The following is a 72,089-nucleotide window of genomic DNA, read 5'->3' on the forward strand; positions in this document are numbered from 1 at the left end:
CTTCCTCGCCCCTTTCGACCCCCTGCTTCAACACCTCTGTGTTCTCCAAGCAGCTCCCTCTGGTCGATGGAAAGACAGACTGCAACTCCCATGCATGGCCTCTGCCATCACATTATAAGGTTTGCACCGATTCTGCTCTCCCTAGCTTCCTTGGTAGCAACGTTCGCTTACTCGACCTTGTCCTCTGACTTGTCGGGCTCCCTTAAGCGAATATGAGCTCTGGAGCAGTCCAACTCTCCAGCTGCTTCGATCATACCTCTGTATGATCAAGTCCCTCCCATGGGACTCACTGGTACTTACATTCGAACTTTTCCCTTGGTGGAACCCAGCCCCCATATGCTGATGACCAAGGTTTTCATCCGATGCAAAATTCGATGCACGCCCGGAAGACCCGCCTCTGCGGTACCATGGCCTTCACTCCTTGAATCCATAGCCCTTCTTGCCATCGTGTTATTCACCGAAGTGGAGCTCCCAGTAGCTCCCGATCATACCTCCATATGATCTCATCCCTCACGGGACACTGTCGTGTGTATCGCATTGCCACGAACTGTTCCACCACGATCCGCTGCACCATGTCGCCTCTTGGTGACATCTCCATTGCATTCTGATCCTTGTGGAATAAACTCGAATTGTGAACCCTCCATGTGTGGCCTCTGCCAATACATCGCAGGGTCTCCTCCACCTTCGATTTTGTTCGCTCCTTTGGCAATCGACCTTCATCCACCCACTCTTGGGTCACACCTAGATGAAGCACCGCTCTAGGACAGTCCGTCGCCTAGTAGCTCTCGAAGTCCACCGACTTCACTGTAATTTGTGCACCATTGTCTGGATCCTGGGCCTCTGCCCCTACCAGCACAATCTCCGCTGCGCACTACTTCCTTCATAGCAACTCGAATGGCAACACTGTGGCATATTCTTCAAGAGTACCCGCCTCTGCGTCCTCTTGCCCCGTGCTAAGGCCTTATGAACCCAACTTCGCCTCCGCAAATTGAGTCGCCTTAGTTCCCCCATCAAATGCTCCTCCGAGATAAGGTGCATGTGCCCAGAAGCTCCCTTCGTCTTTGGCACCATGCAAGATGAGTCCACTCCGTCAGAATGAAGGACCCATGGAACAACATGATCCTGCTCTTGCCTCTACAATAGCTCATGTCCTTGACCTCTGTCTAAGAAAAGCATTGTGCCTCTGCTCCATGTTCCAACTGCTAGTCATAGGTGCCCAGCAAGCCAATCACGTGAGTGATGGCACGTGTGACTTGATACATAATCTTTTTGCTTATTATATTTTGGCGTATATCACTTTATAACAATTACATATGTGCATATATATATATTGTGATGTCCTTGGATTTGTGCAATGGGAATCGGATCGTGATGAGATCACGATAATGAGATCGATTCACCTTTAAACACATATCCTAAATAATCCCGGTCATAGGTTACTCGAGAAGGACATCATGATAACCGGATAGACTGGTGTGCTGTATACCCGTCCATATGATGGATGCAGCTGGTCTCATAGCTGCTCGTGTAGGGACACTAGGGATACAGTACAGGTGCTCATTGGAGAATGAGTTCACTGATTGATCCGCTTACGGAATGCTGGATGGTTGATGATGCCTTATTGTCATACAGCGATTTCGTAGTCCTAGTGGTGTATCTGGTCCTTAGACTTGAGACACCAAGGATGTCCTGTATGAGTGCTCCACTCTTTGATACCAGACTTATAGGTTTGGCTGTCCCCAGATCTAGTACAGCTGGTCATTGGGAGTGGTAGTCGACCTTACGAGGGCTATTGAGTGTCAATAGAGGATCATCCACTCTCGACGTCATGAGAGGAATATCCTATGTGTTCTTGCTCAGACAAATCCCTGGCCAGGGTCATTCGGGTTGAGAGAGAAAGAGTTCTCCGGGAGAATCCGATTAGAGCGAGACTCGAGTAGAAACCGTATGGGTCTGACAGCACCATGCTCGATATACGGTCTCTGGGATATTAGATGGATGAGGGACTATAGGTACATGGTAACTGAGGACAGACAGGTCCAATGGATTGGATTCCCCTGTATCGTCTGGGGACTACGCCGTAGTGGCCTAGTACGTCCGTAGTCGATGAGTCGAGTGAATTATTACAGAGATAATAATTCACTGAGTTAGAAGGAGTTCTGACAGGTATGACTCACGGCCAGCTCGATATTGGGCCTAGAGGGTCACACACATATGGTAGGCATTGCGATGAGTAGAGGTTCGGATATGAGATATCCGACGGAGCCCTTGTCTTATTGGATGCAGATTCAATACCCACTAGGGAAGGACCCATTAGAGTTTGACACGGGATCTCTATAAATAGGAGGGATTCACAGCCTCATAGGCTAGAGTCTTTGCTTGCCTTTCCTATTCTCCTCTCCCTCTCCACATCAGAGTAGGCCTGGAGTTTTGAGGAGCGTCGTCGCAACCCTGCTGTGTGGATCACCGCTAGAGAGGAGGACGCTTGACCTCCTTCACCCTCTCCTAAGGATCTGCAAGGAAACAGGGATATACGATCTCCCTAGGTAAGACAATCTCTATACGCAGTTTTGTGTTTTGCGGATTTTTGCGCACCAATCTTCGCACGACGACAAACATCTTTTTGGGAATCGGGGAATTTTGTTTTCTTGTTCTTCCGCTGCGCATATGATGTCGCCCCCCAATGATATCCCAACAGTGGTATCAGAGCCAGGTTGTTCGTGCGAATGATTGGTTTTGAACTGCGTGTGTTGTGTTTAGGAAGAATATTGACGTCAAAATCAGTGACGCAAAAGCGAGAAAGGGCAGCAACAGTTGCTGCCCTCGATCTGCATGCCTGCAGCCACATGCAGCGGCAGCCGCAGCCAGGCAGCACAGCGCCAGCGCATGCGCAAGCGCTGTGCCTGCAGCAGCCGGCCGGCGGTCTGCTTGCAGCAGGCTTGCTGCCGGTGGGGCTGGCAGCCCACGGGCAGAGACGCCGCAGGGCAGCGGCGCCGACCGCCGCAGGGCAGCGACGCCTGCCGCCGCTGCTCCCGCGAGCGAAACCCCCCCCACAAGGGCGGCCGCCCGGCGGGACAGCACCGCCTGCGGAGGCAGCGAAGCCCGAAGGGGGAGCCCACCTGCAGCGGCAGCGCCGCCAGCGGGCGTGCCGCCTGCAGGCGAGGGCAGCGCCCTCGCCCCGCCGCACAGGCCGCCGCCAGCACGGTGGCGGCGGCGGCAGCGGCAGCAGTAAGAGGGAATTATGGTTTTGGGGCAAAAAGACAGTTTTGCCCCTGTGAATTTGAGAAATTCCAGTTTCTGTCTTTTGTCAAAATTACGAAAATACCCTTAGGAATTGAGAAATTCCCTATATATCCCTGATTTCAAAAAATATTAATTAATTAAAAGGTTTAGTTGATTATTATTTTTATTATTATCTAGTAGTCCTACATGATGATGATTATTTATACATGTGATGTATGATGTGTGGACGGATGATCATGGACCGTGTGCTGTGTGTACTTGTGATTATTATTATTGAGGTCTGCGAACCTCCATTATATTTCTCGTTTTTTGTCGGGCCTACGTGCCAATGATTAAGTTGTAATCACATGAGGAGGCGCAGCGGGAGCGTGGATGCGATAACGGGACCCATGAGACGGACGATCGTGATGCATGGAGATGCATCAAGATGTCGACGGAACCGACGAGGACGAGATGGACGATCACAGGGCATGGAGATGCACCGTTGCACACATAGATCTTGATATGAGTGATTAGGCCTACTGGCTCGGGCCTAATCATATTAGGTTGTGGTCCATGATCATCTGATGTGATTGCTTATACACATACTAGATATGTATATATATTTGCATGCGATGTAGATATATATTAAATATGTATATGTGTGACATGTCATATTAGGAGACCAAATTATAGAAACATCTCTCGATAATATTAAGTCGGTAAACGTGAGGCAATTAGATTGACCCACGTGGCCTTCCATCGTTATGAGTAGGAACCGATTCCCGGTGTAGGTTGAGTTGGTCGAGTCCCTCGAGACTCACCTATATCGCGATTCGCTATCTTGCTTACGACATAGAGATGTCACCGGTGACCTGAGGGCATGGTATACTTGGTCGAGTCCCTCGAGGGTATATCATCAAATCAGACTCATCTTGTAACGAAGGTGTTGACTTAACCGAGCATCATGGTTGGTCGAGTCCCTCGAGGCCATGGTGATTCGGAGGCCGAACAGGACGGGAATCACAAGGAGTTGTGATCGGCAAGAGTTGCCTACTTTTTAGGCTTAGTGTGATTGGTCGAGTCCCTCGAGGTTACACTAAGACGCTGATTGGATCCTGATCCCCACTAGAAGTCTGCCGGAGACTTCCGTTTCACGTGCTGAGGGTGTCGCGTGACTCGTTAGTAAAATAGTGGGAGCATATTAAGATAGAAGTCCATATCTTGATAGTTTATTTCTTGCAAAATCTGCATGTTATACATTTCTGCTACATCTTTATTTTCAGAAAATGTCGCTTTCAAATCCCTTACGTGGCATACTTGATGTCAACCGCCTCACTGGTCCAAATTATACGGATTGGCTCCGTAACTTGAGAATTGTTCTCACAGCGGAGAAAATCGTGTACGTCCTTGATACAGTGATGCCTACGCCCGAAGAAGGGGCAAGCGAGGATGAGATTGCTCGCTACATGAAGTACATTGATGACTCCACTCTTGCTCAGTGCTATATGTTGGGCTCTATGACTCCTGAGTTACAGAGACAACATGAAAAGATGGATGCCAGATCTATTCTCCTACATGTCCGCAAATTGTTTGAGGAACAGGGAAGGACTCAACGATATGAGATATCCAAGAGCCTTTTCCGCGCTAGGATGACTGAGGGGACACCGGTTCAGAACCATGTCCTAAAGATGATTGAGTGGATAGAGAAACTCACAGGTCTAGGAATGGTCCTAGAGGATAACTTGTGTGTGGACATTGTGCTTCAGTCCCTACCAGATTCCTTTTCACAGTTCATAATGAATTTTAATATGAACAAGCTTGAGGTGACTCTCCCAGAGCTCCTCAATATGTTGAGGGAGGCAGAGAGTACTATTAAGAAAGAGAAGCCAGTTCTCTACACTAGTGAGACCAGAAAGAAAAGGAAAGCAGAAAGGTCCCTTAAGAAGGGAAAGGGCAAGGGCAAACAAGGTAAAGCAAAGGTTGCTAAGAAAGACCCAGCAAAGGACAAAGGCCAGTGCTTCCACTGTGGTAAAGATGGGCATTGGAAGAGAAACTGCAAAGAGTACCTTGCAGAAAGGGCGAAACAAAAGCTTGATGAAGCTTCAGGTACATTCATGATCAGTCTCCATTTGTCAGACTTTTATGATAACACATGGGTATTGGATACCGGTAGTGCTTATCATATATGCAATTCGTTGCAGGTTCTGGCAAGGCCTAGGAGACTTGAAAGAGGCGAGATTGACCTCAAGATGGGTAATGGAGCAAAAGTTGCTGTATTAGCTGTTGGCGAGGTCACCCTACATCTGCCTAGTGGAGCTTTTATTGCATTAGATGCATGTTATTTTGTTCCTTCTATTATCAAAAACATTATCTCCATTTCATGTTTAACAGTTAGTGGATATAAATTTGTTTTTGAGAACAATGGTTGTTCGATATTATTAGATGATAAGATCATCACGAAAGGAACATTGCATAATGGTTTATTTATGTTAGACACCACTCCACATATCATGAATGTAAATGCGTCTAAGAGGAAACGAGATGAAGTGAACAGTGCATACCTGTGGCATTGTAGGCTAGGTCACATCCATGAAAGAAGGATTCAAAAGTTGCTAAATGATGGATATCTAGATCCATTCGACTATATGTCTTATGCAACTTGTGAGCCTTGCATTCGTGGAAAATTAACCAACTCTCCATTTAGTGGAACTGGAGAGAGAGCCACTGAGTTGTTGGAACTCATACATAGTGATGTATGTGGATCCATGTCAACTCATGCCATTGGAGGTTACTCCTACTTCGTTACATTTACTGATGATTTCTCAAGGTATGGATATGTGTACTTAATGAAGTACAAGTCCGAGGCCTTTGAGAAATTCAGAGAGTATAAGAATGAGGTGGAGAACCAGACTGGAAAGAGTATCAAAACTCTTCGATCAGATCGAGGAGGTGAGTACTTAAGTACAGAGTTTACTCAGTTCCTCAAGGACCATGGGATATTATCCCAATGGACACCTCCTTACACACCTCAGCTCAATGGTGTCTCTGAAAGGAGAAATCATACTTTATTAGATATGGTACGGTCCATGATGAGTTTCGCTGACCTACCCATCTCATTCTGGGGATATGCCCTAGAAACCGCAGCTTACCTTCTGAACAGAGTTCCAACTAAGTCGGTAGTGTCTACACCATATGAGATATGGAAAGGGAAGAAGCCTGATCTTAAGGTTGTTAAGATTTGGGGCTGCCCAGCCCACGTTAAAAGACACAACCCCGATAAGTTAGAATCAAGGACAGAGCGATGCATATTTATGGGATACCCCAAGGAAACTTGTGGGTATTACTTCTATCATCTCGAGGACCAAAAGGTCTTTGTAGCTAAGAGAGCAGTGTTCCTTGAGAAGGAACACATTCTTGGCGGAGACAGTGGGAGAATGATAGAGTTGAGCGAAGTTAGAGAACCAAGTTCAAGCACCACTCTACAGCCCGAGTCTGTTCAGGTACCTAATACACAAGTTTCAACTTTACGCAGGTCTGATAGAGTATCTCATCCTCCTGAGAGATATGTGGGACATATTAGAGGAGAGGATGCTGAGGATATTGATCCTCAGACCTACGAGGAGGCTATTATGAGTATAGACTCCGGGAAGTGGCAAGAAGCCATGAATTCTGATATGGATTCTATGTACTCCAATAAGGTTTGGAACCTAGTTGATGTGCCCGAAGGTATTGTACCCATCGGTTGCAAATGGATCTTTAAGAAAAAGATCGGAGTAGATGGAAAGGTAGAGACCTATAAAGCAAGGCTAGTGGCTAAAGGGTATCGTCAAAGGCAAGGTGTTGACTACGACGAAACCTTCTCACCCGTAGCAATGCTAAAATCCATCAGAATTCTATTGGCTATTGCAGCACACTATGATTATGAGATCTAGCAGATGGATGTAAAAACCGCATTCCTCAATGGGAATCTCGAGGAGGAGGTGTATATGATGCAACCTGAGGGATTCGTGTCCAAAAACTGCCTAGATAAAGTGTGTAGGTTGCTTAAATCCATTTATGGACTAAAGCAAGCTTCCCGAAGTTGGAACATAAGATTTGATGAGTCAATCAGATCTTATGACTTCGTTAAGAACGAAGATGAGCCTTGTGTGTACAGGAAGGTAAGTGGGAGCGCTATCACCTTTTTGGTGTTATATGTGGATGATATCCTCATCATTGGGAATGACGTAGGAATGCTATCCACTGTAAAGACTTGGTTATCTAGACACTTCTCCATTAAGGACTTAGGGGAAGCATCCTATGTCTTGGGGATTAGAATTTATAGAGATAGATCCAAGAGGATGCTTGGCTTGTCCCAGTCCAGGTACATAGAAACCATTGTCAAAAGGTTTGGCATGAAAAATTCCAAATGGCAAACATGAATATGATACCTTATGCCTCAGCAATAGGGTCTATCATGTATGTCATGCTAAGTACTAGGCCTGATATAGCGCATGCACTGAGTGTCACGAGCAGGTATCAGGCGGATCCAGGCTTGGAGCACTGGAAAGCAGTAAAGTGTATCCTTAAGTACTTGAGAAGGACTAAGGATCTTTTACTAGTATATGGAGGTAATAGCCATAAGGTTGAAGGCTTCACTGACTCAAGTTTTCAGTCTGATGTCGATGATAGCAAGTCAAATTCAGGGTATGTGTACACCTTGAATGGAGGAGCAGTGTGCTGGAAGAGTTCCAAACAAGATACCACTGCTGACTCGACCATAGAGGCGGAGTACATTGCTGCATCAGATGTAGCAAAGGAGGGAGTCTGGATGAAGAAGTTCATCACAGATTTGGGAGTCGTGCCGAGTAACGAGGAGCCGACTTCCTTATATTGCGACAACTACGGGGCGATTACTCAAATAAGGGAACCCGGGTCTCATCAGAAGTGTTCTGAGGAGGTTCCAACTTATCAGAGAGATCGTAACCCGAGGAGATGTAGTAGTGGAAAGAGTTCCATCCGAAGATAACATTGCAGATCCACTGACAAAGTCGTTGTCTCAGATTGTCTATGAGCGTCACAGGAGTCTGATGGGGATCAGACACATAGGTGATTGGCTTTAGGTCAAGTGGGAGATTGCTAGTCATAGGTGCCTAGCAAGCCAATCACGTGAGTGATGGCACGTGTGACTTGATACATAATCTTTTTGCTTATTACATTTTGGCGTATATCACTTTATAACAATTGCATATGTGCATATATATATTGTGATGTCCTTGGATTTGTGCAATGGGAATCGGATCGTGATGAGATCACGATAATGAGATCGATTCACCTTTAAACACATATCCTAAATAATCCCGGTCATAGGTTACTCGAGAAGGACATCATGATAACCGGATAGACTGGTGTGCTGTATACCCGTCCATATGATGGATGCAGCTGGTCTCATAGCTGCTCGTGTAGGGACACTAGGGATACAGTACAGGTGCTCATTGGAGAATGAGTTCACTGATTGATCCGCTTACGGAATGCTGGATGGTTGATGATGCCTTATTGTCAGACAGCGATTCCGTAGTCCTAGTGGTGTATATGGTCCTTAGACTTGAGACACCAAGGATGTCCTGTATGAGTGCTCCACTCTTTGATACCAGACTTATAGGTTTGGCTGTCCCCAGATCTAGTACAGCTGGTCATTGGGAGTGGTAGTCGACCTTACGAGGGCTATTGAGTGTCAATAGAGGATCATCCACTCTCAGCGTCATGAGAGGAATATCCTATGTGTTCTTGCTCAGACAAATCACTGGCCAGGGTCATTCGGGTTGAGAGAGAAAGAGTTCTCCGGGAGAATCCGATTAGAGCGAGACTCGAGTAGAAACCGTATGGGTCTGACAGCACCATGCTCGATATACGGTCTCTGGGATATTAGATGGATGAGGGACTATAGGTACATGGTAACTGAGGACAGACAGGTCCAATGGATTGGATTCCCCTGTATCGTCTGGGGACTACGCCGTAGTGGCCTAGTACGTCCGTAGTCGATGAGTCGAGTGAATTATTACAGAGATAATAATTCACTGAGTTAGAAGGAGTTCTGACAGGTATGACTCACGGCCAGCTCGATATTGGGCCTAGAGGGTCACACACATATGGTAGGCATTGCGATGAGTAGAGGTTCGGATATGAGATATCCGACGGAGCCCTTATCTTATTGGATGCAGATTCAATACCCACTAGGGAATGACCCATTAGGGTTTGACACGGGATCTCTATAAATAGGAGGGATTCACAGCCTCATAGGCTAGAGTCTTTGCTTGCCTTTCCTATTCTCCTCTCCCTCTCCACCTCAGAGTAGGCCTGGAGTTTTGAGGAGCGTCGTCGCAACCCTGCTGTGTGGATCACCGCTAGAGAGGAGGACGCTTGACCTCCTTCACCCTCTCCTAAGGATCTGCAAGGAAACAGGGATATACGATCTCCCTAGGTAACACAATCTCTATACGCAGTTTTGTGTTTTGCGGATTTTTGCGCACCAATCTTCGCACGACGACAAACATCTTTTTGGGAATCGGGGAATTTTGTTTTCTTGTTCTTCCGCTGCGCATATGATGTCGCCCCCCAATGATTTCCCAACACCAACTTCTCTGCTGGCTCCCTTCATGCGGCTTGGGAACTTCGCCAAGTTACACCCAAGTTGCGCCGCTCCTCGTTTTCGCATTGAGTCGATGGTGGCCCTCGCTCCCACCATTCCACGGGTCAGCCCTCCCTTGAGTCCGATCTCCACATCGACTCTAAGTGTGCCTTCATTTAAGTTGTTTTAGGTCGCTCCCCCACTTGATCTCGCAATGCATCCACCAATGCATTCTCTCGAGCGAGATCATGCGACAACTCCTCGCCGCTTGCTCAGTCCATCGAGCTTCGTGGAGTTGTTGTTTGTTGAGGTACTCCTCCTCAACATGTGAGGTCCGTCTCACATGATTCTCCCTCTGGAGAGCTGGGACTTATCCCTCCTGGATAACTATCCCGTTGGAGCAACATCTCTCTTCGTTTCGGAGACCACCATCCCCTTGGACTACTCCGATCTGCTAAACAAACTGTGCACTGTTCTGCCTCCTGCAAACGCACTTGCTAGATTGCGACTCCATGTCAATACAGCCCCCACTGCACCCCTCAAGGCCTAGCAACATGCTAAACTCGTTGCACACTTTAGCCTCCGATGGACGTATCCTTCACATGCCGAAGAGAAAGTTTCAATGCTCCATGGCGCTGAGTCTCGGCCGCCTTGGGATGGCCACGAACATTCCATCGTCCGCATACAAGCCCATGCATGAGTACCGAATTCTTCGAGTTAGCAATTCCCCTCACCTCTGTGAGCTTTGCATATATCTTTTGGTCGTTGAGCAAATCATTCCACCTTGGATGGTCTCATTCTTGCCAAGCGCCTCGCTTGCCTAGAGCACCATCAAGTATAGTTGTCAACGTTGAGCCGTAGCTCAAACTCAGCCATCCCAACCTTTGTGCGCTCCACATTCTTCCAAGCTTGCCTGTTCTCATGGTGCCTCTTGCGCGAAGGGTTGGCCATTCCTCTGAATGCCAATCTCAGATGCCCGCTCCTCTGAGCGACTCCTTTTCCCTACATCTCCATGCCCGTTTTCCCCCAAATGGTCGCGCGTGTGCTGACTGCCCTCAACGCAGTCCTGCTAGGTCCCCCACGTTTGCATGCTAAGTGTTTCTATGAGTGCTTGTCCCGCTCTGATACCATATGACACAGACTTAGCTGGTTTTGCCTAAGTCGTGCGGCACCCTTGCGTGTCCGTCCGCAAAGGTCAGCCTCCCCGAAGCCTCCCATTGTCCCTTGGGACCAACAAAAGAAAGAACGGGTTAGAGAGAACGCCTCAATCGGGATCCACAAGCAAACATCTCCGAAAAACACTTCAAAATTAAAAACAAACTTTACAAGCTCTGAACAGTGGCACAACAAAGGGTAAAATGGTCCATTACAGACCGAAAAGCTCTCGCACTTGTCCACATGACACAACCTTTATTTACAAGCCTAAAGAGGCCACCAACCTAACTCAAATGGGACTTTTAAGCCTTCGGCCGCCCCTCTACATTCTGTACAAGGCATGAACATGCCAAAAGACACGGACATACATAAGCATTACATCAAACACCCTATTTCGAAGTTTGTCCGTGACACTACGCAGCAATAGAAACAGGGCAACAACTCTTCCTCTAACGCAGCGACCGCAGCACTGCCTTGGCATCCACCTCCTGGGCAACTTCGTATCGACAGTGTTGATGCCCTTGACCGACACCAAAAACAGGAGTTGATATTACAGATTTGCAGTCTTACGCAATGGCCACTAATAACTCGGTGAAAGCACAAATGGAAGCATTGGAAATCAGAATTGAGAACCGACTGCAAGAAACACTTAATGATTTCAAAAAGAGCCTACTGGAGAGTCTTAGCAAATTTCAACAAAATGGGGGCTCAAGTTCTACGTTGCACAGATCTGAAAATATAGGGCCCCAAGATTGTGACACAAATTACTCACACATGAAGATGGAATTTCCGAGATGGAAAGATGGAGATTCGACCAATTGGATCTCTGAGGCAGAAAATTTTTTTCGTTTTCACAGAACCCCAGAAGAATCCAAGGTAGAAGTGGCCTCAATCCAGCTCGAGGGAGATGCACTCTAGTGGTACGATTGATATGAAACTTTCCACGGAGTTCCTTCGTGGGAGCAGTTCAAAAGAGGGCTTCTTGTTCGATTTGGCCCATCCGAATATGAGAATGTTGATTGCCAGCTTGCCAAAATTCATCAAACTTCTACAGTGTTAGAATATCAGAGTAGGTTTGAAAGATTGTCAAATCAAGCTAGAGATTGCTCGAATCGACAACTTCTAGATACATTTATTGAAGGGCTTATTCCAGAGATCCGGTGTGAAGTTAAGGCTCGTCAACCCCATACTATGATAGTTGTGATCTCATTTGTAAATCTATATGAGAAAAAAATTAGCAAGGAAAGATCAGCAAGGGGTTTGTATTATGATGAAAAATGGAGTATGGAGCACCGATGTAAACAAGGGCAAATTCTGATGATTGAACCAATTGGAGAGGAACCGAAAGCTAAGAATGTGGACTCTGATCATGAAGGTATAAATTCTAATGAAGATGTTGGACCTACCATATATACAATGCATGCATTAGCCGACTACTCTAACCCGCAAACTATGGAAGTTTGCGAAACTCTAGAACATCAGCCTGTTATAGTTTTGATGGATACTAGTAGTACTAACAATTTTATGGACAGTGAGATTGTTGACTGATTGGCCCACCACATTGAAGACTATGACATATTCGAAGTAAAGATCATTGATGGACGGATTTTCACTTGTGATAGCAAAGGTTCAAAGATAAAATTGATTATACAGGGCCAGAAGTTTCATGCAACGATTACTACACTGAAAGACCGACCCGTTGCTTACACTATCAAAAAGTGGAGACCATACTTACTTAATCAACGGGTTATGATGCGTTGCAGATAGTCTATGGCTAGTGCTAAAAGAGAAGTTCCCCGAGATTGATGCTGCTCAGCCTTGAGGACAAGACTGATTTGAAGAGGGAGGAACTGTTAGGACCCTTTTTCTGAGCTTTTGAATAATATTTATTAAGTCTATTTAGTCCAATTATTTATTGAGTCGGTTTGGTTCAGTTAGAGTCAAGTAGAGGTTTATTTAATATTTATTTATTATTAGAGTTCAAGTCCTGATGGACTTTAGATGGAACTCTATAAATAGGGATGTAATTGCTTCTTTTCAGTAATCTATGAAAAATATTATTCTGTCTTTTGACAAACCCTAGGAGGCCGATCCCCTCGAAGTGATCAAGGAGGGCCGATCCCCTCGAAGCGATCAAGGAGAGTCGATCCCGTCGAAGCGATCAAGGAGGCCGATCCCCTCGAAGTGATCATCCCTTTCTCTTTTCTTTTTTATGATAAGACTTTAGGGTCTTATCATTTGGTATCAAAGCCTACGATAAGACTTTAGAGACTTATCAATAGGCTTAGGAGACAACCCTTACAGAATTTTCTCTCCTCTCTTGAAAGATCAGAACTTGGAAGAAAAGAGGGAGGAGAATTTCTAGACTTTACAATACTTTTGAGCTCTAAAAATCACAGAATAAGATCAGGATTTCGGTGTTTTTGTTGCCCTTTCATTGCTGAAAGGGTGGGGTATTTATAGGCTCCAACCCAGTTTGAATTTCGAGCTCAAAACTGTCAATTCCCGGAATTCAAGGGTCTGGCGGTTGCACCGCCTAACTGGGGCAGTTGCACTGCCTAGTAGAGCTCGAAGACTGAGCCTCTGGGCGGTGCCACCTCCTGTCAGGGGCGGTTGCACCTCCTGCTAGAGCTCGGAGACCGAGCTCAAGCGGTGCCGCCGCTTGACTGGGGTGGTTGCACCGCCCAGCCAAAGCTCGGAGACCGAGCTCAGGTGGTTGCACCTCTGTCAGAGGCGATTGCATCGCCTAGCCAGAGCTCGGAGACTGAACCCTGGGTGGTGCCACCGCCGACCCAAGTGGTGCCACCTTTGGCCAAGAAATCTGGGTCTGAATGGGTTGATCCATTCGGCCCAATTTGGGTATGTCAAGGGCCCAATTGCCCCAAGATTAGGTTAATGGGATCACCTCCCATTTCTAACTTAATCATCGTGCTAACTACAAATTTCTTAAGATATTTACTACAGCTTGCTTCCGGTGTGTCAATCGCTTCTTTCGGCGAGCTTCCGGCGAACTTCCGATGAACATCCGACGAATCTCCGGCGATGCTCCGACGGACTTCCAACAAACTCCTGGACTTGCGACGATCCACTTGGCAAGTTCCGACGAGCTTCTTTGGCAAGCTCTTGGACTTTTCGGATATGTTCCCGCAGAACCTCCGATGACCGTCCGGACTTCCGTCGAACTCTCGAACTCCCAATGTGATCATAGTCTTGACTCCAGCGTAACTTCTGCTGCATGTCTCACTTTCATCGTAGTTAATCCTACACACTTATCTCAACATATGGATTAGATAATAAATGACAATTGACGTCATCATCAAAATCTGAGATTCAACAATCTCTCCCTTTTTGGTGATGACAATCAATTGATAACGGAGTTAACCTAAACTCCCCCTATCTATGTGCCATAATTGAGATAAGTCATTCTTGAATTCAAAGCCTCTGAATTCAAGAGACATATTGATAAGTTAAAATCATTTAACCTTATCAATACTCCCATCATGATTCTCATCATGATGTATCTCTCTGAAAATGATGTCAAAGCTTGACGCCCATTTTCAAATTTCAAAAGTGAATGATGGTAATTGTAGCAATTCATCATATGGTAAGATATCAATATGTAAAATTTTGAAGTAAGATTTTGATATCTTAACATGATGCACACATTTCAAGTATTTTAGCAATCATAGGATTTCATCACATGTTAAGATATCAACATGTAAAGTTACGATACAAGTTCTTGATATCTTAACATGATGCAAATATGGCAATCATAGCAAACATGGCATAATGCAAATATGGCAATCATAGTTATCATCAATTCATATTTTTTCGATGATGCAATCATAGCATAATCATAGTATCAATACTTATATATCTGCTTCTTTCCACTTAATATGGCATTTATAGCATCAATTCATATATTTCTCCCCCTTTGTCATCAACAAAAAGGAGAACGATATAAATAACTTTTAAATATATGTGCGATGCCATAAGTAGGTTCATGTCATTTATAGGATACAAACATCTCAAGAAAAACATGACATGGAGATTATTTACATAGAGTGAAAACTTCTTCCTTTTTATTTATTATTATCTTTTTTGCATGAAGGAGGAAAGCCATTTGTGTAGTTCAAATCGATAGGATATTAAGGCATGCTTTACCAGGATCAGGATATTTATGTGAATCAAATCCTTGCACAAAAAATATCTTCCTTTTATAAGAAGGAATCATCAAATTTATTTCTCAAAGGGAATATTTTTCACATGATAAGTCTAAAAGATATGCATTTGCTAGATGATGTTATTTGTCAAAATTCAATGATGTGAATCAAAATCTGAAAGAGAATAATGTATTCGTGAAATCCGATTGGAACTGAAAATTTAATTTAACACTTTCATGTAATCGGACAAGACTATACAATCATGAAGACATGCTCATTGTTTTGAAAATTTTTGTATTAATTTCCAACATGTTATTTTAGGCATGTAATGGCAATTAAGTGATTTGATCATTCAATCAATAAAGTCTGAATAATTTTAATAAGTTTATGCATTCTGACACATCAACATCATGGCAATACATCAATATCATGGTAATATTTAACATCATAGTAATGTTACTTTCTCATATCATATTTACCAAGACACGAGGTTTTCAAAGTAGGCATTATAGAAACATTTAATTTTAACACGAAATGCGACAATGAGTAACGAGATTGAGTATATTCTCACCAATTAATACATTAAGTAACTATATCAGCGATTAGTAGTCATCAAGGCATTGTGATCAAGGTGAGTAATATAAAGAGTTTACAACAACGTAATTGTTACAATAAGAGGTGATCGTGTCCACATATACAAGCTTATTCAGGAGGTGGAAAATTAAAGTGCCTAAATAAAGAGTCAAATTATCGATAAATTTGCTGTAGTTCAGATAGGATTTGATCTTGTCGAAGTTCAAGCCGATCTTATCTTTGTTCAAATCGGTCCATCCGAATTTCAATGTCTTCGATAGATGATGCAGGAGCTTGCCCAAATGGATGTGTTTCCTCAAAGGAACAGATCGGAGGAGATTGAGTACCCCTAAAGACTTGTGTTTCGGGTTTTAGTTCAGGTTAAGGGAGATCGGTTCTTCTAGGCATTCTAACCCAATTACCGTTTCTATAAACACATCTCAATCAGTGAAGTAGATTTTTATTTATTATGCTAAACCTATCTACTTTCATCACTTCTTCATCGAGTGGTATTGGAATATCGTAGGCTTTAAGTATTCTAGTGATTATACCACCATATGAAAGCATCATGTCTCTCTTAGATAGTTCTATCATGTTTTATTGTATAAGGTATCCAAAACAGAAGTTATGTCCTTTCATGATCCAATACATGGTTCCTAATTTCATTTGACTTACTTCATCATGATAGTATTGTTTAGGGAGAATGATACTAGTTAGGATATGATGAAGTACTTTAGTATTTAGTGGTAGTAGATTTTCACAGCTTTTAGGAACTATCACTAGGTTGAGATTACCGAAAACTGTTCCTAAGGCTTCAACATATGTTGTCCCAACTGTTTCATTGTCCCACGATCCTCTAAAATAGAGTCCTCTATTTTTTATGGGAATGCCTATCATGTCGCAAATGAATTTATCCGTAATGGAGATGTGTTGTCCTAAGAGATAGGTAGACATTCTTTCCTCTTTTTCTACTTGTAGATTGTTGTAAAACAGTCTAACAAGTCTTGGATAGATGGGTTCACTAATTTGTAAAATAGAGAGTAGATCTAGGTTTGCAAACCATTGGATTGTCTCTAAGTCTCTTAGTTCATCTAAATCTACATGTTTTCCCTTATTAACACTTCTAAATTCGAAAGAGGAAAATTTTTCAACATGATATTTTGAATCGAAAAGGGTAAGATCAAAGTCTTCCACTAATCTCCTCTTCCCTTTGTCCCTTGAGAATCTTCTAGAGCCCATAACTACTGTTATTTAAGAGGATAGTAATGAGCAAGAGTAAATGAATCAAAAATAGAATTTAGAGGCTTCTTAGAGAATACCTTAAGTGAGATCTTCAAGAGAATGAGAGATTGTTGATCTTTTGCTTCGAAATGAGGAGTATTTGGGATGCTAAGAGGGGAGAAATGGAGGTGGAGAAGCTTTGGAAGAGTAAAGAGGGGAAGGGAGTGAGTTGGGGTCGGTTCCACCGTCGGTCCTAGCTTGGTTTAAAAGGGGGCAGGATTGCAGGCGGTTGCACCGCTGGCTGGGGCGGTGCAATCGCTTGCAATAAGTGATAGCCGGAGGTGCTACCTCTAGCTGGGGCGGTGCCACCGCCTACAGGCGGCGAGCACTCGTTTTGACTACTGTGTGATCTGATTTGAATGTTTTTAACTTGGGAAGAATTTGTATTTGGAGCAGTCAACTTTACTTACGTAATTACGTAAGAATTTTCATTTTAAGATGAGAAATTTTGCACGATCAAGATAGATCTAGTGACTCGCATACTCTACTTCAAATGTCGTATGCATGTTTATGACAGATTGTCCAAGTTGGTAAGCTTTGCAAGTCCATGACAAACTTTGCTTACAAGACGTAAGTTCATGTTATAGTTGGATTCGAACAAATCAATTTGATGGGTTCGGAAATCCAAAGGATATGTGAAGGGAGAATCATGGGTTTCCAATTCTGAGGGATCAGATAGGATTGTATATGCATTGCTCTTGTAATTTTAATTTTCTAATCCTCTTTTTGTTATTTAGGCTAGGGAGCATCGCGTGTTCTTTTTGGATCTCGAGTTATGAATATCGAGTATCCAAAGAGCAGGATATTATTTCATACTCCCATCTTGGGATGGTTTACGTCTCTACGAGACAGGATAATTTTTAGGTACCCATTTACTTTTGGGTGCCTCAAAAACTGATCTACATCGTTTATCATGTTGCATAGAGTTTATCATGGTTCCTTTAGGAACCCAAATTAATTTGTTCGGACTAATTTTCTTGAATGGACAATAATACGTTTTCTGTCCATGTTTGCAACAAAAGTTGCATTTGCTTTGGTGTCAAACATGTAGGATGGGGCCTTTTATGAAGGTGGTTGGATTTCGGTGAGGATTTCTCACAAATCCGATTCCACTTCTTTTGGGAACGTGACCCTTATTTGTAAGGATCATGTTCAAAGACTTGCTACCAACCTCGAATTTCTTCAAGGTGTCCTTAAGTATTAAGTTTTCCTTTTGGATAGTTTCTAGATCATGGCATTTTATACAAGAACCTAAACTATCATGATATTCAGTTTTTAACTTATCGAAATTACAAGTAAGACTATAATGCTCCTTTTTTAGTAATTTGTATTTTCTACTAATAATCTTGCATTCATTAAATAAGTCATGGAAGGTATTTTAATAACTCATCAAATGATAAATCTGCATCAATTAAATTTGTTATCTCCTCTCCGATGGCCATTAAGGCGTAATGAGCAACTTGCTCAGTGTTAGACTCCTCTTCTTCGGACGCGCTCGAGTCATCCCACGTTGCTTTGAGCGCCTTTTCATTGATGTTCTCTTCTTGGCTTGGGGACAATCACTTTTATAGTGTCCCGGCTTTTTGCACTCGTAGCAAATAACTTGGTCCTTTTTGGGTTCAAGTTTATTTTTTGTGTCATTTTTAAACTTGTTTCTCTTAATGAATTTTTTGAATTTCCTTGTTAGAAGTGCCAAGTCATCGTCACAGTCCTCATCACTTGAGTTTTCTCTCTGTTGAATCTCGTATTTTGATGATGAAACTACTTGATATATGTTTATGATTTAATCTGCGTTTTGAGTGACGCAGGGTGCTTCGATCAGGATGAGACAATTAAAGCAGGAACATCATGTTGTGCCGGAGGAACATGTCAGAAGATTGGACGTCGGGCCGGTGGATCGGTCGACGTATCGACAGAAGGCTTCGGGTCGTGGACTCGGGCATCGGGCCAAGAAGAGCGGGTATTGTGCCAAGGATATCGGAATTGCGGAGTCAACTGGCCGATTGGGCAATAGGCTACAGGAAAGGACGATGCGCCGAAGAATCGGACGAAACGTCGAGGGACCAATGACATGCCGGACAACTTGGTTAATTGCTTAGGATTAATTGTCTCGATCGAAGTTTTTGTTTTAATTGTGCAGGATTAACTATGACAACGATGAAGACATAAAGCGAAACAAAGTGTCGGAGTCAAGCGCGAAGGATTTGTTGCGAGTTCGAGAGTTCGACGGAAGTCTGAAGGTTCGTCGGGAATGTTACCGGAACTAGCCGAGAATGAGTTGGGAGCTTGTCGAAGGGTTTTTCGGAAGCTCGCCGGAAGGTTCGTTGGGAGTTCGCGGAGCTCACCGAGAAAGATCGGAGCTTGCCGAAGAAACTCGTTGGAACTTGCTAAGAACAAATCGTGAAGTCTAGGAGCTTGCCGGGAGTCCGCAGAATGGTTTCCGAGAGTTCATCGGAAGACCGCCGGAAGCTCGCCGGAAGAAGTCTTGACTTACGGACTTTGTAATAGCTTAGAAAATGTATTTAAAATCATAGTTAGCACATTAATTAGGGTTAGGATTAGGTGTTAATCCTATAACCCAAGTAGGGGCCAATTAGGCCCAAGTTCGGACTGGTTTGGGCCAAGTTTGGAGCCAAACCAAGTAAGCTGAAATAGTGAAAGAGGTGGCACCGCCCCAGCCAAGAGGTGGCACCGCCTGGGCTAAGCCTCCCAGCGAGACTGGGCGGTGCAACCTCCCCAGCCAGGAGGTGGCACCGCCTGAGCTCAGTCTTCGAGCAAGACTGGGCGGTGCAACCTCCCTGACAGAGAGGTGGCACCGCCTGAGCTCGGTCTTCGAGCTCTGGCAGAGAGGTGCAACCGCCTCAGTCAAGAGGTGGCACCGCCTGGGCTCAGTCTTCGAGCTCTGCCAGGCGGTGCAACCTCTCCAGTCAAGAGGTGCAACCGCCTGATCTCGGAATTCCGGGATTTGATCGTTTTGAGCTCCAAATTTGAATTGGGTTGGGGCCTATAAATACCCCACCCATTCAGCACTGAAAAGATACAGATCCACACTGAATTCTTGATCTTTTCAGTGACTCTAAGAGCTCAAATTTGTGTAAAGTCCTAAAGTTCTCCTCTTCTCTGTTCTTCAAGTCTTGAGTTGTAAAGAGAGGAGAGAAAGGATCTATAAGGGTTGTCTCCTGAGCCCATCAAAAGGAGAGAAACTGTAAAAGGGCAGTTGGCCTTCGCCCATTGAAGGAAGGCCCCTAGTTGACGTCGGTGACCTCGCCGGTGGAGGAAGCCAAAAGTGGAGTAGGTCAAGACTGACCGAACCACTCTAAATCTCTGGTTTGCGTTTATTTTGAGCACTTTATCATTACTGCAAACCTCCTACATAGCCACTGCTCTCTGCGCTTTTACGAACAAGTTTCTAAGTTCTAATCTTTCCGAATCTGCATTCAGACGTAAAAAGGTGTTTTCGTACGATCTTTCTGTGCAGTTTACGTTTACGTCTTGATTCTATTTATAACTGCAAACTATCTTCTGCGCTTTTACGAACGAGTTTCTGTGCAGTTTACGTTTACATCTTGATTCCATTTATAACTACAAACTGTCATCTGCGCTTAGACGCCAACTGCGTTTAGACGCAAACTGCGTTTAGACGTAAACTGTGTTTAGACGTAAACTGTGTTTAGACGCAAACTGCGTTTAGACGTAAACTGCGCTTAGATGCAAACTGTGCTTAGACGCCAACTGCGCTTAGACGCAAACTGTGTTTAGACGCAAACTGCGCTTAGACGCAAACTGCACTTAGATACAAACTGAGAATTAGCTTTTGCATCATAATAGTTTTTATTGAACGAACGCAGCTTTCGGTTTTAATCGATGTAAGATTTCCGCTGCACTAATTCACCCCCCCCCCCCCTCTTAGTGCTCTCGATCCTAACAATTGGTATCAGAGCGGGGTATTTCTCATTTCGGATTTACACCCGAGAGAAATGGCTCTTCAAGAGGGCTTTTCGATCTTTCGTCCACCGTTCTTTAACGGATTGGACTATACTTATTGGAAAACTCGAATGAGAGTTTTCTTGATTTCTCTAAATCTGGATTTATGGAATATCGTTGAAAACAGTTTTCAACTTCCCTCTAAATTGATGAACGAATGGTCGGATTTAGAGAAGAAGTATTTTTCTTTAAACGCAAAAGCTATGAATGCCTTATTTTGCGCTTTGGACAAAAATGAGTTCAATCGGGTTTCTTTGTGCTAAACGGCTTTCGATATTTGGTGCGCTCTTGAAATCACGCATGAGGGAACTAGTAGAGTCAAAGACTCGAAAGTTAATATTTTACTGCATGATTTCGAGCTTTTTCATATGAAACCAAGCGAAACCGTTGTTGACATGTACACCCGTTTTACGGATGTCGTCAATGGTTTAAAATCACTTGGTAAAAACTTTTCGGATTTTGAACTCGTTAACAAAGTTTTGCGCTCACTTTCTAAAACGTGGGATTCAAAAGTAACTGCAATACAAGAAGCTAAAAACCTAAACAACTTACCACTTGAAGAACTAATTGGTTCATTAATGACATATGAAATGGTGCACAATGCACATGATGAACATGTTGAACACAATTACCTTCCAAAGAACAGGAAGGATTTGGAACTCTGGACAAATGAATGCCACTTGAGCGATGACTCAAGTGATGAGGACAATGATGAACAAAACAACCTTCGAAAGAACAGGAAGGATTTGGGACATAGAACATTTGAAGACCACTCGAGCATAAGCTCAAGTGATGGTGAACTTAAACTACAAATGAAACGAAAATTAAAAAGCAAAAAGAATCGAACTACTTGCTTTAAACGCAAGAAGAAGAACAAAAATTGGGATGAATCGAGCTCCTCCGAAGAAGAGAAAGTCAACAAAAGCAAGGCGGCAAACTACGCCTTAACAGCCTACAATGATGAGGTAATCGAAATCCCCCTAATTTATTTTGAAATTACTTGATGCTTTCATGATGTATTTTTCTCTTTTAGTTTAGAATTAATTTTCTTAAAAATTACATGTTAAAAAAAAAATATTATTATGATCATACTAAGTAATTTCGAAAATGATAATATTACATATTTTATGATAAACAAATAAAATGATCTTGATTGAAAATATGATATCATGGTTAAGAAGTAATAATGCGTATTACGTTGATTTCCATTGTTATTTCTCGATTTTGATTAAAGATCATGTTTGATTTGAAGAAATGCATAATGATGAAATTAAATATTTTGATTAACAATTTTATGCATGAGATTTTAAGCCGATGATAAGCATGTGTTATTCTCATGAGTATATTTGAAAAACTATGGCAAAAATGTGCTCGAATGCATGAACGTGTTAAGATTATTTTTCGGACATTCTTGATTCAATGTTCAAAACACTTAATTGCCATGATGATTTTACACTATAACATGTTGGAAATTATATGTTTTGGATACATAAATTTTTATGATCATGAGCATGTTTTATCTTCATAATTGAACTTGAAAATCTATAGCAAAATCTTATCCGAATGCATGAAAGTACTAATTTCATTTTCGGATTCACTTAACAATTGGTATCCTAACAATCGGATTTTCTCATACACTTTTGAAAAATATTTTTCTAAAATGGATTTGATGAAATGATTCCTGCTTATAAATTTCATCTTGAAATATGAATGATAGTGTCTTTGCTTGCAAAGATTTGTTTCACATACATATCTCCTATGATTCATGTGCAGAAAAAGAATTTATAAATCATAATACAATGAGATTTCTTATGCAAAAATAAAGTGCTTTTGTGATTTTTTTTGCTAAAGAGAATAATTGTTAAAATCATGATCTTGATAATTATAACATGAAGCTCTTTATAAATCAAGATCGTTCATTGTGCTCCCTACATTTATCAAAAAGGAGTTCTTCAAATGAAATGCAACTTGTCTTTTGATTTCATAATATTTTGTGAATTTCGAAATTAATTTTAATGACTTGATTATGAGTTTCAAGTTGACGATTTGATTTGAATAAGTTATGTCTAAATCATAATCATGATCTTGCAAAATTGAAATCACAAATAATATCTTTTGGTATTCATGAATTGATACTATAAGTGCCATATTTGAATTTTCATCATGTTAAGATATCAAGAACTTGCATCGTAATTCTACTTGATGATATCTTGCCATGTGATGAAATGCTACAATTGATAAACACTTGAAATGCAATCCTCTATCTTATTGATTTTTCAATAAATCTATGCTTGTCATATATGAATTTATTGAATGTAATTTTGAGGATGATTTCAGATTTGACAAATACTTGATTCGTATTTACGACATAAGATACACTTTAAATATGAATCATGCTTCAATCATGTTAAATGCTTCAATCATTTTCTATCTCTAGAGTTCTCGATTTTGATGAAATAGTAATAACGTTATTCATGTTATGAATCTCAAAAATGATAATATGCTTCATGTGATAATATGAATACACGAAACACTTATGATATGATTTTGATACAATTCCGTGTATTCATAAAATATTTATCTCCTCATCCAATAACTTTTCTTGATATTCCTTATGAGATGAAATGAAATAATGCATGAAATACAAATGAGAAGTTATTGATCATGCATGGTAGGATATAATTTGACAAAATTGATACCATCATGATGTGAAACATTTATGATTTATGCATGCAATACTTGTGCTTTCTAATTATGATGTGATGTATTACAAATCATGATTTAAAATGTTATGAGTGCTAAGTTACACATTTTGAGAAGAAATTGCTATATTGAAACATTAATGTAATTATGAATGATGATATGATATTATGCATGTAATACTTCAACTTATGATAATGATGCATGCAATGATAAAATATTCATGATGAAAAATTGTCTTGACATTCATAACTTGATTATTCATCCTTTGTCATGATTTTGAAATCGTTGTAAAAGGAAAAAGAACTACAAAATTGTATTCTTCCTTTCTTTTTAACGATGACAAAGGGGGAGATAGCTAGCTTGCACAAGTCAAGAAGATGCAAAAACTTGATTACTAGCTTGCCTATCTTAAGTAGCAAAAATTGCTAACTTGCTTATTTCAAGAAGCAAAAGTTGTCTTCTTGAACATCACCATCTTGAATATCTCAAGAAGCAAGACTTGCAACCTGCACATTACAATAGGAAGCAATAATCATGAGCCTACACAAGAAAGTTATCTTGCATTTGCTTTCGAGGTTTTTGCTAACTTGTATATTGTAAAAAATTGCTAGCTTGTAGTCTAAAGAGAAGCGAAAAGTTGCTATCTCAAAAGAAGCAAATGTGCTATCTTGCCTATCTCAAGAGGCAAACATGCTAACTTGCGCATCTAGCAAAGTGGACAAAATTTTCATATTTCAAGAAGCAAGAGTTGCCTTCTTGAACATATCTAATTTGCTAGCTTGCATGATGTAGAACTTGCTATCTTGAACATCTCTAATTTTCATACCAAGTTCTATCTTGTATGCTATAAAACTTGCATATCTAAAACTTGATAGCTTGAATATTCTAAGCATGAATCAACACTTGCTATATTTTCTAGCAAAATTGCATGATGATAAAACTTGATATTATGTTTTTCATGCAATGAGTTGAACCAATATCACAAACACTTGATTGTGATACTTCTCCTTTTTGTTGATGACAAAGGGGGAGAAGTATGTTGATGAAAGTATGTTGATGACATGACATGTGATGCATAAGTTTATGCATATGTTCATGTTGACGTGTTGCAAGTATTCATGATGAATATTGCAATGACTTGAATTCAGTTTGAATTCAAGGTTCTATCAATATGGCATATTGATAGGGGGAGTTTGTTTAAACTCCGGGAGTTAGGTTTAACTCCGTCATCAAGTGGTTGTCATCATCAAAAAGGGGGAGATTGTTGAATCTCGTATTTTGATGATGAAACTACTTGATATATGTTTATGATTTAATCTGCGTTTTGAGTGACGCAGGGTGCTTCGATCAGGATGAGACAATTAAAGCAGGAACATCATGTTGTGCCGGAGGAACATGTCAGAAGATTGGACGTCGGGCCGGTGGATCGGTCGACGTATCGACAGAAGGCTTCGGGTCGTGGACTCGGGCATCGGGCCAAGAAGAGCGGGTATTGTGCCAAGGATATCAGAATTGCGAAGTCAACTGGCCGATTGGGCAATAGGCTGCAGGAAAGGACGATGCGCCGAAGAATCGGACGAAGCGTCGAGGGACCAATGACATGCCGGACAACTTGGTTAATTGCTTAGGATTAATTGTCTTGATCGAAGTTTTTGTTTTAATTGTGCAGGATTAACTATGATAACGATGAAGACATAAAGCGAAACAAAGTGTCGGAGTCAAGCGCGAAGGATTTGTTGCGAGTTCGAGAGTTCGACGGAAGTCCGAAGGTTCGTCGGGAATGTTACCGGAACTAGCCGAGAATGAGTTGGGAGCTTGTCGAAGGGTTTTTCGGAAGCTCGCCGGAAGGTTCGTTGGGAGTTCGCGGAGCTCGCCGAGAAAGATCGGAGCTTGCCGAAGAAGCTTGTTGGAACTTGCTAAGAACAAATCGTGAAGTCTAGGAGCTTGCCGGGAGTCCGCAGAATGGTTTCCGAGAGTTCATCGGAAGACCGCCGGAAGTTTGCCGGAAGCTCGCCGGAAGAAGTCTTGACTTGCGGACTTTGTAATAGCTTAGAAAATATATTTAAAATCATAGTTAGCACATTAATTAGGGTTAGGATTAGGTGTTAATCCTATAACCCAAGTAGGGGCCAATTAGGCCCAAGTTCGGATTGGTTTGGGCCAAGTTTGGAGCCAAACCAAGTGAGCTGAAATAGTGAAAGAGGTGGCACCGCCCCAGCCAAGAGGTGGCACCGCCTGGGCTAAGCCTCCCAGCGAGACTAGGCGGTGCAACCTCCCCAGCCAGGAGGTGGCACCGCCTGAGCTCAGTCTTCGAGCAAGACTGGGCGGTGCAACCTCCCTGACAGAGAGGTGGCACCGCCTGAGCTCGGTCTTCGAGCTCTGGCAGAGAGGTGCAACCGCCTCAGTCAAGAGGTGGCACCGCCTGGGCTCAGTCTTCGAGCTCTGCCAGGCGGTGCAACCTCTCCAGTCAAGAGGTGCAACCGCCTGATCCCGGAATTCCGGGATTTGATCGTTTTGAGCTCCAAATTTGAATTGGGTTGGGGCCTATAAATACCCCACCCATTCAGCACTGAAAAGATACAGATCCACACCGAATTCTTGATCTTTTCAGTGACTCTAAGAGCTCAAATTTGTGTAAAGTCCTAAAGTTCTCCTCTTCTCTGTTCTTCAAGTCTTGAGTTGTAAAGAGAGGAGAGAAAGGATCTGTAAGGGTTGTCTCCTGAGCCCGTCAAAAGGAGAGAAACTGTAAAAGGGCAGTTGGCCTTCACCCATTGAAGGAAGGCCCCTAGTTGACGTCGGTGACCTCGCCGGTGGAGGAAGCCAAAAGTGGAGTAGGTCAAGACTGACCGAACCACTCTAAATCTCTGGTTTGCGTTTATTTTGAGCACTTTATCATTACTGCAAACCTCCTACATAGCCACTGCTCTCTACGCTTTTACGAACAAGTTTCTAAGTTCTAATCTTTCTGAATCTGCATTCAGACGTAAAAAGGTGTTTTCGTACGATCTTTCTGTGCAGTTTACGTTTACGTCTTGATTCTATTTATAACTACAAACTATCTTCTGCGCTTTTACGAACGAGTTTCTGTGCAGTTTACGTTTACGTCTTGATTCCATTTATAACTGCAAACTGTCATCTGCGCTTAGACGCCAACTGCGTTTAGACGCAAACTGCGTTTAGACGTAAACTGTGTTTAGACGTAAACTGTGTTTAGACGCAAACTGCGTTTAGACGTAAACTGCGCTTAGACGCAAACTGCGCTTAGACGCCAACTGCGCTTAGACGCAAACTGTGTTTAGACGCAAACTGCGCTTAGACGCAAACTGCACTTAGATACAAACTGAGAATTAGCTTTTGCATCATAATAGTTTTTATTGAACGAACGCAGCTTTCGGTTTTAATCGCTGTAAGATTTTCGCTGCACTAATTCACCCCCCCCCCTCTTAGTGCTCTCGATCCTAACACTCTCAAGTGGTCATCTAAAGTTCTAAGTGTTATATCCTTCCTGTTCTTTGGAAGGATGTCTTCTTGCTCTTCATGAGCCTTACATGTCATTTCATAGGTCATTAATGACCCGATTAGTTCTTCAAGAGGGAAGTTGCTTAAATCTTTAGCCTCTTGAATAGCAGTGACTTTTGGGTCCCAACTCTTAGGAAGGGATCTTAGAATCTTATTTACGAGCTCAAAATCCGAAAAGTTTTTGCTGAGTCCTTTTAGACCATTGACTACATCCGTGAAACGGGTGTACATGTCGCCAATAATCTCGCTCGGTTTAATTTGGAAAAGTTCGAAAGAGTATATCAAAAGATTGATTTTTGATTCTTTCACTCTACTTGTGCCTTCGTGAGTCACTTTGAGTGTATGCCAAATATCAAACGCGATTTTACAAACTGAAACACGATTAAACTCATTTTTATCAAGCGCACAAAATAAGGCATTCATATCCTTTGCATTAAGAACGAAAGTCTTCTTCTCCAATTCATTCTAATCGATCATTGGAAGAGAAAACTTCGAAAATCCATTTTCGACAAGATTTCAAAGTTCAAAATCCATTTAAATAAGGAAGATCCTCATTCGGGTCTTCCAATAGGTGTAGTCCGTCCCATTGAACATGGGTGGACGTGTAATAGAATGGCCCTCTTGGTTTCCGGCGTATGCTATCTCTCTTGGGTTTTAATCCATTTGAGAGTGAACCCCGCTCTGATACCAATTGTTAGGATCAAGAGCACTAAGAGGGGGGGGGGGGTGAATTAGTGCAGCAGAAAACTTTCGACGATTAAAACTGCGTTCGTACGATAAGAGCGATTTCGGTAGAAAAGTCAATTCGTAAATCACTTTAACTTGTGATCAAGCAAGATGCAGTTAAAGTGAATCTATAAAAGCAGTTTGCAGTTATGATGGAAATCAGAATGTAAGTGCAAACTGAAATATGATGTTCGTACGATAAAACTGATTTCGTCTAAACATCGATTCGGAAAATACTGAACTTTGAAACACGATCGTAAAAGCACAAAAGGTAGTAAGCTATTGAGGAGGTTTGCAGTAAAGATAATATGCTTAAAATAAATGCAAACCAGAGAGCACCGTGATTTTAGAGTGGTTCGGTCAATCTTGACTTACATCTACTTCTGGCTTCCTCCACCGACGAGGTCACCGACGTCCACTAGAGGCCTTCCTTCAATAGGCGAAGGCCAACCACCCTTTTACAGTTTCACTCCTTTTGACAAGCTTAGGAGACAACCCTTACAGAATTTTCTCTCCTCTCTTGAAAGATCAGAACTTAGAAGAAAAGAGGGAGGAGAACTTCTAGACTTTACAACACTTTTGAGCTCTAAAAATCACATAATAAGATCAGGATTTTGGTGTTTTTGTTGCCCTTTCATTGATGAAAGGGTGGGGCATTTATAGGCTCTAACCTAGTTTGAATTCTGAGCTCAAAACTATCAATTCCCGAAATTCTGAGGTCTGGCGGTTGCACCGTCTGACTGGGGCGGTTGCACCGCCTGGCAGAGCTTGAAGACTGAGCCTTTGGGCGGTGCCACCTCCTGTCAGGGGCGGTTGCACCTCCTGCTAGAGCTCAAAGACTGAGCTCAAGCGGTTGCACCTCTGTCAGAGGTGGTTGCACTGCCCAGCCATAGCTTGGAGACTGAGCCCTGGGTGGTGCCACCGCTGACCCAAGCGGTGCCACCTCTGGCCAAGAAATCTAGGTCCGAATGGGTTGATCCATTCGGCCCAGTTTGGGTCTATTAAGGGCCCAATTGCCCCAAGATTAAGTTAATGGGATCACCTCCCATTTCTAACTTAATCATCATGCTAACTACGAATTTCTTAAGACATTTACTACAGCTTGCTTCCGGTGTGTCAATCGCTTCTTCCAGCGAACTTCCGACGAACATCCAACGAACCTCCGGCGATTCTCTGACGAACTTCCGACAAACTCCTGGACTTGCGACGATCCACTTGGCAAGTTCCGATGAGCTTCTTTGGAAAGCTCCTGGACTTCTCGGATTTGTTCCCGCAGAACCTCCGACGACCGTCCGGACTTCCGTCGAACTCTCGAACTCCCAACGTGATCATAGTCTTGACTCTGGCGTAACTTCTGCTGCATGTCTTACTTTCATCATAGTTAATCCTACACACTTATCTCAACATATGGATTAGATAATAAATGACAATTGACGTCATCATCAAAATCCGAGATTCAACAAATAACATGTTGGAAATTATGTGTTTTGGATGCAAAATTTCCATGATGATAAGCATGTTTTATCTTCATATTGTGTTTGAAAATCTATAGCAAAACCTTGTCTGAATACATGAATTTCATTTTTGGACTTTCTTGATCCTAACAATACTATCTGAATACATGATTTTATATTTATCTTCTGGACTTAATGGAGCTTTCATGAGCCTAAATGATTTTATATTAATGTATCAAGTTTATTTCATATCAATGCTCCATGATTTTTGACATATGAAAATGCATCTCTCATAGATTTATCTTGAATTTTTAATCGAGAAAGGGATTTGATTAAATGATTCTTTCATATGAATTCCTTCTTGATGAAGGAAGATTTCCTTTCAAGATGAACACTTGCATAGATTTAATTCACATGTATATCTTGATCCGTATAAAAATGAAGCATGATTTAATCTCTTATCCTTTTGTTTAACTTCATTTAAGTAAGCTCACAATGGCTTTCCTCCTTTATGCAAATAGATAATGACAAATAAAAAGGAAAGTATAATAAAAGCTATCTCCATGTCATGTTTCCTTGAAATGTTTGTATAATTGGTATCCTATCACTTATTATTAAAAAATAACATGAACTTTTCTATGACATGAATCATTACCGCACTTATGATTGAAATATGCTTAAATTGTTCTCCTTTTTGTTGATGACAAAGGGGAAGAAATATATAGTAAATTGATGATAGATAGAATTGCTATAATTGCCAAATTTACATTATGTTAAGATATCAGAGAAATATGTGGTAAATTGATGATAGAGTTACTATAATTTCTATGATTGTCATATTTGCATTATGTTAAGATATCAAAAGCTTACATCACAATTTTACAAATTGATATCTTGTCATATGATGAATTGCTATGATAGAATGAATTACTATACATAGATCTTATATTTGAAAATTTTGCATTATGTTAATATATCAAGAGCTTGCATCGTAATTTACAATGTTGATATCTTACCATATGATGAATTGCTATGATTGCTATCTTTCACATTTGAAATATGAAACTTGAAAATGGATGACATCCCTTGACATCATTTTCAGAGAGAAACATCATGATAGGAATTATGATGAGGGTATTGATAAGTTTAAATGAACTTAACTTATCAATATGTCTCTTGAATTCAAAGGCTTTGAATTCAAGAATAACTTATCTCAAGTATGACATATAGATAGGGGGAGTTAAGGTTAACTCTGTCATCAATTGATTGTCATCATCAAAAAGGGGGAGATTGTTGAATCTCTGATTTTGATGATAAAGTCAATTGTCATTTGGTTATCTAATCCGTATGTTGAAATAAGTGTGCAGGATTAACTACGATGGCAGTAAGACATGCAGTAAGTGTTGAGTTGGAGTCAAGACCAAGATCACGTTAGGGGTTCGAGAGTTCATCGGAAGTCCGGACGGTCGTCGGAGGTTCTACAGGAACAATCCGAGAAGTCCAGGAGCTTGCCTTAGAAGCTCGTCGGAACTCACCAAGAGGATCGTCGCAAGTCCAGAAGTTTGCCAGAAGTCCACCAGAGCATCACCGAGGGTTCATCGAATGTTCACCGGAAGCTCACCGAAAGAAGCGATTGACGCACCGGAACACAATTTGCAGCATTAATGTCTTAAGTGTCATGGTTAGCAGGTAGATTAAGTTAGAATTGAGAGGTGTTCCCATTAACTTAATATGGGGCCAACTAGGCCCTGAATAGACCCAAATTGGGCCGAATGGATCAGCCCATTCGAACCCAGAATTCCTGGCAGGCGATGGCACTACCAAGGCCGACGGTGGCACTGCCTAGGAGACTTGGTCTCCTAGGAATTCTGGGTGGTAGTGCCGCCCCTATCAGGCGGTGGTACCGCCGGCAGTTATTACTGCCAGGCAGTGGTACCGCCCTAGTCAAGCGATGGTACCGCCCAAACTGAGCGGTAGTACCGCTCAGTGTCAGATGCCAGGCGGTAGTACCACCCAGTTATGGTGGTGGTACCGCCAGGACCCCGAAAATCTGGGAGATGACACTTTTGAACTCCAAATTCAAACCAGTTGGGACCTATATAAACCCCACCCTTTCCTACATGAAAGGGCACCGAAAGCTTGTGTTTATTCTGAGAATTTGAGAGCTTAAAAGTGTTGTAAAAGGCTAGAAGTTCTTCTCCTTCTTTCCTTCTAAGTTTTGATCATTCAAGAGAGAAGTGGAAATCTGTAAGAGTTGTCTCCTAAGCCCGTCAAAAGGAGTAAAGCTGTAAAAGGGTGGTTGGCCTTCGTCTATTGAAGGAAGGCCTCTAGTGGACGTCGATGACCTCATCGAAGGAGGAAACCAAAAGTGGATGTAGGTCAAGATTGACCGAATCACTCTAAATGTCGGTTTGCGTTTACATTCTGCTCTCTATCTTAACTGCAAACTGCCTCCATTGCTTTACTTCAACTATACTTTCGCTTGATCTTAAGTTGAAGAACTTTCCGAAATGGTTTTTTATTAAAAATGCTTTTATCATACGAACGTCGCTTTAATCGTCGAAAGTTTTCCGCTGTACTAATCCCCCCCCCCCCCCCCCCCCTTAGTGCTCTTGATCCTAACACATTAAACGAAACCTCATTTCTGTTTCTCAATTCTGCAAACAGAATCATACCTCAATTGAATTCTTTCATAACTCCTTTCTTGTCAAGGATTTGAGCACGAGGGCATCCTTAGTCCGAGGCCAGAGTAAAGATAACATTTACGAATGGCCATCAGTTCCACAAATCATCCAACCCACTGCCTACTCTTCAGTCGCAGCTTCAACTGATTTGTGGCATCATCGTCTTGGTCATCCCTGAACTTTTATTCAGTAAAAATTGTTTTCCCATTATTCTCTTCCTACGCTTAAAACCAATAACATTATAACTCATTGTGATGCTTTTTTAAGTAATAAAAGTCATAGACTTCCCTTTGGAAAATCCTTCTTATCCTACTCTAAACCCCGTTATTTACACTGATGTTTGGGGCCCTGCTCCAATTACTTCCTTTGACAAATTCAGATTTTATGTTATTTTTATAGACTATTTCACCAAATACATATAGTTATACCCTCTTCACCATAAATCTGAAGTTTCAACAGTCTTTACCAACTTTCAGATTGGTCGAGAACTTCTTTTAGTCTAAAATTAAAATTGTTTACTCTGATGGTGACGATGAATATCAAGCCCTCACATCCTGCCTATCTGCTTGTGGTATATAACACCTTAAGTCACCTCCACACACTCCTCAACTCGTCAGCTTTTCTGAACGCAAACATCGACATATAGTTGAAACTGGTCTTACACTCTTACACCAAGCCTCTATGCCACCAACTTTTTGGACTACAACATTTCAGGCTGTCGTCTACCTCATTAATCGTATGCTCACTCCAGTCCTCGAGTATGAGTCATAATTTAAAAAATTATTTCGTAAATCCTCAAACCTTTAAAAACTCAAAGTATTTGGATGTTTATGTTATCCATGGCTCCGTCCCTATGCCTCACATAAGATAACATCAAAATCTAAACCTTACATTTTCATTGGATACTCCCTTGACCATAATGTCTTTCGATGCTATGAACCCCAATCTCGAAAAGTCTTTACGTCCTATTATGTTATTTTTATAGAGACTACCTTTCCGTTTCACAACCTTGAGTCTCCTGCTGTATGACCTACTCCATCACATATACATCATTTGAGTACGCCATCAATCTCATCAACTGAGTCTCCCATACTATTATCCAGTCCTTCTCCTCGAGATCCACACTCTCTCCTTCTCCCGGTGCAACAGCTCCTCACCCCCTCCATTGTGCCTCTCCCTTCTTCACAAGGTTCCCCAACGACTGAAAGCATTCCCTCGGAATCACAATCACTACATTTATCCTCTCCTGGGACCAATGACACGGAAGTCCCACAGCCTATCCTAATCCATGTTGGTGCCCCTCTACCGTCTATACCTACAACACACCCTATAGCCCCTGGACATCCAATGATAATACGCTCTAAAAGTGGTGTCTTTAAACCATGACAAATCCTTGGCCTACATACCATCACAATATCCTCGTCAGAGACCACTGAACCTACCACAATTACTCAAGCCCAAAAATCTCCATATTGGTGTAAAGCCATGTGTGCAGAATATGATGCACTCATCCATAATTCTACATGGACCCTTGTACCCTCTCATCCCATACAAAATATCATCGGGTGTGAGTCTTTCGAATTAAGCGGAACCCAGATGGATCCGTAGCTAGATATAAAGCACATCTAGTGGCCAAAGGGTTTCATCAATGACCTAGTGCTGACTTCACAGAGACATTCAGCCCTATTGTTAAACCCACAACAATCCGACTTATTCTGAGTTTGGCCATCTCACAAGATTGGCATTTACGTCAACTCGACGTTAACAATGCCTTTCTATAGGGGACCATAACTGACGATGTCTTCATGCAGTAGCCTCTTGGCTTCATCCACTCTCAATATTCAAAGTATGTTTGTAAACTACAAAAAGCTATTTATGGACTTCGTCAGGCTCCAAGAGCTTAGTACACCGAACTTGGCTCGTTTTTGGTATCAATTGGCTTCATCAACTCCAAGTCTGATACCTCCTTATTTCTCCGTCACCAAAGTGGCAATATAATATATCTTCTGGTATATGTAGATGATATTATTATCACAGGCAACAATCATATGGAAATCAAGGTATTCCTCAAGCATTTAGCAGATCGATTCTCCCTTAAAGATCAAGGTGTTAGGATCGAGAGCACTAAGAGGGGGGGGTGAATTAGTGCAGCGGATATCTTTTAGCGATTAAAAACAAAAGCTGCGTTCGTTCGATAAAAATCAGTTTTGAAGCAAAAGCCGACTCAAAGATAACTTATGACTAAGTGCAGTTTACGTCTAAACGTAGTTTACGTCTAAACACAATTTACGTTTAAATGCAGTTTGCGTCTAAACGTAGTTTTACGTCTAAACGCAGATTTACGTCTAAACGCAGATTTACGTCTAAACGCAGATTTACGTCCAAACTCAGTTTACGTCTAAAACGCAGTTTTACGTTTAAACGTAGTTTACGTCTAAACGCAGTTTTACGTCTAAAACGCAGATTTACGTCTAAACGCAGATTTACGTCTAAACGCAGATTTGCGCCTAAGCGCAGTTTGCGTCTAAACACAGTTTGCGTCTAAGCGCAGTTTACGTCTAAACGCAGCTTACGTCTAAACGCAGTTTGCGTCTAAACGCAGTTTGCGTCTAAGCGCAGTTTACGTCTAAACGCAGTTTGCGTCTAAACGCAGTTTGCGTCTAAACGCAGATGACAGTTTGCAGTTCTAAATGAAATCAAGACGTAAACGTAAACTGCACAGAACCTTGTTCGTAAAAGCGCAGAAGACAGTTTGCAGTTGTAAATGAAATCAAGACGTGAATGTAAACTGCACAGAACCTTGTCCGTAAAAAAAAAAAGCGCAGAAGATAGTTTGCAGTTGTAAGTGAAATCAAGACGTAAACGTAAACTGCATAGAATTCATTCGTAAAAGCGCAGAGAGCAGTTTGCAGTTTGTAAATGGAATTAAGACGTGAACGTAAACTGCACAGAACTCGTTCGTAAAAGCGCAGAGAGCAGTAGCTATGTAGGAGGTTTGCAGTAATGATAAAGTGCTCAAAATAAACGCAAACCAGAGATTTAGAGTGGTTCGGTCAGTCTTGACCTACTCCACTTTTGGCTTCCTCTACCGATGAGGTTACCGACGTCAACTAGAGGCCTTCCTTCAATAGGCGAAGGCCAACTACCCTCTTACAGATTCACTCCTTTTGACGGGCTTAGGAGACAACCCTTACAGATGTTTTCTCTCCTCTCTTTACAACTCAAACTTGAAGAACAGAAGGAGGAGGAAAAACTAGCAGTTTTGAGCTTTAAGAACCACTGAAAAGATCAAGATTTCGGGTAAGTTCTTGCTCTTTTCAGTGCTGAATGGGTGGGGTATTTATAGGCCCCAACCCAATTCAAATTTGGAGCTCAAAACGATCAAATCCCGAAATTCTGGGATTAGGCGGTTGCACCTCTTGACTGGAGAGGTTGCACCGCCTGGCAGAGCTCGAAGACCGAGCTCAGGCGGTGCCACCTCTCTGCCAGGGAGATTGCACCGCCCAGTCTTGCTCGAAGACTGAGCCCTAGGCGGTGCCACCTCCTGGCTGGGGCGGTTGCACCTCCCAGTCTCGCTGGGAGACATAGCCTGGGCGGTGCTACCTCCTGGCTGGGGCGGTGCCACCTCTTTCACTATTTCAGCTCACTTGGTTTGGCTCCAAACTTGGCCCAAACCAGTCCGAACTTGGGCCTAATTGACCCCTACTTGGGTTATAGGATTAACACCTAATCCTAACCCTAATTAACGTGCTAACTATGATTTTAAAGACATTTTCTAAGCTATTACAAAGTCCGCAAGTCAAGACTTCTTATGGCGAGCTTCCGACAAACTTCCGGCGATCTTCCGATGAACTCTCGGAAACCATTCTGCGGACTCCCGGCAAGCTCCTAGACTTCACGATTTGTTCTTAGCGAGTTCCAACAAGCTTCTTCGGCAAGCTCCGATCTTTCTCGGCGAGCTCCGCGAACTCCCAACGAACCTTCCGGCGAGCTTCCGAAAAACCCTTCGGCAAGCTCCCAACTCATTCTCGGCTAGTTCCGGTAGCATTCCCGACGAACCTTCGGACTTCCGTCGAACTCTCGAACTCGCAACAAATCCTTCGCGCTTGACTCCGACACTTTGTTTCGCTTTATGTCTTCATCGTTATCATAGTTAATCCTGCACAATTAAAACAAAACTTCGATTGAGACAATTAATCCTAAGCAATTAACCAAGTTGTCCGGCATGTCATTGGTCCCTCAACGCTTCGTCTGATTCTTCGGCGCATCGTCCTCTCCTGCGGCCTATTGCCCAATCGGCCAGTTGACTCCGCAACTCCGATATCCTTGACACAATAACCGCTCTTCTTGGCCCGATGCCCGAGTCCACTGCCCGAAGCCTTCTGTCGATACGTCGACCGATCCATCGGCCCGACGTCCAATCTTCTGACATGTTCCTCCGGCACAACATGATTTTCCTGCTTTAATTGTCTCATCCTGATCAAAGCATCCTGCGTCACTCAAAACACATATTAAATCATAAACATATATCAAGTAGTTTCATCATCAAAATACGAGATTCAACACAAGGAACCTTGAGCTATTTTTTGAGAGTGGAAGCAACATACACATCTTCCGGGCTCTTCCTATCATAACAAAAGTATATTCAAGATCTATTATCTAAAATAAACATGCAAGATGCAAAGGCAGTTACAACACATCTGTCTACTAACGAGTCGCTCAAACTCTATGATAGAAGCCCTACTACAAACCCAACTCAATACCGTCAAGTCCTTGGCTCCTTACAATTCTTATCTCTCACCCGTCCAGATATCTCATTTGTGGTCAATAAATTATCCCAATTCATATATCGACCATCTACTATGCATTGGTCTGCAGTCAAACGAATATTGTAATATCTTCACGGGACTATCAATCATGGCCTCTTTTTCTATAAACACTCCCCCCTTCATCTCCACGCCTTTGCTGATGTTGATTGGGCAGGGAATTTTGATGATAGAATATCCACATCGGGCTATATTCTCTTCTTTGGACCTAATCCAATCAGTTGGAGTTCCAAGATGCAAAAGACAATTGCACGTTCTACAACTGAAGTTGAATACCGTGTCATTGCCACCGCTACTGCAGAACTCAATTGGGTCATAAATCTCCTCAAAGAACTTGGCATCAACATCACTTCTACTCCTATAATATATTGTCACAATGTCAGAGCCATTTATCTATATGCCAATCCGGTATTCCACTCACGCATGAAATACATCGCCATCGACTTTTACTTCGTGCGAGAATAAGTTATCAGACGTCAACTACGTATTTCTCACGTACATACGGTTGATCAACTAGCAGACTCCCTCACGAAACCTCTCACCCGTAAATTGCTTTCATCACATCGATCTAATATCAGTGTCCTTGACAAAAGCACCATCTTGTGAGGGCATGATAACAGTCAAGATCTCTCGTAATAACAACCTCAACAACAACCAAGATCTCTCAAACTACATGAGGAAATATCATACATCTGTTAAGGAAGATCCTCCTCTATTGAGAAACATTCTCTCTTATAACATGTATAAATAGAGAATATTATGTTTTGTTTTCATCTCAATGTAATCTTCTTCTTTGTATTTCATTTCTATCACATCTAACTCTTTAACTCAAGATAAGAGAGATACCCTCAAACTCGGTAATTAACCAAGATTAAGTCTCTAATTCAATGTTATGCTTGCAGTATGTAGTCTACTCGGTGCCGAAACCTTCAGCTTACATATTACGCATCTGTTCTACGTGTGTCAGGAGTCTTCGTCGCAACTACGACGCATAGTCCCACGTATCAGCCCTGCATGGCCTTCAACGACACGTGTCAGTCGTAGTAAGCGGATTAAATAATCCATACACGACTCTTGAGTGTTCTGTACTCCGCGGGGATGAGAAGGAAGAGCAGCAAAGATGTCTTCTCTGGTTACTTGGGGCACCGGGGAACGCTATTCGATCCCTTCTCCACTGACATCTTGGACTGGGACCCCTTTGCGAGGCTGGTTTTGGGACGCCGGCCGGCGCGCACCAACGTGGAGTGGCGGGAGACCGCGAACGCCCACATCATCACCGCCGATCTCCCCGGTACGCCAAAGCTCCATGCATCGTGTACTCTCTTTTCTTGTGTCGTTTCGGTTTGACTGTGTAGGTGTGCGCAGGCGTGAAGAGGGAGAGGTGGAGGACGGCAGCGTGCTGCGGATCAACGGAGAGATGACGGAGGAGGTGGAGCAGGGGGACACGTGGCACCGGTGGAGCGGCGGAGGAGGAGCTTCAGCCGGCGATTTCGGCTGCCGGAGAACGCCAACATGGCGGTGATCACGTGGACGCTGGAGAACGGGGTGCTCGCTGTCACCGCCGCGGCCCCCAACGGCCGCACCATCGACGTCGCCTTGGCTGCATGCACAGATAGGAACAATAACTCGCTGTACAAACAGTACGTGTCGTACATGGATGCATTTTCGTACGTGGGGTTGTATACGGTGGTGGATGCTTTGTCCTCCTAATATATACGGATGGTACTCCGCTGCAACATCGGTTGCATGTAAAATAGTATTTTGTCTTATATATATTGTGCTTTGAAAAAAAAAAAGGGTAATTTATCGAAAAAACTCTTACTAGAGAGCTTTTATGAGTTCTCATATTTAGTATTTAGTTTTTATTAGGAGTTTTTTTTCAAAAATTTTGAAAATGTTTTTGAATGGGTTGTTTAAGTCTGATGGACGATTCGATTAGGATCGATGATTTGGGCTGGGTCGGATCCTTCACACTTAAGTTACAATTCAGGTTGGTTATAGGTTATCATGATATTCGAATTATACTTGTTCACTGTAATTGTTCACAAAAATATTAAATAATTTTATTTAAATAATGTATTTAAATTATATATATATATATATTTTTTAATTTATCATAAATAAAAATTATTACTATAATTATATTGGTATTTAATTTTTCATAATTAAAGTAATTAATAAATATTAGAAAATGATTATTTTTTTAAATAAGTTAGATAATCAAGTTTAATTTATTTTAAATTTGATAAATTATGTAATTAGTGCTATGATAAATTTAGGATAATTTTATATAGAAATTAATATATTTTTAATATATTTTGTGAATGAGTATGATTCAAGTATAGCGATTTTTGGAACAATTCAGGATAGTTTTGTGTAAAAGTTATATATTTTAAGAGTTATTCTTATTTAAATTTTATAATTAATTATCTTAAAAATATTCAAAAAATATTAATTTCAAAATAAATTAGGTAATCGGGGTTGTTTTAATTTTGAGTGTCATTAAGTTAATAAGATAAAAAAAATTTATATTTTGTTTTATGATAAATTTAGGATAATTTATAAATGAATGTAATTTAAATATTATAATTTCTTTGGATAATTTAAGGTAGTTTAAGGTAAAAATTAATATATTTTAAATTTTTAGTTTTATGATAAATTTAAAATAATTTTATATAGAAACTAATATATTTTTAAATATGTTTCTTGAATGTCATTCAAATGTAACTCTAACATTTTTGGGTATATTAAGATAATTTTATATATTTTTAGGATAATTTAAGTTTTTTAGTTTTATAATAAATTCAGGATAAATTTATATAAAAATAATATATTATGTGAATAAGTATAACTTGAGCATAATTATTTTTTTAGATAAAATGTGAGGAAGCGCAAGTGAAGGATGATAAGGAGGGAATGGAGGAAATAGTGGAATACGGGTGGAAGGAAAAAGAGGAGGGTGATGGGGTGAGGGAGTTGGAGAGAAGTAAAAGGATGAGGAAACCAACGAGGAGGAGGAGGAGGAGGAGGAGGAGATGACAGATTGGGAGGATGAGACAGTTTTAAAAATAGAGCCAAAGAAAGAGAAGGAAGCGAAGATGGAGTGGGAGGAGGAGAGAAGTAAGCCACTTGGACTGCGTAGAGAAAGAAGAGAGACAGAGGTAATTTAAAAATTTCAAAGGATAATCTAGATTTAATTAAATTAAATTGAATAATTAAGGTGTTAAATTGGTGTGGTCCGATTCATTAAAAAAAAATCTGTTTAGTTGTAAAAATTTTGAGTCAAATATAGTCAAAGATAATTATCATCTTGCTCATATGGTAAAAGCCTATTAGTAGGAATTTTTGCTGGATAAATTACTTTACAAAATTTATCATTTTAATTATTAATCAATAGCTAAATGATAGTTTATATGGAAAAATTATAGTTTTCTGTTTGATTAATTTGTTGAAACGATTATGATCCACTTGAATAATTAAATGATGACGAATTCATTTTCCATCAAATTGGATGTAGTATTGTTAGAATAATTAATAATGAAACAATTTTTATATCATAATTTTCAAATTGATTTAAAGAACTCTTAAAATAACTCAAAAATTAATTGATTTTTATATCACATTTTCTTCATGAACGGCTGAATAAATCTCATAATGTTATATTCATAGATAAAACTGTGTCACGATTACTTATAAAATTAAGATAAAAGGTATAGGAGATTAAACGATCCAATCATTAGATTAATCATCTAATTACAGACGAAATTACATTTAAAAGTATGCTGCATTGTATCTAACCACTTTCAATCTTCCATCATAAATTTAATGTATTAGACAAATATGATATATAATGATTTTTTATTTTTAAAATATTTTAAATCGAATTTGTTACGTGTCTTTTATTCAAATGTATAGAGAGCACCATATTTCGTCAATCTTTAATAAATCAGTTGGATACGTGTGCCAGTGATTTTATTTTTTTTAATATTTTAATGAATTTTAAATCGAATTAATTATATAAATCAGGTAATAATTGACATGACATATTATTCATTGTTTTAAGGGTCACCCGTGGTAGATCATTCTAAAAAGAGGGATGTTTGAAACGTCAACCGGGCGTGCGCCTGATTCAACTCGGGGTTGGGTCGAGCCGATTTATTCTCTCGTCGGATTGAACCAGATGGTCTCAAGTTCAACACCAAACGACCCCCGGCACCCCGGCACCCCTGCCCTAACCGCAGACTCTCTTTCTCCCCAGTGACTGCGGCGTATCCTCGGTGCGCGGCGGCAGCTTCTTCCGCTCCTGGTATCTCTCTCTTTTTATTCTCCTCCTCTTTCTCCTTCGCCGTCGCGCAGTCCCTTCTCCTCCCTCCTCCCTCCTCCTTCCTCCCTCTTCCTTGTTCATAGCAGCCCCCGGCTCCCCGCCTCGTCACAGCCCGCCCTTTCCCGATCCCTCTTCCCCGTTTCGTCGCAGATCCTAGTTTCGCTCGGGCGAGCCTCGGGGATTTGGCACGACTGGACTGAAGGGTAAGTGATGAATTGTTTCTGATACGGAAGGTATATTGGTAAAAGAATCAGACCCGTAGGGGAAGCAGTCGTCGATAGAATCCCTAAAGCCTCATCCTCCTCCGCCTCTCTCTCTCTCTCTCTCTCTCACTCACTCACACACACACACACACACACACACACACACACACACACATCGAGCGTCTTCCAGTTTCCAGTGCCTCTCGCGCACGTCTTTTTGCCATATTGCAGTGAGTTTTCTCCTCTTTACTATACAGAAGAGTAGGCATCGCTGATCTCTGCGGACAATGATGGGAGAAGTCCTTCTTGGCTTGCCGGGGCCGTGGGCGGAGGATTACCGCGAGAAGGCTGATCATTACACGACAAAGATTGGGGGATTGCCGGTGCGTAAAGTTTCGAACTTGATTATTTTTGGAGGTTTCCAGCTTCATCTTCGATGAGATTTTGCTCAAAAGATGTAATATTGGGTTGTCCATGCGATCTTTTCGTTGTTTTATAAACATCTCCCTTTCAACTCGGTTATTGGTTCTTTTTCTTGTAATTTCACGGTGAGTTATAGGGAACATGGTGGTTTGCCTTTGCAGGATTGGCCCATCCCAGAAGTGGATATTAGCCGTGAGCTTCTTCACTGTAGTCTATGTGGAGGGAGGCTCTCACTTGTGGCACAGGTAGTTTGTTGTTTTCTTACTCTAGTACATCAAAAGCATTTTTTAAAATCTGGAATCAATAAAATTTTGCATGCAATATCATTAATATCAGGTTTATGCTCCTATTTCGTTGCCAAAACTGAACATAGAGGATCGTGCAATATATATTCTCGGTTGCCTGGCCCTGAATTGTGGTACTGACCCTCGAAGGTCTGTTCAGATTGGTTTGTTAATCTTGGTTCGTTAATCTTGGTTCTAGTTTCAGATCAATCATGCTTGTAAAAATGAATACAATTTGCACACAATCTTGCAGCTGGCGAGCTCTTCGAATTCAGAAGTACCATGAGGAGACGAAACCGAGTCTTACTTCTTCAAATGCTGTCTCATTGGAAAAAGAATCTGTTCCTGCTCCGAGAGTTAACAGCTGGTTGGAGGACAACATGTTGGGTAATGAGTCCAGCAAAGTCAACGACGAGAGTGACAGTGACACAGAAATGGAGGACTTAGCACGGGCTCTTTCGGAAGCTGCTGCTCTAGCCTCGAGTTCGAAGAAACAAAATGGCCACAAGAACACGGATGCATCTGCCAGAGGTACAGTAGCGAACCCTAGAGTGGAAGACACCGGTGTGCCAGGTACTTTTCCTTGTGTTACTTCTGATCTTACCGAATAAGAGATGAATTTAGTGATGATATTATATGCCAAAAGGTTGTGATTGCCGAATAGTTGGTGTTCCTGTTTTCCTACTTTATCAGGGAAGTTCCATATAATTGTATTTTGAGCTGCATAAAGTTAAAGCTGTTGTGATAATTTGCATTTTTCTTTGGTTGTAGTTCTCCCTTGTTTCTATATCTATTCCCAAAAGGTCGAGTCCTCTGGTGATATGGATGCTGTTTGTTCTGGTTACACATCACTTTCTCTCAAAAACCATTGTGCTTCTCCTGATACTGAGGATGAAGAACAATGGGAAAGAGAAACTTATGAGTATGATAGAGCTTTAGGTGCCGATAGAACTTATTTGAAGTTCAAGAAACAGATGGATGCACACCCAGAGCAGTGCCTCAGGTACATTAATTTTATCTTGTCCTTTGGTGTCTCCATGATGGCCGGTCAAAGAACTTTTAACTTGAGTACTTACATCCTTAAACAGAAAACTTGTTGGTTAAAATTGACATGCCTGAAAAGGGAAAGAAAAATACATAATCCTGTGGTGCTTTTCTTTTTATTTCTTTTCTTTTCTGTTGGTTGCCTTAGGTGCACTTTCAGCTGTTACATCTTGTACTTAACTAATTTTCAATTTAGTGATGGAGAAATTTTGAAGCACAAGTTGCATCTATCATGGTTGCCTATTAGGTATATCAGTTTCCAGTTTCCTTTTGCGTTGAACTAGGTTGTCGTAACATGACAATAGGCTTTCTCTACAAAGAGTTTCTCTTTTATTTTTATTTTTCGAAGAAAGCCAAACATAAATAGTTCTTCTGCATAAGGTAAAAATACTCATGGAAAATTTGTGCCTCATACTTTCGCATGTACGATTCTTCTATTGAATTTTCTTGGCACTTTTGTTGATCCTTTTACTGTTCTTCTGTGACTTCTTTTACGTAGGTATTCCTATGGCGGTAATCCTCTTTTTGCTAAAACTAAATTACCGAAACCTGACATTTGCAAGCGATGTGGCTCGTCATGCATATATGAGATGCAGTTGATGTCCCCCCTATTATATTTTCTGCAGCAAGCTGTTGATGGTTCATCAGCTTGTTCAGCAGATGGCTGGAGTTGGATAACTCTGATTGTATATACCTGTTCCAGGGTAAGTCCTTGTTGGTTACACTCTTTTGAAGGTTTAACAATTGAATATAAAACTTTTACTGTAACAGCCAATACTTTTTAACAACTTGAACAGTTTTCCTTTATTGGAAAGATAGAAAAATTTGCTTTTCATATTATGCTAAATAATTTTTCAGTGTGGCCTACTTTTCGTTTACATCAGAGAAGACTTGTAAAGTAAAAAAAAATTGAGTGTTTGATAATTCAACTTTAAAGTCGTAAGACCTGATTTCAGCAGTTTTCAGTCCATTAATTGTGCTGGTAGTTACAAAATTGTGACAATGTTAGAACTGAAATTGCTGACAAAAACCATTAGCTCGAGACATATTAGCCAAAAACCATTAGCTCAAGACATATTAGACAATCTCCTAGTAGGTATTGAGATGAATTCTTGATTAGTAATTCTCATTTAATGATTCGTACTAAATGTTCTTATAATTAGGGCCATATAAAACTTCTTACTTTAGTTTTTTTAATAATGAAATAATCATACATCAAAATGAACCACAGATGTGATTTTAGATGGAAATTAGAGATCAGGGCAATAGATGGTAAAACTTTGAGCCACCTTCCCATCTGCTGGGTTTTCTGCTTATGTGTAGGCAGTGATTTAAAAAGCGCTAGGCGCCAAAAGGCGCCAAGGTCCACAAACGCCCGAGGCGTTAGGCGCTCGCCCGAGCGAAGCGAGGCGCTAAATTATAAAAATATATAATATAATTATAAAAATATATAATATAATTATAAAAATATATAATATAATTATTTAAAATTATCTAAATTATAAAAAATATATAATATAATTATAACAATAATTTCAAATAAATAAAAATTAACAACATTAAAATCAAAATAATATATTATTAATCTATTAACAGAAAATTAATCATTTCAAAATTCAAATAAACTTAATATTAAGAGTATACTGAGCCTGATGGAGAAATGAGGAAGCAGCGGCGAGTGGCGGCAGCAGCGGCGGCAGCAGCAGCAGCGAGCGGCGACAGCGGCAGCAGCAGCGACAGCGGGAAAGGGAAAGGGAGCGGAAGGCGCGAGCAGCGGGAGGCCTCGAAGGAGGCGCGAGCAGCGGGAAGGCTCGCGGGAGGGCTCGCAGGAGGCGCGAGCAGCGGGAGGCGTGAGTAGCGGGAGGGCTCGAGGGAGGCGCGAGCAGCGGGAAGGCTCGCGGGAGGGCTCGCAGGAGATGCGAGCAGCGAGAGGGCTCGCGGGAGGCGCAAGCAGCGGGAAGGCTCGCGGGAGGCGCGAGCAGCGACAGCGGCGAGCAGCGGCAGCGGGAGCAGCGGCAGCGAGCGACGAGATCGCGATCGGGATCAAGAGCGGCAGCGGCAGCAGGTTAGTGTTGGGTTAGGATTAGGGTTGGGGTTATATCGGTTTAGTTGGTTCGATTGAACCAACTAACAACCGAACCAGGACCGAACCAGACCTAAAATTCTGGTTCGGTCGCCTTGGTTTACCCAGGCGCTCGCCCGAAGCGCCCAGCGCCTGGGCTCGGGCGAGCGCCCAGGCGGCGCCTGTTTGAAGCGCGCCGCCTGGGACATTAGCGAGGCGCTCGGGCCTCGCCCGAGCGCCTAGGCGAGCGCCCGAGCGCCTTTTGCAATCACTGTGTGTAGGAGTACCTTCTATAATAGGAAGGTGCAGCTGTTGGGCTGTTTTTCCCAACTACACATGGATCCTCTTTGTCTAAAATAGGGTGTCAGATAAAATATTGACAACATATTATCGAAGTAATGACATGTAAAAGGAAGGAGCTAGCCTTTTTTGATAATATGAAAGGAATGTGTGAATTATAATTAACTGTTGATTTTCTAATGCGGTTCTCATCAGGTTGAGTTCCCCATTTTTATTTTTATTTTTGTATGCCCTTAGTATAACTTAGTCATGGTTTGTTAGAAAACTTCACATCCTTCATATCTTATTTTCATATTCAACTATGAAGAATCATTTCTTTTTGTTGCTTCATCTGAATCCTGGACTTGATTGGCATGTCCATTTATGCCAACGATACTTGAGTCATCCTTAATGTTCTTCCATCATCATAATAGTATGTCTTTTTGGTCTTAGGACGTGATCTTACTAATAAATGAAAAACAAGAAAATCAATTGATGAGAGATGTCCTTGGTATATGTTCACAAATTGGCAGACTAACAAATAAATAAGTTGCTGGTATCTCTAGGCAGCACAACATTCTCCATAGGTTCCTTGATGCACTATTGAGCAAGAACGTAGAAATAATTATAAAATTGTAATGTTATTAGGCTATCAGACACTTGCATTTATCTTCAGGAAATTATAGGTCCATTTGGCTACCAGTCCATATGCATGTGAATCATCCTGTTGGACCACCTAGAGACTTCACAGGACCTTTTTGCATATCTGGGTGGTTCATTCAATGTATTTATCAGCACACAAGGTGACCATTGATAGGCTCCAACCTCACGTCTTCCTTTCCTAGTATGTTTCCTTCATTTGAAGTGTTTATTTATTTGCTCAGTCACTTGAACAAACCAAGCAATCATGCTAGATATAAATTGCCAGATCTATTCTGTGGATTAGTCTGTCAAGAGATGACATGACTAATGTAGTGCCACAACATTTTCAAATTTAAGCTACAAACTTTGTAACTTTTGTTGCAGAGTTGCTGTTCATTCAAAGAGTCAACAGAGAGTTGCTGTTGGGAAGTTGCTGAGGAGGCTATCGTCATTCAGGATGATTAAATTATTATTTCTGCGGTCCAAAAATCAGACTGCATATCCAGTGTGCTTGTTTTTGTGAGGAAGTCATTTTTTGAAATTATAACAGTGCATTACTTTGGCACTTTCTCTTGTCTCTTGCACAATGCTTTCAGTACTAGTTGATTTTGGTGGAATGCTTTGTGTAAGGGCTTATATTTTTTGTAGTGGTAATCCTTTGTAGTAATAAAGTTCTTATGTAAGATCAATCTGCTCCATGGTTTTCCATCGTTCCTTTGTAGTAATAAAGTTCTTATGTAAGATCAATCTGCTCCATGGTTTTCCATCGTTCCCTTTTTCCTTGTCATTTTACAGCTGCCATGTGCCGTGGGAAGACCATCTGATGACTGGTATTGCATGGATCTTTGCTTGCTTTCGAGTTAATTCCTTGGACGAAAACCTTTTGCCAGGGATGTGCTTGTTGTCCGTTGTTGTGATCCTGTGTAACCAAAAGTCAATGTCTTTCTTCAGCTGAAACCAAGGAGACCAGTGTGCAGGCTGGAACATGTCATCAGCATGGACAACCAAGAACTGCTGCAGTTGAAGCCAGTTATGTCGAACCAAGTCAAGAATCTGATTCTTCAAATTCCCTCACAATTTTTATGCCCGTTGGAATCTAGTTATCAGTTGGAAAATAAGTTCAGAAATGTGTGCTAGCAGCTACTTTCTTATTCCTGTTGATCTCTTCTTCAAGTTGGCTGCGAATCCATGCGGTGTTGAATGTTTTCTGGACCTGTTTGAACCCATAAGAAGGAACATAAGAGGGTGGAATTCTCTCATCGCTTATGTCGAGCATCACGTGGTTCAACAATAACAGAGGCAAGGAGACTGGAATACCCTTCTTCCTTGAAGGCCTATGGTTTACAAAATTTGCACAAAAATTTAAGTTAGAAATATTGTGTTCATTTAAGAGCACATGATCATCATCCTGTGTTGGATGGTCGGGTATTACATCCAGAATAAACTTCTCATTGCACAAAGACTCACTGGGGTACGAAGAAGTCGATGTATATAATCAATCTTGCATCAATATTTAGATGGGTTGCTTTCGTGATTCAAACTTTAATTTTTCAGATTACAAAGAGAAAAATATTTTTTTTCCTTTACTTCTAATTGATGGCGTGTGTGTGTATATATATATATATATATATATATACCAGATCTCCCTAGGGAGACGGTACTGTAGCAGATCGACGGTACTGTAGCAGCGATCTGATCTACTACAGCATCGGCTGTTTCCAAGGGCAATAGTATTGTAGCAGTGATTAGAGAAGGGATCAAACATGCCAACAATGGCCCCTAGGGCTAGCGACGGTGGCGGGAGGGTAGGTACGATGGCAAGACTCCCTACCCTTACCTCTCAAGTTGCTCCTCCACCATATCCTCTCCAGAGAGAAACTCCTTCGACGAAGCAGCATCGAAGCAGGTCGCACTCTAGATCGCGGTAGCTTGCTCTCATTTCCAGTAACCCTCAGCCTTGGACTAGCCTCTTCAAGGCTCCAGAAGTTCAGGCTGATAAGAAGATTGCTGTATACGAGACTACTGATTCAGCAGAGTTGATTGAGACATGGTCTATGGCGATTGTTGGCTATGTGGTAGGTCTCAAAACATCTTATTTTCCACTATCCTCATTTATCAAAACTCGATGGGGAATATCATCATTTAATCTTCATATGCTGGAGAATTGATTCTTTGTTTGCAAGCTATACTCTGAAGAAGATTTGCAACGGGTCATCGAAGGATTCTGGACTATTCGCGGCCATCCAATGATTCTATGACACTAGTCTCTTGATGTCCGTTTGGAGTTAGATAGCCTGCAATCTATTCCATTATGGGTATCCTTTCAAGGCCTTCCTCTACATCTTTGGAGTCGACGTTTTATTGCAAAGTTATGCAGTACTCTAGGACAGCCACTCTACATCGACAAAGCGACAACAGCTCAGATGAGATTAGCATTTGCACGAGCATGTGTACTGGTTTCTTCCGACGAAGATCTTCCTAATGAGGTTTTCTATCGTGATCTTGATGGGAACACTCGGAAGGTACATGTCTCATATTCTTGGAAGCCACAATGATGTCAGCGTTGCTTATCTTTTGGTCTTGCAAATGGAGCCTATCAGCAAACTCCGAAACCGATCACTAAGGTCTATCGACCATGTCAAGTGCCTCAGCAACAAGGCGAGTCTCCTCCAATGGCAGTAGCACCGATAGTGACGAAGACTATTGAGCATTCCAACTCGAAAGGACAACACCGCGAATAGAAGGACAAATCCAAAATTTTATTTCTTCCTATTATGTCGGAGCCTTCCATAACAGAAGTTTCCCATGGTACTAGTGGACAGGAGAAGCATAAGTCAGGAACTTCATCTCTTCCAATATCATTGGATCCGTCCACAATAGGAATTCCAATATCCACTCATTATACCAACCAGGACTTTGTGTCTCAACGAACTCAGGCCCAAACAAATCACATCAGCAAGGATATTCTTCCTCAACAAACTCAGGCCGTAACAAACATCGCCAACAAGGATATTCTGCCTCAACAAACTCATGCCCCAACAAACCTCTCTAGCCAGGTTGCTCCAACAAGTACTAACCCTGTGCCAATCATATCGTGCTTCAACAAACCTTGCCAACCAAGACCACATGATTCAAGGTATTTTAAAGTTTAAACATCTGCAAACTATAGATGAAGTGGATAAATATAGTAATAAATGTTGAATCTCGTATTTTGATGATGAAACTACTTGATATATGTTTATGATTTAATCTGCGTTTTGAGTGACGCAGGATGCTTCGATCAGGATGAGACAATTAAAGTAGGAAAATCATGTTGTGCCGAAGGAACATGTCAGAAGATTGGACGTCGGGCCGGTGGATCGGTCGACGTATCGACAGAAGGCTTCGGGCCGTGGACTCGGGCATCGGGCCAAGAAGAGCGGGTATTGTGCCAAGGATATCGGAGTTGCGGAGTCAACTGGCCGATTGGGCAATAAGCTGCAGGAGAGGACGATGCGCCGAAGAATCAGACGAAGCGTCGAGGGACCAATGACATGCCGGACAACTTGGTTAATTGCTTAGGATTAATTGTCTCGATCGAAGTTTTGTTTTAAGTGTGCAGGATTAACTACGATGAAAGAAAGACATGCAGTAGGAGTTGCACCGGAATCAAGACAATGATCACGTTGGGAGTTCGAGAGTTCGACGGAAGTTCGGACAGTCGTCGGAGGTTCTACGGAAACAAATCCGAGAAGTCCATGAGCTTGCTAAAGAAGCTCGTCGGAACTCGCCAAGTGGATCGTCGCAAGTCCAGGAGTTTGCCGGAAGTCCGCAGGAGCATCACCGAGGGTTCATCGGATGATCGACGGAAGTTCGCCGGAAGCTCGCCGGAAGAACCGATTGACGCACCGGAGCAAGTTGCAGTAAATGTCTTAGGAAATATCGTAGTTAGCACAATGATTAAGTTGGAAATGGGAGGTGATCCCATTAACTTAATCCTGGGGCAATTGGGCCCATGAAAAACCCAAATTGGGCCGAATGGATCAACCCATTCGGACCCTGATTTCTGCCAGGCGGTTGAACCGCCCAAGCCAGGCGGTGGCACCGCCTGGGCTAAGTCTCCGAGCGAGACTAGGCGGTGCAACCACCCCAGCCAGGCGGTGGCACCGCCTGGTCTCAGTCTCCGAGCGAGACTCGGCGGTGCAACCGCTCCTGATAGGAGGTGGCACTGCCTGAGCTCGGTCTTTGAGCTCTGGCAGGAGGTGCAACCGCCTCAGTCAGGCGGTGGCACCGCTTGAGCTCGGTCTTCGAGCTCTGGCAGGAGGTGCAACCGCCCCTGACAAGAGGTGGCATCGCCCAGAGGCTCAGTCTTCGAGCTCTGCCAGGCGGTGCAACCGCCAGATCCCGAAATTTCGGGAATTGACAGTTTTGAGCCCCAAATTCAAACTAGGTTGGGGCCTATAAATACCCCACCCTTTCAGCACTGAAAGGGCACCCAGAAACCATCGAAATTCTGATTTTACTTTGTGATTTTTAGAGCTCAAAAGTGTTGTATGAGTTGAAAGTTCTTCTTCCTCTTTTCTTCCAAGTTCTAATCTGTTAAGAGAGGAAAGAAAATTCTATAAGGGTTGTCTCCTAAGCCCGTCAAAAGGAGTGAAACTGTAAAAGGGTGGTTGGCCTTCGCCTATTGAAGGAAGGCCTCTAGTTGACGTCGGTGGAGGAAGCCAAAAGTGGAGTAGGTCAAGATTGACCGAACCACTCTAAATCTCGATTTGCATTTACTTTGAGCATCTTATCCTTACTGCAAATCTCCTCAATAGCTTACTGCCTTCTGCGCATATACGATCGTGTTTCAAGCTCTGCATTTTCTGAATCGACGTTTAGACGTAAATCATTTTTATCGTACGAACATCATATTTCAGTTTGCGTTTACGTTCTGATTTCTATCATAATTGCAAACTGCCTTTATATCTTTGCTTTAACTGCATCTTGCTTGGTTACAAGTTAAAGTGATTTACGAATATGATTTTCTACCGAAATCGCTCTTATCGTACGAACGCGATTTTAATCGTCGAAAGTTTTCTGCTGCACTAATTCACCCCCCCCCCCCCCCTCTTAGTGCTCTTGATTCTAACAATTGGTATCAGAGCCCGGTATTTCTCATTTCGGATTTACACCTGAGAGAAATGACTCTTCATGGCTTTCAAGAGGGTTTATCGGTTGTTCGTCTATCGTTGTTGAACGGATTGGACTACACTTATTGGAAAAATCGAATGAGAGTTTTATTGATTTCTATGAATTTGGATTTATGGAATATCATTGAAAACGATTTTCAACTTCCCTATAAACCGATGAACGAATGGTCGGATTTGGAAAAGAAGTATTTTTCTTTAAACGCAAAGGCTATGAATGCCTTATTTTGTGCTTTGGACAAAAATGAGTTTAATCGGATTTCTACGTGCGAAACGACTTTTGACATTTGGCGAACACTTAAAATCACGCACGAGGGAACTAGTAGAGTCAAAGACTCGAAAGTTAACATCTTATTGCATGATTTTGAGCTTTTTCGAATGTAACCAAGCGAGACTATAGGCGACATGTACACCCGTTTCACGGATGTCGTCAATAGTTTAAGAGCTCTTGGAAAATGTTTTTTGGATTTTGAACTCGTAAACAAGATTTTGCGTTCTCTTTCTAAGAAGTGGGATTCAAAAGTAACTACAATACAAGAAGCTAAAAACCTAAACAACTTACCACTTGAAGAACTAATTGGTTCGTTGATGACATATGAAATGGTGCACAATGCACATGATGAACAAAATCACCTTCCAAAGAACAGGAAGGATTTGGAACTCCGGACAAATGAATACCACTTGAGCGATGACTCAAGTGATGAGGACAATGATGAACTTAAACTTCGAACACTAAATCTTAATAAGTTTATTAAACAAAAATCTAAAATAAACAATAAACTTGAACGAAGGAAGAGGCCAAAGAAGAAGAACACAAAGTGGGATGAATCGAGCTCCTCCGAAGACGAGGAGAAAATCAAGAAAGGCGAGGTGGCAAACTACGCCTTAACCGCTTTCAATAATGAGGTAATCGAAATCCCCCTAATTTATTTTGAAATTACTTGATGCTTTCATGATGTATGTTCTTTTTTAGTTTAGAATTAATTTTCTTAAAATTTACATGTTTAAAAAAAAAAAATTATGATCATGCTAAGTAATTTTGAAAATGATAATATTTCATATTTTATGATAAACAAATAAAATAATTTTGATTGAAAATATGAAATCATGGTTAAGAAGTAAATGTGTATTACGTTGATTTCCATTATTATTTCTCGATTTTGATTAAAAAAAAAATCATGTTTGATTTGAAGAAATGCATAATGATGTAATATTAAATATTTTGATTAACAATTTTATGCATGAGATTTTAAGCTATACATGATGATAAGCATGTGTTATTTTCATGAGTGTATTTGAAAAACTATGGCAAAATTGTGTTCGAATGCATGAACTTGTTAAGATTATTTTTCGGACTTTCTTGATTCAATGTTCAAATCACTTAATTGCCATGATGATTTTACACTATTTCATGCCTTAATAACATTTTGGAAATTATGTGTTTTGGATACAAAAATTTTTATGATCATGAGCATTTTTATCTTCATGATTGAACTTGAAAATCTATAGCAAAACCTTGTCCGAATGCATGAAATTATTAAATTTCATTTTCGAATTTTCTTGATCATAATAATTCATTTTTGAGAATCTATTGATCTTGATGGTTTTATGATGAAATTCATTTTTCGATCCTAAACGTTGATGCATGTTTAACATAAATGAAAAAGCATGCTAACATGAAATCAATCACTTAAAATTAAATACTTAAAAAAAGAAAAATATATTATGAATGAAATCATGAATCTACTTATGTTACCAATTTTGTGAACCGTAAAAATGATTTTTGGTGATTTGAATTTGAATGAGTTTTATCCAAAATTATGATCTTGGTTCCGTGATATTTACAAATTAAGATTTATTATGAATCAAAAATTTTTCATTAATCGTTCTCCTAAGATTTTCTTTTGATTAATTATGGAGTAGGTTTTTCAAAAAGAAATAATGTCTTTTGGTATTCACATGTTCTAATCTTTCATGATAAGATTTTTATGCAATTCCTTGTATTCATGAAATGTTTATCTCATCACCTAATAATTCTTCTTGATATTCCTTATGTGATGATAAGAATACATGAAATATTCATTAATTTGTTTTGATGTATACAAATAAGAGGTTTCGATCATGTATGGTAGAATGTAATTTGACAAATTTGGTACCATCATGTTGCAAAATAAATGATGATTAGGAATCATGCATTAATGTTGATTGTATATTTTATGATTTGACATGATGCATGCAATGATGAAATATTCATGAATTTGAAATAATGCATGCAATACTTATGACAATGATGTACATGATGTATTGCATATGATATGTATCATGAATGCTTTAAATGATGAATGTTTGGTATCATGATCAACATGTTGATAAATGCTTAAAAATTTTAATGTTCGAGTATCATGTATGTATACCCATTAATGATGATTGATTTATTTTTCGGTATCGTGCATGAAAAATAAGGTTTTTGAAATTGTGTATGTTTTAATTTGAATATATAATGATGCACAAATAAAATTGATACTTACCTTTGTCATAATCTGAAAATTGAAAAAAGGGTCTTCCCTTCTTTTGGACAATGACAAAGGGGGAGCAAGAATTTCTAGCGTGGACATCATGAAAAGAGGCAAACTAGCTAGCTTACACAATTCAAGATGAAAGCAAAAATTATACTCCTCTAAAGAGAAGATGCAAATGTAACACTTGCCAAATTGTTTGCTTGCCTCATGTAAAACATTATCTCTTGCTAGTTTGGCATTTTGCTAGCTTGCACTTTGCAAAGAAAGCAAAAATAACACTTCTCAAAAGAGAAGAAAGAGCTTGTTATCTTGAACATCACAAGTTTGCCAAACAAAAATTGCAAAAGTGCTATCTTGCCTATCTCAAGAAGCAAAACTTGCAACTTGCACATTGCAATAGGAAGCAAGAATCATAAGCTTATACAAGAAAGCTATCTTGCATTTGCTTTCGAAATTTTTGCTAGCTTGTATGTAGTAAAACTTGCATATCTTAAAAATTGCTAGCTTGTAGTATAAAGAGAAGCAAATAGTTGCTATCTCAAGAAAATTAAACATGCTAAACTTACACCTTGCAATGGAAGCAAAATTGCGAGCTCAAACATTGCAAAGGAAGAAAAAAATTGCTAGCTTGCAACTTGCATATTTCAAGAAGCAAGAGTTGCCTTCTTGAACATCTCTAAATTGCTAGCTTGCAAGTTCTAAAATGTTGTAACATTGCTAGCTTGCATGTTCTAAAAGTGCTATCTTGTATGCTGTAAAACTTGCATATCTAAAACTTGATAGCTTGAATATTCTAAGCATGATGTAACATTTGCTGAATTTTCTGGCTTCAAAACTGCATGATGATAAAACTTGATATTATGTTTTTCATGCAATAAGTTAAACTAATATTCCAAACACAAGAATAGTTGGATGTTATGCATAAGTTCATGATGACGTGTTGCAAGTATTCATGATGAATATTGCAATGACTTGAATTCAGTTTGAATTCAAAGTTCTATCAATATGGCATATTGATAGAGGGAGTTTGTTTAAACTCCGGGAGTTAAGTTTAACTCCGTCATCAAGTGGTTGTCATCATCAAAAAAGGGAAGATTGTTGAATCTCGTATTTTGATGATGAAACTACTTGATATATGTTTATGATTTAATCTGCGTTTTGAGTGACGTATGATGCTTCGATTATGATGAGACAATTAAAGCAGGAAAATCATGTTGTGCCGAAGGAACATGTCAGAAGATTGGACGTCGGGCCGGTGGACCAGTCGACGTATTGACAGAAGGCTTCGGGCCGTGGACTTGGGCATTGAGCCAAGAAGAGTGGGTATTATGCCAAGGATATTGGAGTTGCGGAGTCAACTGGCCGATTGGGCAAAAGGCTGCAGGAGAGGACGATGCGCCGAAGAATCGGACGAAGCGTCGAGGGACCAATGACATGCCGGACAACTTGGTTAATTGCTTAGGATTAATTGTCTCGATCGAAGTTTTGTTTTAAGTGTGGAGGATTAACTACGATGAAAGAAAGACATGCAGTAGGAGTTGCGTCGGAATCAAGACAATGATCACGTTGGGAGTTCGAGAGTTCGACAGAAGTTCGGACAGTCGTCGGAGGTTCTACGGGAACAAATTCGAGAAGTCCATGAGCTTGCCAAAGAAGCTCGTCGGAACTCGCCAAGTGGATTGTCGCAAGTCCAGGAGTTTGCCGGAAGTCCGCAGGAGCATCACCGAGGGTTCATCGGATGATCGACGGAAGTTCGCCGGAAGCTCGTCGGAAGAAGCGATTGACGCACCGGAGCAAGTTGCAGTAAATGTCTTAGGAAATATCGTAATTAGCACAATGATTAAGTTGGAAATGGGAGGTGATCCCATTAACTTAATCTTGGGGCAATTAGGCCCCTGAAAAACCCAAATTGGGCCGAATGGATCAACCCATTCGGACCCTGATTTCTGCCAAGCGGTTGAACCGCCCAAGCCAGGCGGTGGCACCGCCTGGGCTCAGTCTCCGAGCGAGACTAGGCGGTGCAACCGCCCCAGCCAGGCGGTGGCACCGCTTGGGCTCAGTCTCCGAGCGAGACTGGGCGGTGCAACTGCTCCTGACAGGAGGTGGCACCGCCTGAGCTCGGTCTTCGAGCTCTGGCAGGAGGTGCAACCGCCCCTGACAGGAGGTGGCACCGCCCAGAGGCTTAGTCTTCGAGCTCTGCCAGGCGATGCAACCGCCAGATCTCGGAATTCCGGGAATTGACAGTTTTGAGCTCCAAATTCAAACTGGGTTGGGGCCTATAAATACCCCACCCTTTCAGCACTGAAAGGGCAGCCAGAAACCACCGTAATTCTGATTTTACTTTGTGATTTTTAGAGCTCAAAAGTGTTGTATGAGTTGAAAGTTCTTCTTCCTCTTTTCTTCCAAGTTCTATTCTGTTAAGAGAGGAAAGAAAATTCTATAAGGGTTGTCTCCTAAGCCCGTCAAAAGGAGTGAAACTGTAAAAGGGTGGTTGGCCTTCGCCTATTGAAGGAAGGCCTCTAGTTGACGTCGGTGACTTCGTCGGTGGAGGAAGCCAAAAGTGGAGTAGGTCAAGATTGACCGAACCACTCTAAATCCCGGTTTGCATTTACTTTGAGCATCTTATCCTTACTGTAAATCTCCTCAATAGCTTACTGCCTTCTGCGCATATACGATCGTGTTTCAAGCTCCGCATTTTCCGAATCGGCGTTTAGACGAAAATCGTTTTTATCGTACGAACATCATATTTCAGTTTGCGTTTACGTTCTGATTTCTATCATAACTGCAAACTGCCTTTATATCTTTGCTTTAACTACATCTTGCTTGGTTACAAGTTAAAATGATTTACGAATCAGATTTTCTACCGAAATCGCTCTTATCGTACGAACGCGATTTTAATCGTCGAAAGTTTTCTGCTGCACTAATTCACCCGCCCCCCACCTCTTAGTGCTCTTGATCCTAACAATAAAGCCATAAAAGGTAAGGATGTTGTACGGGAGGAAAATGCAAAACCGAAGGATAAGAAAAAGGATGGTACATTCCATCCAAAGTCGTAGGATGAATACCTTACTACCTTTTCCATTTGTTTATTACTGATGAAGATTACATGCTGGAATGTTCGTGAACTTAATAAGCCTGAGAAATAAGGGATCTCAGCAGAATAATCAAGTCTGCCGCATGTGATATTGTTATTCTAGTGGAAACGAAAATTAAACAATCGCGAGTCCAAGCTCAAAAGAATTTAATATGGCCGGACGTAGAACTGTTTACTAATGACTCTAATGAAACTTTTGGTAGAATATGGGTCTTATGACATCCTAACTCTATTAATGCCTAGTTTATTTCTGCTACTGATCAATTCATCCATCTTAAGGTGGAAGATAAAAGAATGGCTCTCAATTCAATTTCACTGGTATATATGCTTCAAACAGTATGCAAGAAAGAAATACTCTTTGGTCTGACCTGACTAATATTGCAAATGACTATTTCAATATACCTTGGATTGTTCTTGGAGATTTTAATACTATTCGGTACTCAAATGAAAAAGTGGAGGGTAGACAACTTTCAGAAAGCCAGCTTCAAAGTTTTAATGATTATATAGATGCTGCTGCATTGATTGATATGAAATCTGTGGGTAATTGACTCTCCTAGAGTAATTAAGGTGCTGCTAATAGAAAAATAATGGCTCGACTTGATATGTGTTTGATTAATTAGGAATGGTTAATAGTTTATCCAGATTCACTTCTTTAGTATGATGCTCCATTAATTTCTGATCATTCTTTAATGTACATACACACAGACAAAGCGACATCAAGAGGTAAGAAATCGTTTAGATTCTTTAACACGTGGAGTACTCATCCTCAGTTCCTTGATGTCATCAGATCAGCTTAGAATGTTAATGTGCATAGATCCCCCTCTTACATTTTATGTCAAAAGCTCAAAGCTTGTAAAACAGCACTTAAGGAGTGAAATATAAACATCTTTGGCAATATTACCACCATAGTTCAATTCTGCAGAAAGGAACAAAAGTCAATGCAACATGAGCTGCAACTTCAGCCCCATAATAAGAATATTATCTACAAAGAGACAGAAGCCAAAAATAACTTCATACAAGCCTTAAAACAGGAGGAAAGTTTTGCAAAGCAGAAGTCTCGACAGCATTGGCTTACACTAGGAGATTCCAATACTAAATTTTTCCATGCTTCCATTGCTACTCAAAGGGCCGTTAACCGTATCAAGAAATGTAGAGACAAAGATAATAATCTTATTGAGAATTTAGATGAGGTTAAAGCACATACTGAGTAATTTTTTTATTCCTTAATCAATCTGAGCAACCTAGTAACATTCATGTGGAGCCAACTAGAAAACTTGATTCGGATGCCATTTCAATCCTCAATGCCCCAATTACAAATGACAAAATTGTAAGAGTTGTCTTTAAGTCACCGAAGCACAAAAGCCCTGGTCCAGATGGATTTCCAATTGAATTTTATCAAACTGCATGGTCTATTATTGGAAATGATGTGATTAAGGCTTGCCAACATTTTTTCTCTTTAGGTCATATTCTTAGAGAGATGAATTACACTTTTATCTCTCTAATTCCTAAGAATGCAGGGGCTGATTTACTAGAGAACTATCGACCCATATCATTATGCAATTTTATTTATAAGATCATCTCTAAAGTGTTGGCAGATAGAATGCAAAAGGTAATATAGAAGATCATTAGTCCAAATCAGGCTGCTTTCATCAAAGGAAGAAGTATACATCATAACATTATGCTTACTAATGACTTGGTCAAAGATCTGCACTAAAAAACAAGAGGGACGAAAATATGTTTTAAAGCCAATTTACGGAAAGCTTTTGATTCAGTTAATAGAAAATTTATCTATAAGAGGTAAATATGAAGAAAGCTTACCCTCATCTTTTCGTTGAAAGAGGTATGACAAATTTAGAGAACTAAATTTTCTTTTAAGGAGGGGAGAGTGTAACATCACTCATTTTTTTGAAAATTTATAAGGACTTATTTGTAAATATGAGGATTTTTTTAAATAATTCTTTAGCACTAAATATTTTTTTTATATATTGAAAATATTATGAGGAACCAAAATATGAATCTCAGAAGGTGATTTGTGAAAGATTCACACTAAGAAAAAATAAAATAAAATAAAAGAAAATGAAGGACTTGTGGCATTAGCAAGGATGAGCCACTTGTATTTATTCTAAAGATGACACCTAAACCTCTATGCATGCTTGCCACCTCACTATTTTAGCATGAACCAAACCTAAGTAATTTAAGACACAATTAAGGGAAACTTTACAGCCAACGTAACTTAAGAAGAGGAGAAGGAATTGAAGGAAAAGAGAAAGAGAAAGAGAAAGAATTGAAGAAGTTTTATCTTGGCTTAAGGCTTTGCATCAATTCCCCCACATTTGGAAATCAAAACTTTTAAAGGCAAGTGTTGTAACCCATCCTAGAGATAAATTTTGATCCTTGTTTTCACCTTGATTTTGAGAAAATTGGAAGATTGTGGCTGCATATAAGATATCCATGCCGTTTATACATCAAATGTTGAATCTGGAATTTTTCAGATTTTGACCTTTCAGTACTCGTGTGGTCATAACTTTTTGCACCAAATTTAGATTGAGGAGAAACCTCTTTCATATGAAAGGAGACTTATAGAGCTTTCATTTGATATAAAAATTGAAAGATTTAGAGTAAATGTACCTATCCAAACAAATGAATGAAAAGACCTTATGTATTCGGTAAAATAGATATTACAGCTTCTGACCTTCTATTACTAAATTGCTCATAGTAAAAATTTTGAATTATGCAAAACTTAGTTCTTTGGATAATAAATTCGCATCTTTCTTTTGACACCTAATTTGAAAATTTTGAAATATGTTTGCCATCTGAAATATCTATTTAAATTGATTCTATCAATTCTGCAAAACAGAGATGATCAATTCTGACATTCTATTACTAAATTGCTTATAACTCTCTAGTGAAAATTCTGAATTATGCAAGCTTAGTTCTTTCGAAACTAGATTCACATATCTTTCTTTTTACATTAATTTAGAAATTTTAAAGTATGTTTGCCTTCTGAAACATCTATTTAAATTGATTCTATCAATTCTACAAAACAAAGATGATCAATTCTGACCTTCCTTTACTCTATTTGTTGTAACTTCCTGTTTTTAGTTCATCTAAAAATAGATTGATACAGCTTTCCAATGACACCTATTTTTAGTGAATTGGAGCATGCTTGGTCACTTAAACAATTCAAGAAATGTACCATTCAAATTCTATCAGAATTGAAAACTTTGTTGGGTTTTGCCAATTCAATTTGAATCATATTAAAAATTTGATTTTGCTAAATTCTTCTTCAATTGAGCTTTATATTAGTCTTTTGAAATTATTATATTGTTCATCCTGAAATTGTTGTATGTTTGAAATTTATTATGTAATGCTTTGTTTGCATTTCCTTGTTTGATAAAGGCACATGCATATCTCCGTTGTTCCGCATGCGCTTCTGATATGTGCCAATGTTATTGTTCATATAACCCTTTTGTACTCTGGTGTCTTATGGGATATTATGAACCTTTGCTAGAAATGGTAAAGGGAGTTATGCATAGAGCCCACGATACTCTGCCGGCCCTCATTGACTTCACTCAAATATGGGTGGATGGAGCTCCCAAACATGGGAGACTTATGCTTAGTGGTCATTCAGAAATGGATGAATCACATTATGTATGTGGTCCCACAATACCCTCTATGTTTTTGATATTATATCCAAAGCTTTGCTTATGAGTTTATATTTATGCTTTGGATAAAAATGGAATGCATGCTATATCAAAAATGACATACAAGCTTGTGTTTATTATTCGGTTCACTTGTTATACTTTGGAGTGTTTTGTATGTCATTGTTATGCTTCCAAACACTCTTACACCTTTGATATGCACCTAAATGCTTCATGTGCCATTTGATACATGCCTAAATGCTTCTTTTGCCAATGAAACGCTCCAATTTCCTTTCTTCTATTATTATGTCTAATACCTGTTTTCGAATGAGGTAACCCTTTGTGATTTTTATATCAAATGAGATGATTTCAAATGAACACTTATATTTTTGTTTTTGTTATCTTAATACTAAGCCAGCTTGAACTTCTCCTATCGCCATGGATATGTTAGTCGCTTGCTGAGCTTTTTATGCTCACCCCGTTGCTATATAAAATTTTCAGGGTAGTATCACGCACTGAAAAGCTAGAATTGAGTTGAAGCAGTGAAAGGCTAGAAGATTTTTGGGCTAATCTTTGTTGGATGATAGGTTTTTGTTGTATAGTATACTTTACTTCTGATGTAATGTTAAGGATATGTTGATACTTATGTGTTGTAAAAGTTTAAAGGACCGCTCATGTTTATGGAATGATAAGTTTAAGTTGTATAAGGATAAGAACTCATGGTAAATAATTATCTTTTTGTGATTGTATATATTTCTACAATTATGGATTTGTGTTGTGGTTGATGTTTAGTTGAGTTGCCTTTAGATTTTATGAATCTCTGAGTGAAGTGGAGTATAATTTATGTAATGTACAAGTTTATGAATTGTGAATATTGATTTGAAGGGTTCTTAGTATCCTTAAATTGTTAGATTGGATCATGGATTGAATTGATGATGAATTATGATATTATTGATTTTAGATAGGGTCACATCTCCTGAATGCGATATTTCGGGGGCCGTGACAGTTGGGCCCAATGAGAGGCTCAAACAGTGCCCCAAGAGGTGACACCATCGTGGCATAGTCTCTAAGACTCTATCAGGGGTGGTACTGCCAGTCTAGGCGATTGTATCGCCCCTGGCAGGGTGCCAGGCAGTGGTACCACCGGTTTGGGCAGTGGTACCACCCAGCACAACCCCTAGGCGGTGGTATCGCCAGACTATGTCACGCCCCTCAAAAATATCAATAATATTAAAATTTTCATCACAAACTAATCCAAGATCCAAACTAACATTTGAGGACACTGAAAAACATTCTATCAAATTCATATCTATAAAACCTGTGCAGTTTATAATCATATATCACATCACTCGATAATTCATATTTATGGCAACCCAAGCCAACTTAACAAACATGAACAACGTTTATAAATCCACAAGCTATGTAATTTATACAATCATAACTCGAACCATTTACCACAAGTTCATATCATCGTAAACTAGATTTAACATTCCGAAATTCCAAATAAGAGAGATCTTCTAACACTTTTATGAGGTATATCCATTTCGGTTCATCGACAATATTTCATTACATACAAAATATACTTATCCAACAATAACATAATAACCAACAAGACTTGCCCATAATTCTGAATAGCTCTCCACTGTCTCAGCCCAATTCAAACATCTCAAAGAGTGACAAGCTGACTTAAAAGATTTTATATAACAACAGAGTGAGCTAAAAACAGCTCAGCAAGTGACAAAGCATATTCAGAACAAAAGGAATGATTTCAAACAAGTAAGATATCATAATGCAAGGCAGAATACAAGACTTTTCAAGATACCATATCATTAGATACAAAATCATATGTGTCATGTCATTCAAAACCTATTTGGTTCATAACAGATGGAGCATAGAGTAATTAGAGCATATCAATAGCGTATGAAATGTTCCGGAGCATATCAACTACATATGGAACATTTCGAAGCATAACAATAGCAAATAAAACATTTCGGAGCATATCAAAGGTGTATGAAATGTTTCGGAGCATATCAATAATAAATAAAACATTTCGGAACATATCAATGGCGTATGGACCATTTCGGAGCATTTCAAAGAATGAATACGAAATAGAAGCTCAAACGTCGAATTAACGTTGCATTCATTTCATTCTTATCTAAAGCATATATAGAAACACATAACCAAAGCTCTGGATACCATATGGACAGAGAGATACAAATAATTTGGTAAACAAGGGTCGGAGAACAAAATCTCTATTTGGCAGAATTCATAAGGTCAGATTCAACAGATAACTGGGCAGGTGTTTGGACTCCAAATCTTTCAATACATATATCAAAAGAAAGATCTACGAGTCTAGTTTCTAATGAAATCAGTTTTGAACAAATCGGAGTTTCCAACATCGACTTATAGGCAGCTCGGTATCAAAAGGTCAGAAATTACGATCCCTATTTTGCAGAATCTATAGGCTCATTTGAAACATAAGTTTGGGTAGGCAAACTTACTCCAAATTCTTAAAATAAGCTATCAAAAGAAAGGTTTATGAGTCTATATTCTGATCATATAATTTTTGTCCAAATCAGAGGTCAATACATGAAGCTATAACCATAACAAGGTAGAAAGGTCAGAATCTCAAAAGTTGCACAGATTCGAATCGTTACGTCTAAACAGGAGATATATCAAATGCAAAGCTAGAACAATTCAAAGTTCCTCATATTCAAAGCAAATGTAGAGATAAAATTGCAGTAAGGAAAGATCAGGACACTTGCAATAGAAAAGATTAGAAAGCTTGCAATAGGAAGGATCGGAACACTTGCCTTTCAAAGATTTTGATCCGAAGATCCAAAGAAGGTGTCAGTCCAAATCCTTATACTTTTCCTCCGTGTCCTCTCCCTGTTTTGTTTTCTACATATATCTTCTCTTTTTCCTTCACAACTGCAACTCATGTAGAACATAGAAGCATAGTCACCTGCTCTCTCTTACTCTCATTCATTCGTTTTTTTTTTCAAACACAGCTGTCGTAGCCATCGCTGTTGCCACTACCACAATCGTAGCCACGACCGTAGCTGCTGTCACAATTGCAGCCCCTTTCACTGCACTACTTCCTTCCTCCCTTCTCTCGTTTTTACTTTTTCTTTCCCAAACACTGTTGCCGCATATGCAGCCGCCACCACCGCAACCGCAATCATGGCCACAACCTCTTTTTTTTTCCCCTTTCCTTTCTTTCTCTGTCCCAAAAGCAGCTGCTGCAGCCACCACTGCTGCCGCAGCTACCGCAGCCAACGTCGCAGCCGTAGCCACAGTCGCAGCCACGGCCGCAGCCGCAACCTCTTCTTCCTCCCCTGCTCTGTTTCCTCTCCTTCTCTTCCAGCTGCAGCTGCCACTGCCGCAGCTGCCTCCCCTTCTCCTCTTCCTCTCTTCTTCCCTTTTCCTTTCTCTTCTTCTTCCTTTCCTTCTCTTCTTTCCCAGCTGCACTGCTGCAGTCGCAGCCTCAGCCACGGCCGCAGCCTCTTCTTCCTCCCCTGCTCATCTTCCTCTCCTTCTTCTCTTCCAACTGCAGCTGCCATCGCCGCAGCCGCAGCCCCTTCTTCACCTTCTCTTCTTCCTCTCCTTCCCTTCTTCCTTCCTCTTCCTCTTTCCCTGCCACGGCCGCAGCTTCCTCTTTCCCTTGTCCTTCCTTTCTTCTTCTTCTCCTTCCTCCCCTTCTTCTCCCCGACGAACAGCACCTCCTCTCCTCTGTTTCCTCCTGCAGGAAACAGAGGTGCCGCCACTTCACCCGCTTCTACTTCTTCTCTTCCTCTTCTTCTTCTTCTCCTTCTTCTTCTCCTCTTCTTCCCTTCTCCTACCCGACACCCCACACCTCTCACTGCAGCCCATGCCGCAGCCATCCTTATTTTCTTTTTCTTTGTCTCTTCTTCTTTTTCCTCTTCTTCTTCTTCTCCTCCCCAACGCCCCAACGCACCTCTTCTTCTTCTCCTCTGTTTCCGCCTGCAGGAAACAGAGGTGCTGCAGCCCTAGCTGCTGCCACCTCTCGCTCCTCTCCCACTTCCCTCTCTTTTTCTTCTTCTTCTATTCTTCTCTTCTCCCTCTTCTTCCTCCTCTCTTCTTTTCCCTCTTCTTCTTCTTTTCTTCTTCTCCTCTTCTTCCTTTCTCCTCCCCAACGCCCCACAGCTCCGCGCTGCAGCCCTTGCCGCAACCACCTCCTCTTTTCTTCTTCTTCTTCTTCTTCTGCTTCTCTTCTTCTCCTCTTCTTCCCTTCTCCTCCCCGACGCCCCACACATGAACTCCTCTGTTTCCTCCTACACGAAACAGAGGTGCTGCAGCCCTAGCTGCTGCAGCTATCTCTCTTTCCTCTCCCTCTTCCCTCAATTCTTCTTCTTCTTTTCTTCTCTTCTCCCTCTTCTTCCTCTCTTCTTTTCCCTCTTCTTCTTCTTTTCTTCTCTTCTCCCTCTACTTCTCTTCTTCTTCTCCCCACTCCCCACCGCTCCTCTCTCTCTGTTTCTCGAGAAATAGAGAGCGTGGGAGGCGGTGGGATAAAACCGAAATTTTCGGGTTTCCCTTTTTTTTTTTTTTTTTTTACTTAACAGTTTAGTCCTTAAAATTTTTATATTTACATATAGATTATTCGATTTATAAATAAATATTTATTAATAATTTTCAAAAGTGAGGGATATTACAGACTAGGCGGTGGCACCGCCCAGTGTAGTGTCAGTGTCAGACTGATACTGGCGGTGGTATCGTCCGGACCCAGGAAACCCGTGATGAGATGTTTTAGGCTCCAAGTTTGAATCAACTTGAAGCCTATAAATACCCCTCTCCTCCCTGGTTAAAACACATAAGACTTGAGAGTAAAAATAAAAAGAAATGTTGCTGCAATCTTGTGTGAACTCCTCTCAAAAGTTTTAAGTGTTAGAATAGTTTGAGAGAGGAGTAAGTGGGGGTATAAGGGTTATCTTCTAAATCCGGTAAAAGGAGAATTGAGTTGTAAAAGGTGATTGGTCTTTGCCTATTGAAGAAAGACCAATAGTGGATATCGGTGGCCTCGACAGACGTGGAATCAGTGAAGTGGATGTAGGTCACGACGACCGAACCACTCTAAAATCTGGTTTGCTTTTCTATTGTATAATTTATATTACTGCAAACCTCCTTAAGCTTCTTTTTACATTTTGCACAAAAGTTTTCGAGTTCAAAGTTTAGCATTTCCGAATTCGATTTTAATCGAACGTACGAACGAGAAAATTTCAGAACTGACATGATTTTTACCACTACACTAATTCACCCCCCCTCTTAGTGCCACTCTTGTTCCTAACAATTAGTATTAGAGCCTCATTATCAAATGTTACTCTCTCATTCATCCTCCCTTTTTCAGTGGGATGGACTACAAATATTGGAAAACTCGAATGAGAGTTTTCTTGCTTTCGTTGAATCTCGATTTATGGAATTTAGTCAAAAATAGTTTTCAAAGGTCTTCTCTTCCAATGAACGATTGGAATTTAGTCAAAAATAATTTTTAAAAAAATTAATTCTAAACTAAAAAAGAAAATACATCATGAAAGCATCAAGTAATTTCAAAATAAATTAGGGGGATTTTGATTACCTCATCATTGAAAGCGGTTAAGGCGTAGTTTGCCACCTCGCCTTTCTTGATTTTCTCCTCGTCTTCGAAGGAGCTCGATTCATCCCATTTTGTATTCTTCTTCTTTGGCCTCTTCCTTCGTTCAAGTTTATTATTTATTTTAGATTTTTATTTAATAAACTTATTAAGATTTAGTGTTCGAAGTTCAAGTTCATCATTGTCCTCATCACTTGAGTCATCGTTCAAGTGGAATTCATTTGTCCGAAGTTCAAAATCCTTCCTGTTCTTTGGAAGGTGATTTTGTTCTTCATGTTCATCATGTGCATTGTGCACCATTTCATATGTCATCAACGAACCAATTAGTTCTTCAAATGGTAAGTTGTTTAGGTTTTTAGCTTCTTGTATTGCAGTTACTTTTGAATCCCACTTCTTAGAAAGAGAACGCAAAATCTTGTTTACGAGTTCAAAATCCAAAAAACATTTTCCAAGAGCTCTTAAACTATTGACGACATCCGTGAAACGGGTGTACATGTCACCTATAGTCTCGCTTGGTTGCATTCGAAAAAGCTCAAAATCATGCAATAAAATGTTAACTTTCGAGTCTTTGACTCTACTAGTTCCCTCGTGCGTGATTTCAAGTGTTCGCCAAATGTCAAAAGCCGTTTCGCACGTAGAAATCTGATTGAACTCATTTTTGTCCAAAGCGCAAAATAAGGCATTCATAGCCTTTGCGTTTAAAGAAAAATACTTCTTCTCCAAATCCGACCATTCGTTCATCGGTTTAGAGGGAAGTTGAAAACCGGTTTCAACGATATTCCATAAATCCAAATTCATAGAAATCAAGAAAACTCTCATTCGAGTTTTCCAATAAGTGTAGTCCAATCCGTTAAACAACGGTGGACGAACAACCGATAAGCCCTCTTGAAAGCCATGAAGAGCCATTTCTCTCAGGTGTAAATCCGAAATGAGAAATACCGGGCTCTGATACCAATTGTTAGGATCAAGAGCACTAAGAGAGGGGGGGTGAATTAGTGCAGCAGAAAACTTTCGAAGATTAAAATCGCGTTCGTATGATAAGAGCGATTTCGGTAGAAAATCCGATTCGTAAATCACTTTAACTTGTTACCAAGCAAGATGCAGTTAAAGCAAAGATATAAAGGCAGTTTGCAGTTATAATAGAAATTAGAACATAAACACAAACTGAAATATGATGTTCGTACAATAAAAATGATTTACGTCTAAATGCCGATTCGGAAAATGCAGAGCTTGAAACACGATCGTATATGCGCAGAAGGCAGTAAGCTATTGAGGAAATTTGCAGTAAGGATAAGATTCTCAAAGTAAATGCAAACCGAGATTTAGAGTGGTTTGGTGAATCTTGACCTACTCTACCTTTGGCTTCCTCCACCGACGAGGTCACCGACGTCAACTAGAGGCCTTCCTTCAATAGGCGAAGGTCAACCACCCTTTTACAGTTTCACTCCTTTTGACGGGCTTAGGAGACAACCCTTACAGAATTTTCTTTTCTCTCTTAACAGATTAGAACTTGGAAGAAAAGAGGAAGAAGAACTTTCAACTCATACAACACTTGTTGAGCTCTAAAAATCACAAAGTAAAATCAGAATTTCGGTGGTTTCTGGGTGCCCTTTCATTGCTGAAAGGGTGGGGTATTTATAGGCCCCAACCCAGTTTGAATTTGGAGCTCAAAACTGTCAATTCCCATAATTCCGGGATCTGGCGGTTGCACCGCCTGACTGAGGCGGTTGCACCGCCTGGCAGAGCTCGAAGACTGAGCCTCTGGGCGGTGCCACCTCCTGTCAGGGGCGGTTGCACCTCCTGCCAGATCTCGAAGACCGAGCTCAGGCGGTGCCATCGCCTGACTGAGGTGGTTGCACCTCTTGCCAGAGCTCGAAGACCGAGCTCAGGCGGTGCCACCTCCTGTCTGGGGCGGTTGCACCGCCCAGTCTCGCTCGGAGACTGAGCCCAAGCAGTGCCACCGCCTAGCAGAAATCAGGGTCCGAATGGGTTGATCCATTCTGCCCAATTTGGGTTTTTTAGGGGCCCAATTGCCCCAAGATTAAGTTAATGGGATCACCTCCCATTTCCAACTTAATCATTGTGCTAACTACGATATTTCCTAAGACATTTACTGCAACTTGCTCCAGTGCGTCAATCGCTTCTTCCGGTGAGCTTCCGACGAACTTCCGTCGATCATCCGATGAACCCTCGGTGATGCTCTTGCGGACTTCCGACAAACTCCTGGACTTGCGACGATCCACTTGGCGAGTTCCGACGAGCTTCTTTGGCAAGCTCATGGACTTCTCGGATTTGTTCCCGTAGAACCTCTGACGATTGTCCGAACTTCCGTCGAACTCTCGAACTCCCAACGTGATCATTGTCTTGACTCCGACGCAACTCCTGCTGCATGTCTTTCTTCCATCATAGTTAATCCTGCACACTTAAAACAAAACTTCGATCGAGACAATTAATCCTAAGCAATTAACCAAGTTTTCCGGCATGTCATTGGTCCCTCGACGCTTCGTCCGATTCTTCGGCGCATCGTCCTCTCCTACAGCCTATTGCCTAATTGGCCAGTTGACTCCGCAACTCCGATATCCTTGGCACAATACCCGCTCTTCTTGGCCTGATGCCTGAGTCCACGGCCCGAAGCCTTCTGTCGATACGTCGACCGATCCACCGGCCCGACGTCCAATCTTCTAACATATTCCTCCGGCACAACATGATTTTCCTGCTTTAATTGTCTCATCCTGATCGAAGCATCCTGTGTCACTCAAAATGCAGATTAAATCATAAACATATATCAAGTAGTTTCATCATCAAAATACGAGATTCAATGACGTTTTCCTTAAATGCTAGAGCTATGAACGCTCTATTTTATGCCTTAGATAAAATAGAATTTATTCAGGTTTCTATATGCGAAACGACTTTTGACATATGGAATTATTTTATATGAAACCAAGCGAAATCATTGGAGACATATACACCCATTTTACGAATATCGTCAATAGTTTAAAAACTCTTGGTAAAAGCTTTTCGAACTTTGAACTCGTTAACAAGATTTTACGATCGCTTTCTAAGAATTGGGATTCGAAAATAACAGCTATACAAGAATAAAAAATTTTGAATATTTTTTTGATCAAAGAACTTATCGGGTCTCTAATGACCTATGAAATGATATGCAATGCACGTAAAGAACTTGAGAACCACCTTCCAAAGAACATGAAGGATTTCGGACTTAGAACAATCGAAGACCACTCGAGCATAAGCTCAAGTGATGATGAACTTGAACTCATCACTATGAAATTTAAAAAGTTCATTAAACAAAAGTTAAAGAACAAAAAGAATGGAACTACTTGCTATGAACGAAGAAGAAGTTGCCAAAAGACGAATCGAGCTTATCCGAAGATGTGGAAAAAATCAACAAAGGCGAGGTGGCAAACTATGCCTTAATGGCTTTGAACGATGAGGTAATCAAAACTCCATTAATTTATTTCAAAATTACATGATGCTTTTCATAAGTTTCTTTTAATTTAGTTTAGAATAATTATTTTTCTTGAAAATTACATGTTTAATAATATAATGAAAATGTAAAAAATTAGGAATCATGCTTATCCTTCTAGTATTTTTTTTAAAATGATCATGAAAATTGTATGTTTTATGAAAATATATCAAAATGTTAATCTAATGCTTTGCACCAAATATGATTAATCCTATGTATGTTTTTAAGAAGAAATAATATGTATCTTCATGATTTCTAATTTTGATTGAAAATGATTTATGTCTAATGAAATCATGCTTAATGTCTTAATGAAAATGTTAAGATGTTTGATATCATGCTTAATATGAATTTGTGCATACCTTGAAAACTTGAAACCATGTTTTGATGTCATGCCCAAAGTAGTGATACATAATAATCATGCTTAATAAATTTATATTTCGAAATTATGCATGATGATTTTAGTGATGTATGGACTATTGATTTTTACCATAATGAAAGTGACTTTTTTGGTTTTAAAAATAATGCATGTTTTGATTTAGCATAAATGAGAAAGGCATGCTTATATGAAATAATGTAAGTATCATACTTGATGATTTTATATTTAAATTATGCATGATGATTTGAAGTAATGATGATTTTTGGGTAATTTATGATTTATTGGTCTTGATGGTTTTTATGACAAAATTCATTTTTTCGATCCTAAAAGTTGATGCATGTTTTTATTTGCAATAAAAAGATAAACGCATACTTGTATGAAACATCTCTATCTTATTGATTTTTTGATAAAAGATTAATGAATCTATGTATATTATGCTTTTGTGAATCTCTTGGACTATGAAAATGATTTGATGAATTTGAATGAGTTTTATCGAAATCATAATTTCTCATGATATATTTTATATGAATCAAGAATTTTCATGATCTCCTAAGAAATCTTTACGCTATTTATTAAAGAAGAGATTTGTTAAAATGAATCATGGTTTCTCTTGATTTCTCGGAATTATAACTTGAGTATTCTTTTTATAAATTAAGATTGTTTACTATGATTCTTTCTTTTCACTATTTGAGTTGTCTAAAAAGAATCATAATATGTCTCTTAATATTCACAAGTTGTCTTCATGATTTGTATATCTCATCGCCAATTTTTCTTGTTATCCCTTCATGTGATTGTATGAAATCATGAAATACTCATGATATTATGTTAATTTAAAAAATTAAATGAGTTGAAAATTATGATGAATGTTTGGAAAATAAATGATTGTATCATGTTTAATGATTTTACATGTTGAAATTATGCATGATGAGTTGAAGTGATGATTTAAAAATATTTATTCAAATGTATGAATCGATAATCTTTTTATCCAAATGAATCATGATTTTTCAGAATTATAATTTTTATGATTCATAATGAATTGAGAGATATTATACATGAATCAAGATCGTTTATGTGTTCTCTCATGACATTTTTTAAGGTTTATGACTTGAATTTTATTATGTAAAATTCTTTGAATTTATTAAGTATATCTCATCACTAAGTTCTTTTTGATATTCTTCATGTGATGTTATGAATGTATGAAACACTCATGATATTATTTTGATGCCTGCAATGATGAATTATTCATGATGAAAAATTGTTTTGATATTCACGACTTGATTTTTCATCTTTGTTACCTTACCTTTGTCATAATTTGAAAATTGATGTAAAGGATCTTCCCTTCTCTTTGATAATAACAAAGGGGGAGATAGAAGATGCTAGCTTGCACAATACAAGAAGAAAGCAAAAATTGCTAAATTGCATATTGCAAAGAAAGCAAAAATCATACTTCTCAAAAGAGAAGAAAGAACTTGCTATATTGAACATCTCAAAATTGCTAGCTTGCATGTTCTAAAATGTTGTAAAATTTTTACTAGCTTGCATGATGATAAAACTGGAGATTTATGATGTAATGTATTGAACTTGTATTCCAAACATATGGAAGATACACTTCTCCTTTTTGTTGATGACAAAGGGGGAGAAGTATGATCATGTTATGCATGATGATGTATTACAAATATTAATGATGAAATTTGTAATGACTTGAATTCAGCTTGAATTCAAGGTTCTATCAATATGACATATTGATAGGGGGAGTTTGTTTAAACTCCGGGAGTTAAGGTTAACTCCGTCATCGATTGGTTGTCATCATAAAAAAGGGGGAGATTGTTGAATCTCGGATTTTGATAATGAAACCAATTGATAAGTGTCTATGTTTTAATCTACATTTTGAGTGACGTAGGATGCTTCGATTAGGATGAGATAATTAAAGCAGGAAGAATCATATTGTGCTAGAGGAAAACATGTTAGAAGATTGGACATCAAGCCGAAAGATCGATCGATGTATCGACAGAAGGCTTCGGGCCGTGGATTCGGG

General features: G+C 40.3%; 2 protein-coding genes across 4 annotated transcripts; both read left to right on the forward strand.

Annotated features, from left to right (window-relative positions):
* The first annotated feature begins 37,998 nt into the window (after window positions 1–37,998).
* Window positions 37,999–38,422, forward strand: LOC135641410 (17.8 kDa class I heat shock protein-like). The gene is made up of 2 exons (XM_065156768.1): window positions 37,999–38,191; window positions 38,256–38,422. Exons 1-2 carry the CDS (start codon window positions 37,999–38,001, stop codon window positions 38,420–38,422), a joined length of 360 nt encoding a protein of 119 aa, XP_065012840.1.
* A 2,647-nt stretch (window positions 38,423–41,069) lies between these two features.
* LOC135639883 (uncharacterized) lies at window positions 41,070–46,908 on the forward strand. 3 transcript variants are annotated; one of them, XM_065153872.1, is made up of 8 exons: window positions 41,070–41,206; window positions 41,685–41,810; window positions 42,012–42,095; window positions 42,187–42,284; window positions 42,388–42,707; window positions 42,906–43,137; window positions 43,678–43,882; window positions 46,546–46,850. In XM_065153872.1, the coding sequence occupies exons 2-8, from the start codon at window positions 41,715–41,717 to the stop codon at window positions 46,624–46,626; spliced, it is 1,116 nt and encodes a 371-aa protein (XP_065009944.1). In that variant the 5' UTR covers window positions 41,070–41,206; window positions 41,685–41,714; the 3' UTR covers window positions 46,627–46,850. The 3 variants fall into 3 exon arrangements, with proteins under 3 accessions (XP_065009944.1, XP_065009945.1, XP_065009946.1); XM_065153873.1 differs by having other exon boundaries at window positions 41,094–41,427; window positions 46,546–46,908; XM_065153874.1 differs by lacking the exon at window positions 43,678–43,882 and having other exon boundaries at window positions 41,094–41,427; window positions 46,546–46,908.
* The last annotated feature ends 25,181 nt before the right edge of the window (window positions 46,909–72,089 follow it).

Source organism: Musa acuminata, chromosome BXJ3-6 (assembly GCF_036884655.1).
Source record: "Musa acuminata AAA Group cultivar baxijiao chromosome BXJ3-6, Cavendish_Baxijiao_AAA, whole genome shotgun sequence".
In the NCBI taxonomy this organism is placed as follows: domain Eukaryota; kingdom Viridiplantae; phylum Streptophyta; class Magnoliopsida; order Zingiberales; family Musaceae; genus Musa; species Musa acuminata.

Coding starts and splice junctions, on each gene's coding strand:
- LOC135641410 (XM_065156768.1), top strand. CDS start 37,999: ATGAGAAGGAAGAGCAGCAAAGATGTCTTCTCTGGTTACTTGGGGCAC. Junction 38,192..38,255: donor CATCACCGCCGATCTCCCCG/GTACGCCAAAGC, acceptor TTGACTGTGTAG/GTGTGCGCAGGCGTGAAGAG.
- LOC135639883 (XM_065153872.1), top strand. CDS start 41,715: ATGATGGGAGAAGTCCTTCTTGGCTTGCCGGGGCCGTGGGCGGAGGAT. Junction 42,096..42,186: donor GGCTCTCACTTGTGGCACAG/GTAGTTTGTTGT, acceptor CATTAATATCAG/GTTTATGCTCCTATTTCGTT. Junction 43,138..43,677: donor CACCCAGAGCAGTGCCTCAG/GTACATTAATTT, acceptor TCTTTTACGTAG/GTATTCCTATGGCGGTAATC.